Raw genomic sequence first — 70,075 nt, 5'->3', positions numbered from 1 at the left:
ACAGCACAGAGCAGCTGGCTGGTGCAGGGGACCCGGCTCAGGGCTGGGTGCTGCGTGTGGAGGAGTCACAGCCCTGGCTGTCTGGCAGCCAAGCGCACTTGTCCTTGCTTCTGAGGGGAGCTGGACCCTGGCCACTCCAGGAATCCAAGAATCAGGATGGTGGGTGCTCTCAGGGTTCCAGCACACCCCAGCCCTGCACTGCCGGTCCAGCCCTGCAGGGGCGCGGTCAAGGGGCTTCACACCCTGGGGGACATTCAGACCCTTTGCCAGCTTCATCTGCCTGGTGTATGTCTGTGTGTGTGTGTGTGTGTGTCTATGTGTGTGTGCACGCTGAGATAACGGTCCCGTTGTGGCGGAGCTGCGGTTTGGGGGGAATTGTACCCTCCCCAGCTGTGCAGTTGTTCAGTTCCTGTTTCCAAGTGTCTCCCACCGCCACCCCTGCACTCAGTCTCAGTCCTGCATGTTTGATGGCCCTGGGTTGAGTCATGGATGTGTCCCTAGCTTAGGCATCTGGGCGTATTCCGTTCCTGTGGCTGCTGTAACAAGGTACCACAGACTGGGTGGCTTTGACCACAGAGAGTCACTGTCTCACAGTCTGGAGGTCAGAAGTCCAAAACAGAGGCCGGGCAGGCTGGCTCCTCTGTGGGCCCGAGGGACAGCCGGCTGTGCACCTCTCCTGCGGCTGGTGCAGCCAGCCTTCCTGGTTGTCCTCAGCTCCTGTCGGCAGTGCTCCAGCCTCTGTCCATTGTCACCTGGTGTCCCCATGTATGACCATGCCTCTGGCTTCTCCTTTTCTCTATGAGGACGCCAGTCACTGGGTGGATCAGGCCACCCTGGTCCACAAGGCTCTGGCTCCAGAGGCTCGCCTTAATCATAACTGCAAGGTCCTTATTCCAAATGTGGTCACGTTCCCAGGTTCTAGGTGGACATGAACATGGGGGCGACCATTCCGTCCACACTGGGGCTAGCAGGTCTCCCGTCTGGACTGAGCTTATCTAAGTGACTCAGCTGGGGGCCTTGGTGAACAGACAAGGAAACTCAGGGCAGAAGATGAGAACCAGGCCCAGCCACACTCAGCAGGCAGGACAGAGCCAGGACAAGGGTGTGGGCCTCTGTCCCCAGGTGCTCAGGCCCCATCGAGCAGTGCAGACTCGGGGGATCTCCTGTCTTCCTGTGACCACTGCCCCGTGGTCCCCTCTTGCCCTGAGACCTCTGGGTGGGTCCACCTCACAGTGGTCTGGCTGGCTGACGGCCAGGGTTGGTTGGCTGGCTCCTTCTGGCCTGTAGGGGTATGGGACAGCCACATGGGGCATGGAACCTATCTCCAGGGACTCAGGACAGAGCGGTGATCCGGAGGCAAGGAGGCCTCATGGCCCGACTGGGCTTTGGGACTGGAAAGCGACCATGTGGGGTGGTCAGCCACGCTCAGGCCACGGCCTGCACCACATAGAGCTCAGGCAGGGCCGCCAATCTCCCGGTCCAGGGAGGGCAGACCTCCTTCTCCCCTCCCCACCCAGCTCCAGGCCACCGGCAGGGTCAGCCCCCGCTTCCCAGGGCAGGGTCCCCGAAGTCCATGCAAGACAGGCTGCTCTAGTCTGACCCCAGAGCAGAGTTGTGACTCATGGCCAAGTCCTCCTCGGAGGAGGAGGGGACCACCTAGAGGAGGTAGGAAGGACACCTGGCCACAAAGTGGCACGTGTGCCAGCTTTGCTATACGGAGTGTGGGAAGGCCTCAGCTTGGTGCCCACACCCCAGGAGTGAGAGGTCCCAGGGGTGGGGAGAGGGTCCTGACCTGGGCCCTCGGGGTGCCTGACTAAAGAGATGGGAGCACACAGGAGTGGGAGGCCAGAGCTGAGCACCTGCTCTCAGGAGCCCAGGAAGCAGCTCTGTGGGTCCCCCCCCCCAACCCGCTTCCTCCCTCCCCTGAGGCAGTGTGGGTGGGGCAGGAGGCCTAGCACTGGAGGGTGCCCTAGGAAGAGGGCTGGGGGTCCCTGGGGCTCAGGTAAGGGACCGATGAGGACACCCTCACACCAGGTCCCTGGACCCCTAGGGAGAAGCTCCCAGGAGAGGCGAGGAGGACCCTGGGGCTGATGTGACGAGCAGGGCCAGATCCTAGGCAGGCAGGGGGAGCCTGAACGTGCTTCTGCAGAGCCGCTTGTCCCCGGCCAGGACCCCTGACCTGGAGCAGGACGTGTCTCAGCTGAGGGGGCTGCCCTTCCCAGAGTCCCAAGGCCCTGAGTGTTCCTCCTGTGTTTGAGCAGGAGAGCAGGGTGACAGGTGAGCAGGTGGTGACACAGCACTCAGGTGGCTGTGTGTGGCTCTCTAGCCACATGCACCTCACCGCCGTGTGGCATCTCTGTGTACACCCTGTGCCTGCCCAGGACATGAGGTCACTGTGGGACAGAGGCGATTCCCCTGGCTGGTGGCTCTGGGGACCCTGGGCCAGCAGGGCGTTGGCCTTGCCACCTGCTGAGCTGGCTGAGTTCTGAGACAGCTCATCCCAGAGCCCTGGGCTGGGGGACCTGCAGCCAGGGCTGCTGCTCCTGGCCAGGGGACTCTGCAGGTTGTTCTGAGTGGCTCTCTCCTGACCTCCAGCATCTGGACACTGAGGGTGGCCCCTCTTGTGCTTAAGAGCAGCTGGACCCCTCCCAATGGGTCCCAGTCCTGGATCAGCACCTGGAGCCTCCCACCCAGGCCCCTCCCACCAAGATCCTAGGAAAACAGATGATGCCCCCACATCACATCAACCTTCAGGGTCATCCCCTTGATAAAAAGAAGTCTCATATATTGTACCTGGTGGGGGTGCTGCAGGGGGCCAGACTCCTGCTTAGTAGTGTGGTGGGCCTGGGACCCTGCGCAGTCCTTGGGGACACAGTCTCTTTGACATTTGCTGCAGCAGGGTCCTCTCAGCAGTACCAGCTGGGGTCCACTGAGGCCCTTGGCTCTGGGCCTCATGGCCTGGAGGATGTGGACCAGACTTGCCCACAACCTGCAGCAGCTCACTGAGACACTACCCTCAGACCCACAGCTACCTTACTGGGCTGGTGGACGTCTGGTTAAGGACTTCCTGTTCTCACTGGCCCTGCTCCTGCCCTTGGTAGACATGGGTGCCTCAGGCCTCCTAGACAGAACGAGAGGCCAGGCCCTTGGAGGACTCTGCAGGGCCCCCTTGGAACGGGGACTAGAAGAGGCAAGCCGGGCAAGAGCCTAACCCCTCCTCGGGAGGCCCAGGCCTCTGCTCCAAGTCCACTGCCCTCTGACAGCAACACTTACCCGGGCAGGGTCTGAAGGACCCCGCACTCCACTCTTGAGAGGTGAGGCCAGTGACCACCACCTGTCCCTCAGGTAAGGAGATTCAGCCAGAGGGTCTGCACGTGGTCTTCAGTGCACATGCCAGCCCCTGGGCACTCTGTGGGCCCATGACACCGTCACTAGAAGTGCCTAGTCGCCTGGATGTCCTGATGTGGTTCTGTGTCATGGAGGACACTGTGGTTGAATTGACCCAGAGTCACGTTCACTGGCAACAGTGACCATGACCGTGCTTAGAAGCAGGGTCTCCACAGACGTCACCAAGGTGAGGTGAGGTCACGCTGGATGAGGGCCAACCCTGACCCAGCACTGATGTCCGTATGTGGAGACAGAGAGGCACAGGGAGGGTGCGTGTGAAGGCAGAGGCAGAGACTGGAGTGGTGTGGCTACAAGTCAGGGAGCCCCCAGAACTGCTGAGGCCCTCCAACCCTGGGACAGCACTCCCTTAGGGCCTCCAGCCGGCCCTGCGGACACCTTGGTGTGGGACTTCTGACCTCCAGAACCACAAGAGAAGGCATTTCTGTTGTCACCAGCCACGGTTCCTTCCACCAGGACAGGGACAGAGATGGACATGCCCAAAAGGCAGAGGCTGTGCCCCTCCTGACCCTGGGTGGACATGGTGGGCAGGGAGGGGCTTTGCCTCTGATCCGACTGGACATTCCCACAGCCGGCCCATCCCACGCCTCCTCCAGCACCCCTCCTCCACCCCCACCTGGGGTCCCTGCCTGCCACGAGGGTCTGCTCCTGCCGGTCTGCCACACCCTGACACCGTCATAGAATGTCGCCTGTATGTCACCCCAGGAAAGCGGGGTGTGCCTGAGGCTTCTTACCAGGGGCTTTCCGGTGGCTCCCTGCAGCCCTGGGGTTGATAGTCCCCGTGTCTCCACTCACCGGCAACCTTCTGCGGGTGCAAGGGTGAGAAGTCCTGGTGGTAGTCACGTCCTCACCCCTTTGGTCACCTTTAGAGGGACACCGGTCCCTTGTCAGGGATCCCCACACTGTCCTTACGGAAGCCCCATCCCACAAACTCCCTGGACTCTGGTGAGCACTGGCCCACAGAAGTGGATCCAACCAGAGTCTAGGCAGCATTGGGTTTCTACCTGGTGATGTCCTGGGAACAGCTGGCCCCACAACGTGGTCTCACTTATGGCCCCAGCCCTTCACAGAGGTCACCCACATTTTTGGGTGTCAGGTGGTGAATTCCAGGTTCAGGGAGGCCACACAGCCATGCAGGGCAGAGCTGAGGTTCTCACACCATGTCTTGTGGCTCTCTATGTGGATTTCAGGTCACCCTGTGACAGAGGCCAAACTGGGTGGCTTAGCACCAGGCTCAGCTCTCACGGTTCTGGAGGTCAGAGGTTCCTCTCAGATCTCACCAACGGGTCAAACTGGCACGGGCCGAGCTCTTCCCGGAGGCTGGGGTCCTGTTTCCTGGCCTGCTGCGCTTCCCCAGGCCACGCATTGCCCGGCAGTGGGCAGAAGAGTTTTCCTCGAGTTAGTTCTCTGACATGGAATCCCCTCCTCCCTCTGTCCAGCAGACAGGCTGGGCACAGGGGTCTGGCCAGGCAGCCTGAGTGCTCCACCTGAAGGCCAGGTGAGGGGCAATTTCCATCCCCTTGGCCACCTCAGGTAACCCCGTCTCAGGTCCAGGATTAGGACACGGTCATCTTAGGGGACGTGGCCAAGCACACTCAGCTGCTCTTGGGCTCAGGCACCTGTGCGGGGTCTTGCCAATGACGTGGTGTCCTCCTGTTGACCCTTGTGTCCCCTTCCCTGACCCCATCTGTGGCATCTGGTCAGAGCCCAGAGGACCAGGAGCTGGGTGCACGCTGCCCCTGGGGCCTGGGGTGGGCGTCCTCCTGCCTGCTGAGGGGCTTTGTGCGGGCAGCAGCCCCACCCCTGCTCTGGGTGGGTCAGACTGAGCTCTGGGTCCCAGCTGCCCTCCCACTGGCTGGGTGACTGTGTGGCTGTTCACCTGGCCGGTTAGTGTGGAGCGGTCACAGCATCCACAGCAGGGTGCTGATGGCAGGCCACAGGCAGCAGCTCCCTCCTGGTTCATGGCTGCACAGGCTCTGGGGGGAACGTGGCCGAGCAGCAGGCAGCGAGGCCTGGCTGGACTTTGTTTTACATAGAAATATGAGCACCCAGAGAATGGTGGCCCTGCCACGGCACTCGGGCACCTCGCAGGCCTCATGGCCCCCATGGGGAGGGGTGCGCAGGAGGGCGCGCTGCCCCGTGGCCAGCAGGGGCTGTGTGAGGCGGGCGGGCTGTCGGTGTGGAGGACCAGGAGAGAGGAGTCTGCCCCAGCTGTAGCAGGGCTCTGGGGGAGTACGAGTAAGGGAGGCTTGGTCACCCCAAGGGTTGAGGTCTCCAAGGAACCTGGAAGGGGCTGGGAGCCCTGAGGAAGGTCAGCCTGGCCGCAGCTAGGACGCCCTCTGCCCACCAGGAGGGGCTCCGCTCCGGGAACTAACGTCTCTTCCCTGCCTACACCTGCTCAGCTCTGCCATGTCCAGCCTGTGTGGACGGGCCCCCTCCTGGGAGCCATGGGCTGCTGCTGTGATTAGCTCAGGCTCCCCTGAGACTTGAGAGGCTGACCCAAAAGTGACGAGGTCCCTCTCAGGCTCTCTGCTCCTGCAGACCCTCCTGGACTTCATGCTGGGGTGGAGGGGGTGGAAGTGCACAGCCCATAGACACAGCCCATGTCCCTGAGGACAGCCATGGACATGCCAGAAATGGAGGCTTGGGACCGGGGACCAGTCCCAGGGTGCGGGAGAAGCGGAGGAACCCAGAGGGCTGCTTTGTAGAGGAGATGGCAGTGGGTGAAGAAGGAGACCGGGAAGGCAGGGAGGCAGTGGATGGAGGGCTTTGGGACCAGAGCACAGAGGCTTTGCGTCCCACCCTGTGGCTGGGGGTGCCAAGGGCAGGCTGGCTTTCCTCACCCTGTCCTCAAGGCCTTCAGCTCCTGCAGCCCTGTACAGCCCTGGGCAGCTGGCACAGGTTTTGTGGTCTTCTGCAGATCAGCCTCTTGTCGTGGGGGTGGTCCTGAGGCAGAGGGCTCCTTGGGGCTCTCCCTCCACCCAGAGCAGGACCCTGCCCTGCCCACCTGAGGCCTTGCTCCCTGGAGGTGTGCGGGGCCCCTCAGGGAGGGTGCATGCCGAGCTCAGCCTGGACACTCTGGCACAGGTGCTGCCAGGAGCTCTGGCCTGTGTCAGCCCTGCACAAGAGCTGCTGCAGTGCTCCGGGCTGCGGGTGCTGCACCGGCACCTGGTGGGACTGGCACCTCTCAGAGTCTGGGTGGGAAACAGATGGCCCACACGGCAGAGGCATTTGAAGAGATTTGTTCCTGGAAGGAGTGTTTTTGGAAGTGTTGGCAAGATGAGATCAGACCTGCTGAGCATCAAGGGCCTGTAGTAGTGGGCGCCAAGGCCACGCAGGGCCAGAGGGCAAAAGGGGGAGGGTGCAGTCCAAATAAGGAGGGTAACCCAGGGAAGGGGCCACCTGAGAACCACTTGGCAGGTGAACTGTAGCCACTGCCACAATGCCACAGAGCAGATACAGTAAGGAAGGACAGGTCCCCTCCCATCTGACCTTCCTCCCCAACATTCACCACCTCCAGATGGCTGAAGTCCCAAGGTGAGGGGCTGGGTATGAAGTCACCTACCTGGCAGAACAGTGTGTAGGCAGCCCAAAGAGGGATGGAGAAAGGATGTGGGCAAGTAGAAACATTCAGTCATGATCTCAATGATCATAACCCGATGGGGTGGTTGTATCACCAGTGGTGGTGGGCATGGTGGTGGTGATCATGATGGTGATGGTGGGCATGGTGGTGGTGATGGTGATGGTGATGGTGGGCATGGTGGTGGTGATGTGATGGTGGTGGTGATCATGATGGTGATGAGGGCATGTGGTGGTAATGGTGATGGTGATGGTGGGCATGGTGGTGGTGATGGTGATGGTGATGGTGATGGTGGTGGTGATGGTGGGCATGGTGGTGGTGATGGTGATGGTGGTGGTGATCATGATGGTGATGAGGGCATGTGGTGGTAATGGTGATGGTGATGGTGGGCATGGTGGTGATGGTGATGGTGATGGTGATGGTGGTGGTGATGGTGGGCATGGTGGTGGTGATGGTGATGGTGGTGGTGATCATGATGGTGATGGTGATGGTGGTGGTGATCATGATGGTGATGAGGGCATGTGGTGGTAATGGTGATGGTGATGGTGGGCATGGTGGTAGTGATGGTGATGGTGATGGTGAGCATGGTGGTGGTGATGGTGATGGTGATGGTGATGGTGGTGGTAATGGTGATGGTGATGGTGGTGGTGATCATGATGGTGGTGATGGTGATGGTGGGCATGGTGGTGGTGGTGGTGATGGTGGTGGTGATCATGATGGTGATGAGGGCATGTGGTGGTAATGGTGATGGTGATGGTGGGCATGGTGGTGGTGATGGTGATGGTGATGGTGATGGTGGGCATGGTGGTGGTGATGGTGATGGTGGGCATGGTGGTGGTGATGGTGATGGTGATGGTGAGCATGGTGGTGGTGATGGTGATGGTGGTGGTGGTGGCGATAGTGGTGTTGATGTTGGTTATGGTGATGGTAGTGATGGTGATGGTGACAGTGACAATGATAATGTTGCCAGTGCTGAAAATAAACTCATTGCATTCTAGACTCTGAACCCTCCTCGTGGCAATTTGCTATCTGCTTCAGATCCCCTATCTTCTTTGGAAACTTTGGGCAAATCATCCCCCTTGCTTCCCTGTCTGGTCCAGACTGGGCTGCTGCCTAACCAAGGGGTCACCTGGCCACAGGAAATCACCGCTGGCCAGGATGAGTCCCTCCAGCCATAGCTCACCACTCAGCACTGTCTACACAGACCTCCACGGCCTCTCTGTCCTCCCCTGCAGGATTGACCGCACATCCTGTTGCAGGCTCCAGTGCCCACTGCTGACCTCTCCTTATTTGGGTTACTCATCTCCCTAGGACCCAGCAGGCCACTCATGGTGTCCCTCCTGGCCCTCCTGCCCAGATGCCCACCCACCTGGACAAAGTTCACTTCCTCTTCTTGCCTGTGTCCTCTCAGCTCTCCTCACACTCCCCATGGTGGAGGGTGTCCCTTGTCAACCTGCCATCCCAGGAAGGGTGATGGCTGCTGCCTGGGCACCCACACCTGCCCAGCCTGCAAACATGCACTCTGCCCCCTCACCTTGGAGCAAGGGCGCGTGTCCTCGTTTCTCGTTTACAAAACAAAGCAGTTTGGCTCCAAGAGTTTCCGCATGAGCTCCCTCAATCACTCTTTAAACCAGACTCGCACCCACACACATGCAGCCTGCACACTCATACACAAGCACAACACCCACACAAATACTCAGGTGCATGCAGCACCTCCTTGCACAAAAGAACACAACACAACACACAGATCCACATGTATGTAGCACATACACACACGCAGCACAGCTCATGCACAAACACAAAAACACCCATACATGCTCAGAACCTCATACACATGCTACACCCAACACCTTCATAAATACACACATGAATATACATGTGCAACACACTCACACACAACACACATCTTCCCAAATAAAACATGCACATGAACAACATTCTCAAACTCAAAGTTCGTAAATACAGGCCACGCACATGCAGACACAACACACTCACACACCAGACCACTCATGCCACACACTCGCATGCCACGCACAGCACACACACACACACAGCATCTCTGGCCACCCTTGGCATTAAGTGGAGGTCCCCTGATGGAGTCAGGTGGGCAAGGGCTTCTTACCAACCTCAGGACCTTGGCCACAGAAGTGGCTCTACCTGCAGACCGTGTCCCCAGACGTGACCTCAGGCAGTGAGCGCTCGTGGCTACAGGAGTTCTCTGGGTGGCAGAGCCTGGGGCAGCCTCTGGTAATGCAGGCCCAGGCACAACCTGAGACCCAACCTCAGGGCTGCTCCACTCCCTCAGGAGGCTCCAACAGGCCAGGGGCTCTAGCCCCCACTGTGAGAATGGGGTGGGGTCTGGACACCTGCGCAGGGCTTTCCCAGGGGTCTAGGGAACTCAGGGTCTTGCTCAGACAAGGGCGCGTGTCCTCGTTTCTCGTTTCTCTGACCCCCACTGACCTCCAGCCCAGACCCCGGGCTCTAGACTAGCACGCGCACTGTTCACCGTGCACAGCACCCAACGTTGTCTCCAAGGAGATGTGCCCACCGTCAGGGACAACCTCCTGCCTCCCTGGATGCCGTGTCATGGGGATGATGGCACAGCCATCCTCTGGTTGTCCAGACTGAGCTCCTGCTCCCCTCTCTCTGGGAATTCCCTTCAGCCGTGTCAACAGAACACCCCTGGACCTGCCCACTTCACCGGGGGCCCGGGCCCTGCACTGGGCTCCTGCTGGTGTCCCGTCCTCCCTGACCACAGCTGTCCTCCATACAGAGGCACCTGCAGACGGTTCTGCTCGCAGCCTGGCGGGGTGGCCCCGCTGCAGCAGGTGCCCCTCGGCCAGTGCTCAGGGAGGGTGGTCCCAGCCCGAGCCGGGTGCTAGGATACAGCCCCCTGCCTCAGGCCCCTTTTGTCCCTTTGCTGCCTCCCCCACTCGGGCTCTGGTCTGCTGGTGAATGGTGAGCAGATGACGTGTGGCTGGCCCAGGCGGCCAGAGGAGGTGTCAGTGACATCCGACATCCGTGAAGCGCATGAATGCACGGAATGCACTTCCCTCCCCACTCCGCCAGGCCCTGGAGACGCAGCAGAGGGTAGCAGGCTTGCAAAGGAGAAGAGAGCCCTACCTCTGGGGGCTGCAGGAGGGTTTCTGGGTCACAGGCCTGATGCCCCTGCCCCTGCCTCAGACCCCCCAGGCCTCCTGCACAGTGCGCTCCTCGCCAGCTGAGCTGCCAGGCTGGGTCAGGAGAGGCCGGGGACTGGGTGGAGGCCCAGCCTGCCCCTGCAGCTGCTCCACTGCCAAATGCCTGGAATTCTGGAACAGTCCCCACCCAGCAAGCCAGGCCAGCTGAGGGCTGTCCCCCCTGAAGCTGGCTTCTAGGAGGGGCCCGTATGCCCACACATCGGCCTTCACCTGAGGGCCCAGAGCCCTGAGTCAGCTGGCAGGGGCTTAGGGGCCTCTTGAGCCGCCCCTCCCAGCCCTCCCTGGACAGGCGGCCAGCCCAGCCCTCACTGTCACATGCTCCTCACAGGCCACCCCAGGAGTCACAAGGCAGAGTTTCCATTAGCGTCAAATGTACGTGATGTTGGACCTGAAGTCAGTGGGAGCTGAGAGGAAAGAAGACGGTTTAGAAAATTCACTTGCCGGGGGGGGGGGGGGGGGGTCACACAGGGAGGGGGCACAGACCCCGGCAGGGCTAAGAACGGGCCCTTGTGGCGTGGGCCCTATACATATGCACAGAGATCTCACACATGCACTCGTGTCTGTACTGGAGGCCGAGCGGACCCCAGGAAGTGAGTGACCTCACTGGCACTGTGCAGGAGGAGAGGGCCCAAGGCAGGAGGTTCCGGTCCGGTGGTCTTGATGCTGCAGAGCACACCCACCCGGGCCCAGCCTGCTTCTCCAGAACCGTCCCCCATGTGGGTGCTAAGGTTGTGTCCATCGCTGCTCCTACTTGCCCCTGCACTCTTCAGAAGCATGCCCGGGAGCCGGCTCCAGTAGTCCCTTCAATCAGCAGGGAGGCGGGACCCTGGCTCTTTTGCTTGATAGAAGCAGCAGGGGCCACCCCGAAGGCAAGAGGGATGAGTCTCAAACAGGAGGCTTGAGGGGAGAGGCCAGACTCTTCTCACCTGGGCCAATCCTGGCTCTGTGACCCTAGGAACCTCCACTCTGGAGATGCCAAGGGCGTGTGGGGCTCCCAAGCGCCTGGGTCCCAGGTGGTCGGTGACATTGCAGGGAAAGGTGTGCTGCTGGCTTCTCCACTGTCCCAGGACCTGACTTCCTGGAAAAGCAGAGGATGGTCCACAAGCTCCAACCAGGGTCATTGGGAAGGGCCCACAGCCTCTGTGTCGGAGTTCCAGTCGTTCCCCGGGTGCCCCCCAACAGCACACTGCCTGCCACCTGCAAGCCTTATTGTAGTGTGCATCCTCACCTAAATGTGGGGAGAATTCTTACAGTGAAAGGCACAGAGCCAGGCATCACTGATTAGGGGTGGAGCTACACGCCTAGTCACTAGTAGCCAGGTCGGTCACTGTGCTGGCATTGGAACCCTGCTGGAACCCCATACTCTACCCCAGGACCATGCCCAAGGTCCCAGACTCCCGCTGGTTTAAAGAGTCCCGGAGGTTTCAGGGTGCAGCTGGTGTGGGTGAGGCTGGGGCAAGAGGAGAAGGGACTGGGAGGGAGGGGTCAGGGAGAGATGGCTCATGGCTGGGCGGGGCTACCCTTTGACAGACAGGAGTAGAAGAGGGAGAAAAACAGACAAAGGCATTGGTCTGAGGGGAGTCAGCAGAATTTGGTCTGCCAGGTCCCTGACCTGGGAGGACCTTGCGGATCTCCTCTTGAGGGGTGCACAGCCTGGATTGGTTGGGCCAAGCACTCAGGTGCCACAGAGACAGTGGGAGCTGCTGTCCTCCAGAACTGGCAGGAGGACCTCTGCTCGGCTGCAGCTCCTATTATGTCAGAGAGAGAAGGGCGGGCACTCTTGCCACCCAGACGGTCCCCAGATCAAGGGGGCTTGAAACAAGAGCCCTGTGTCCAAGGAGACCACCCGGGCTGCAGCCAACCCTGCGATGCCTTTAATCACTCAAGCGAGAATGGAATCTGTGAAGTGGCATTAAAGGACCCCAGTGACACTGTCGGCTCCTGCAGAGCTGGGTTTCTATAAACATCACCAAGCACTGGCAGCACAAGGGCTGGAGACCAGGATGCGGGCCAACACCCCCGGCCAGACGCGGCTTCCTGCCGTCCCCGGCGCCTCCCACACCCCAGGCGCATCTGCCTGGTCTGTGGCATCTCCCCTGGGTGGCCTGCCACCCACTCTTATTGTCTTCTCCTGGAGTCCTCTTCCCACCGCTTCCGCTTTGGACATGCTTGCCCACCATGTTGGCCACGGCCACCCTGCATGGCCCACTTCTGCTGGCCAGGACAAGGCACCGGGCAATGTCAGTCACTGTCACCACCCCTGCTCTGGCCTTGGTCAGAGGCCTGCACCTCCAGTCGCCTGCTCAGCACATTCCCTGAAGGCCGAGGGGCGTTCAGCAGAGAGCACCTTCCAAGATGGCCCAGGACACTGTGGTGCACACGAGGTGGCTGAAAACTCATGGCGTGTATTCTGTCACAGCTCAAGGGACCTGGAGCCAGCGATGGGGTGACAGGAAGACTCTGCTCATAGCAGCTGTGGAGAAGCCACTCCCTGCCGCTCTCGCTTCTGGACTGAGGCTACTCCTTGAGCACTGGACTAGTAGGAGCCTCACTTCAGTCTCTGCCTTAGTGCCTGGTTACCATGTCCCCTACCCATGTGTCCTCTCTTAGAAGACACACAGGACACACTGACGCAGTATGCCCTCATCGTGACTTAATCACATCTACAAAGGACATCATTCCAGGTAGAGTCAGGTTCGCAGGTTCCGGGAGGACTCGGAGTTGGCTCCTTGCAGCGGTACTGCGAGCCGTGGGATGGACAGGATCTAATCTAGGATGTGCCCAGCTGGTCAGGTCCGAGTCTGGACCATGGCTGGGCATTCCCATTCCTACCTCATTTTCTTCCCAGCATTCCAAAATTATCTGTACCTAGAAAGTCAAACTGCTCCCATGCTTCCAGTACTCCAGACCACTCGATGCCCTGCAGGGCTCTCCCTCTGGCCCCCCGACTTCTGCAGGGACTCATAAGGAGCATCTGCACCTTTTGGCAAGAGCAGAGAAAGCATGGTGAGCAGGGAGCTGTCTTTTGTGGAATAAAGGGTGAGTATGTGACTATGTACATGTTTACTTATATTTACAAAAAAAAAGGCTCTGGAAAGTTCAATCAGAAACTAATAAAAATGGGGACCGTGGGGGTGGGTGAAGTGAGGGACTGAGACCAACCTCTGCGTACACATGGCCGTAGCGTTTGACGCAGAACCATGGGGAGGTTTCCATATTCAAAAAATAAACTTAAACTTTAAAAAGAAAGTAGCTTTAAAAAAGGAAACCAACAAAATAAAAATTTATATAGAGTTAGTATCATAACCAAACAAAGAAAAGATTTATTTCAGATGACGTAAAAGCACAGCATTTAGGGTTTTTTTTTTTTTTTAAGTGGGATATAGTCTAAGGACAAAGAAAATAATGAGGAAATCACATGTGTCATGCAACAAATCGTATTTGAGTTCAATTTGGCATTTTTATTTGAAATGATTTTTTCTTTTCTAATAAAACAAGTAATTATGTGAATGCAGCAAAATTTCTACTGCTTAAAAACAAAACCCACGTTCCCTGGTTCTCTAGCTGGGAGTGGCGCTGTGACCACTGGCTGGCCATGAGCACCAAGAGCCTTCGCTTTGGCCTGGAAACCACCTTGGGCACTTTCTGAGAGCCCAGGGAGAATGGCTGAGTCCAGACCAGAGGCGTTGGCATCCAGAATCAGGGAAGGCATCAGAGACCAGCAAGGTCCTGGCCGGGGACGCCATGGTCACCTCCAAGGGCCCATTGCTGGACAAGTCAGCTGGGGCACCCTGAGAGCCTGGCTGCAGCTGATGGGAGGCGGTTAGGATGGGAAACCCACGCACAGGCACAGCTCAGCTCAGTGGTAGAGCGCTTGCCTGCATGTGCGAGGCCCTGGGTTCCATCCGCAGCACTGAAAAAGTCCAGACTGCAAAAAAAAAAAAGAGTCACCTCGCCTGTTACCCTTGACAGTAATTTGGGGACCAACACCTTACTCTGAAAATTGGTAGTTACAGGGCTTACCTTATCTTTCCTGGGCAGCCTCTTTTGGGGGTGACCCAGTGGCCCTAGGGATGGCTGCAGAGCTCTTCCTGTGGATGATTCAGCAAGCCCAGGAGAATGTGGGAGTGTCAGGTCACCACGCAGGGAGCTCTCATGAGCCGCGGCTCCCACACCAGCACCATGCTATTCAGGTAAATGTCCCAGGAAAGCCGGACACCCAGGCTGCCCACCGTGCCTGTCCAGAGGGCAGTGGAGCACCAGGCTACCAAGACTATGTCCAAGCTGTTGGTGAAGTGGGTACAGACGCCTCCCAAGCCAGGCAATGCCAATGAAATTTCCCTTCCCTAAGTGCAGAACTGACCTCCAGCCCAGCACTGAGATGGGAACTCCTGTTTGCAGGAAACCATGGGGAAAGTTGGACAGGGGACCTGCTCAATGTCAGCTCCAGCAAGCAGAGACATCCCAAGGGGGGCGCTGGCCATTTCTGAACAAGCCTTGGACATGAAGGGGGAAGAAAGGGAACTGTTCTAGATTTGAAAGAATTTAAGAGACATAAAGACCAAATGCAGAGTGGGGACTCGGTGTCACCACTCAAAGCACCTCCTGTGAAATGGGGCCTGGGGCTTGAGGAAGTTGAATGTACACCCCTATGCACATCAAGGTCAGGGTTGTGGGGTGTGCAGGTCACAGGCAGTGCTGGAAGGGTCCTCGTCCCTCAGAGTCCTGTGAAGTCCTTGGAGGTGACCCTCGCAGTGTGTGCACTTCCCTTGAAGACATTTCATGCACAAAAATAAGAAAGCAGAAGATCTGTCCTTGCTAATTTGCTGGTTGAAATTAGGCTTATTATACTATTCTCCTATTTTCTATGTGCTTGAATACTGCCATAGTAGACGAGGCTCTGCAGTCCTGGGGCTCTGTCCCCACGATCACCACTCCTGTGTTGTTTTGTGAGTCTCCCTGCTACCGTCAGCCTCATCTTAGAGCCTCCTTTCTGCCCCTGCCCCTGCCCACTGCTCAGCACCTGGGACAGGACCCAGGGGAACTGGGAGAGTTTGCAGTGAGGAGGGCCCCTGGACACATGCTGGAGGACGCTGCAGCACCAGCACCCAGAGTGACCGGGTAGTTCTTCACTGCCTGCTGTCCCGGGCAGTCTCTTCCCCGCCAGTGCAGAGATGTGTGCACGTGGCACCCGCAAGGTGCACAGCAAGGACCAGCAGGGCAGGCAGGGACTGGTGGCCCACGGGGGTCTCTGGATGACCTGCTGCAGTGTTGGGAGAGAATGACTCCACAGATGGGGCCCCACCCTCCTCACCGCCCACTCCAAATGACGACTTTGCTGCTGGGACTGAGCTGGGACCCTGCTTGGCTGCTGGGAGGGACAGGTCAGTGTGTGAGAAAACATGAAGGCATCTGGGAATTTTGATAGGACATTTTGGAACCCAAGGGATAAGTGTGCTCACAGATTCCTTAATCACAGTATCACCTGCCAGTGCTCCAAATCTCTCACAACTGTCCTTTCCAGTTCTTGAATTGGTCCCTTTATCATTATAGAGTGACCTTGGCTCTTTTCACAGTGGTGACTTAGTCTATTTTATCTGATAGCATCCCAGGGCCTCCGGCTTGCAGAAAGCCTGCCATGGACTTCTCAGCCTCATATCTTATCTATCCATCATCTATCATCTATCAATACACCCTGTTGTTCCCCTCTCCCTAGAGAACACTGTTGAGTACGGGCTGTAAGGACCAAGTAGGACCTGAATGAAGGTCTATTCATGCTATGGAGCCAGGAAGCCAAAGGAGACAGGCCTGCACACGGTAGAGCCAGGATCCAGAAGGTTCCGAGGGGACCAAGATCATGGCTGAGCACCCACACAGAACCAGACTTGGATCTCAGGAGGGTAACTCCCTCCCATGTACAGCCCACACTGACCCAGCCTGCGGCCAAGTGGGGGCTGAGCTTCAGGGCTGTTCCACGGCCACCAGGACTGTTGATGGAGAGGAAGAAGCAAAGCAGCCCCTTATGTAGGGCTGCGGCACCTGATGCCAGGCCTCCGTCTTCTGGCCCCTGGCCTCAGTGTTCCTAGCGGGAGGCAGGGCTGACGCCGGGCTGCCAAGGTTCACCCCCTGTTCCACACTCTTCCAAATGTGGTGGGTCCAGAATCAGGGAACTGGGAACATGTCCCCTGCACATGGTGGGGGCAGGGTGCCCCGAGGCCCCCGGGCACCCCTCTGGCCCCAGGCCCACCCCTGCCCCTGCCGGTTCTCCTCTGGAGCTCACCTTCTCAGGTCTGTGCAGCCTAGGCAGGGACAGGTGGCTGGGCCCGTGGAAGGCCAGGGGCTGGGGCAGCTCCTTCCCTGCCCAGCATGGGAACCTGGCCGGGCATCCAGAGGGGCCTTCCGTCTCCTTTCCAGGTGAAGCGCAGGCTGCTCAAGGCAGAAGTCGGTGGTGGGCCTCTGCAGGACCGGCAGTCACATTCCCCAGGCCCAGCAGGAGCAGCTACCCTGGGGGAAGGGCTGTGGAGCTGTGGGGGTCTCAGAGGGTGAGTGGCTCCTGGAACAGGTGTGCAGTGTCCTGGGTCCCCAGTGTCTGCGCAGTACCCTGGATGAGCCCCACCCTCACGACACCTGGGGGCAGAAGCTCCTGCACAAGACCTGCAGGAGGGCTCTGATGTCCCGGGAGCAGGTGAGCTGATTCTGAGCCCAGCTGCTTCCTGGGCACCTGCCCTGTGAGCTCAGGGTGGCAGAGGGGACACCAAGAGGGGCCCAGTGGGGCAGCTGGCCTGGGGGAAGGGGCTGTGGAGCTGTGGACCTCCTCTTGCTTTGGAAGCATTGCACATGCTCACACTGAAGTGTGCAGAACAGCCCTCCCAGGATGGCCAGACCCCCAAGAGTCTGCGGGCCAAGGTCAAAGGGAAGGCCTCACCCTAAGCCATGGCCAGGCAGGGCCCGAAGTGTGTGCAGCTATGCAGGCAGAAATATGTGCTGTGGGGTTGGAGTGGCGATGTGTGTGTGTGTGGGGTGTGTGTGTGTGTGTGTATGTGTGTTTGTGGCTTGTGTGGTGTGTGCATGGTGTGGTGTGCTGTGTGCATGGTGTGGTGTGGGGTGTGGTGTGGGGTGTGTGTGTGTGTGTGTGTGTGTTTGTGGCTTGTGTGGTGTGCTGTGTGCATGGTGTGGTGTGGGGTGTGGTGTGGGGTGTGTGTGTGTGTGTGTGTGTTTGTGGCTTGTGTGGTGTGGTGTGTGCATGGTGTGGTGTGTGTGTGGGAGGTGTGGGATGCTCATCCTCCTTCCCCCTGAGGATGCTGGGGGTCTGGCCCTCTGTGCTGCCTGGGACAGACAGGGCAGGCTCCCTGGGAGCCGAGGGGGCAGGCCTGGGTGGCCACACCCTGCACACAAGCTCACATGAGAGAGGGGGCTAGCAGAGCCCCTCTGGCTGGGGGGCCCTGGCAGAGGGAAGTAAGACCTTCAGGGCAGAGTGGAGTGGGGTGGGGCCTGCACTCGTGTCCTTGTCCCCAGCATGTTGTGATTGGCAAGGTGACAGCGATGGGGGCTTAGCAACCCCCACAGTCTTGCTGTCTAGTCACAGACCTTTTGGAAATCTGCTGTGTTGGTGGCCACTCCTGGCTTGCTCTGGGCTCCGGGCACCCCCACAGCAGGGAGCCGGCCACCAGAACACGCCTGCTGAGGGGACCCTGCTGCGTTTCAGAGGCAGACTTATCTTTACTCCTTCAAGTGAGTCAAAAGTGGTGTTTCCCAGCTAAGGCGGCCTGGCGGGGCGTCTCCATATCAGGGACAGAGTCACCTGCCTCCTTCCCCCTGACCTGCCTGCGGCGGCCTCCGTCCCTCAGCAGGCGCCTCCCGGGCCCTCCAGGGTGGGAGAGGGTGAGGACCAGCTTCTCTGGGGCAGTGAGAAGGGCTGTGGCAGCCTGGCCAGGTCCGGCCCACCTCGAGGCCCCGGGCCACCTCGCATGGTCTGCTCTCCCCGGCCTCTTTCCCACATGTGGTCCCCTTTGCTGAGGGCTTCATCTGTACACTTCTGTGGCCCCTGGGTCTCCAGTCCCTGCTCTGGACAGGGGCTGTGACTGGCTCTTGGTGGAGTCCCCTGTCCCCCGGACAGTGCCTGGAGCACGTGGATGCCCCTGAGGGCTTCGTGATGGACGAGGGAGTAAGAAGGCTGTGGAGGGAGAGGAGGCCTGTGTGTGGGAATGGTCCCCAGAGCCCTCTACCACGGAGGGACCCAGGAGACGGTGGGTCACTTATTTTCTCTCTAGATTGTGACCTCTTAGTCTGCTGAGACTCAGCCTCTCTTCTCTCCACGCCCCTCGAGGCCCTGGACGTGCAGCCCTGGGCTGCAGCCTGCTAGCCCTTGAGGGCCCTTGACACCTGACACACACACCCTGCCTCCCTCTGCTCAGGTCCCCAGCCCACCGTGGGCACACGCTTCTGTGTTGCTCCAGGATGGCCTGCTGGCTCTGAGTGACCACATGCCCATCATTAAGACGGTAGGTCGTCTGTGGAGCTGGACGGTCCCCCCTCGGTGTGGGGGGGAGCCTGCCCCACCTTTCTGGGAAGGGGCTGGGCACACGAGGCTTCTCTGCTCTCTTTTGGGCCTCTCTGATGGTTTTCTTGGTTGTAAGCACAAACTAACTGTCCCAATGCCCATTTGGCCTGGGGTTCTGGGCTCAAGAAAGCCTCAGGGGTGCTCCATGAAGTCAGGAGTGCTTCCAACAAGGGCACACTCTCAGGTCCTGGGGTCAGAGCTTCAATGTCCCCTGGGGAATGGTCTGAGTCTCACTGGGGAGAAGGTTGCAGCCTGCCAGGCCAGCGGTGGATGGGAGGTCAGCCCTGAAGGACTGTGGCTGACTGCTTGTGCTCCGTCTGCCTTGGCCTCCCCTACAGCCATGCACAAACACAGGGCCGGGTCTAGTTCTGCCAGCTGGACACTCAGCCCCAAATCCCTGCTGCTGTTCACATTTCTGCATCAGGACCCGGAAGGACCCATGGTTTCTCCTCCAGCCTTGTGCTGAGCTGATCCGCTGGGCACTTGCACTTGCCAGGACTGGCGGTCACAAAGGTGCTTTTCTCCGTCTGGGGAGAATGCATAACTCCACATCCTCCTGCATCTGGCCAGACCCGGCCCCTGTGCGCTGGTCAGAGCCTGCGGCTTCCTCCCCGGGTCTCCTCCGAGGTGCTGAGCAAACACTGGCAGCACTACCGGGCCGCACTCCCCCCCAATATTTTATTGTTTTAATACATAAATCGGCTCCTGTGGAAAACACGCCGCAGACCCACAGTGCGCCTTTTTTCTGCCTGGGCTCTGATGACTTGGTGTTTGGGAAGCGCCTGAACATTTTTATTTCTAAACCCCCGAGGCTGTCGTGAAGAGCTGGTTACTGCAGCCCTCCCCTCCCAGGGGCCCCTGCAGGGGATGACGGCAGGCTCACGCCTGTCAAGAAGGGCTTGCTGCCTCCAGCCCTCTGCTCTGACACCACGTGTCCTCTGAGGACCTCTCTGCTCGCATTGTTGACGCATTTCTATTCTATCGACTGCAGCAAAGGAGAACAAGGAAACCTGCCCCTGTCCTGCTCCCGTGTCTCGGGGTGTGTCACGGTCATCCACAGCTGAGTCACACCAGCCCCCCCACAGACACACACACATGGGCAGACGGGTGACCTTGGAGGGGCAGCAGGAAGCCAGGGTGTAAAGACGGAGTCACCTGGAAACCCCTGGCCACAGAGATGTGGCTGAGGGCACATTCCCAACCCCCACTGCTTGTCATGCTCGGAGACTGTGTCTGTCTTTTATGGAAAAGGGCCTTGTCCCCGCCCTGGAGTGACCCTGATTATTAAATGGCTCTGGAATGTCACTGGGTTACTGGACAAAATGTCCCGTCCACTTGGGCCTTGTCACAGAGTGTTCTGCAACCTCTCAAAGGGGTGCAGAGTGGAGGGTCCCTCAGGGAAGGGGTCGGGCTTAAGCAACCTGGGAATGGAGGGGACCAGGGAAGAGGGGGTGGCTACCCTGAAGTCAGAGCACCCGGCCACCACTTCCTGATTGCACCACCTGGAGAAACTGGCTTCTGCCCAGCGCACGGGCAGGAGCTAACGAGGCCTGCTGTTGCTCAGGGCTGGGGGGAAGAGAACGCTGTGACTCGGCCCCGGGGACCTGTGAAGGAGGTTCGGCCGGGGTGGAAGCCGAGCAGTGGACACCAAACAGGGGTCTCTACCCAAGATCCGTGAGGCCACCCTGGGGTGGCTGTATAGAAGACTGCTAGTCACCCCGATATCTTTGCCGTCCTTAGCAATGCAAACCCCAATTTAAGGATACCCTGCTTTCAGGTGGGTGGAAGCCTATGTTTGTCTCACTACACCGCGACTCCGCGAGGAGCGCCCTGCAGGCTGGGATGCCGAGGTGAGGCCAGCTGCTCGGGCAGCCTGCGGTGCACATCGGAGGGCAGGGCGGGCAGCAGAGCAGCCGTGGGAGAGGGCTGAGCCTGACTTCCGTCTGGGCGTGGCGTAGCACGGATCCCCTAAGTTTAGCTGGGTGCTTTCCCCCTCTTCCCGTGCAATCAGGTGTGACTACGTACCTAAATGTCTGCAGAAACCTTATTCACGGCCTCTAGAAATTGTCCTTCAAGGGGAGGAGCATGGTCTCCACTAGGGACTAAATTGAGTCTTCCCTGAAACTCATACGAAGCCCACCTCCCCCCACTCCCGCATGTTGGTGTTTAGAGGTGAAGCCTCTAGGAGGTGAGGCTTAGAGGGGTCATGAAGGGGGGCCACATGAAGGCATTAGCGACCTCACCAAAGAGAAGAAGTGGCCAGAGCTCTCTGCCTCATGGGGACTTGCGCGCCAGGAAGGTCCCACCTCCAGAACTGAGCGCTTGCCTGAGCCCCTGAGCCCGTGGCTACGGCGGCCTGACAGACGGAGTCCCCTGGGTCCCTTCCTCTTTCCTGCTGCCTGAAGAGCCGCAGAAGCCATCTGATCCACCAGGAGCTCGTGATGCCAGAGCCCTCTGAGGACCAGGTGCTCCGGTGGGGCCTGCAGCGTGACACCGACCGTGGTTTGCACGATGTTCTGAGTCAGAACCTGCATGGAAACCCTGAGCCTTGTCTGTCTGAGGCTTTGATTTTCCAACACAAGAAAACAGTGATTATTTTGCCTGAAAATTCCCACCCCAGCTGAATTACATTTTCTTGTTCTCATTTTCCTAGATTGGGGGTGTCTCCTGAGGCTGTCCTAACTTATTGTCACATATGTGGTGGCCTGCCTCGTGGTTCTGGAGGCCAGACACCCAAGGCCCGGCATCCGCAGGCTGCACTCCCCCAGAAGGCGCCAGGAGGATCTGCTTCTCCCGTCTGTGGCGGCTCCAGGTGCCCTGTGGCTGTGGCCACATCACTCCAGCCTCCCTCCATCAACACGTGACCTCCGCCTCTGGGTTTCTCCTCTGTGTGTCTCTTATAAGGCCACAGTCATTAGCGTTGAGGCCCAAGGGGATGATCCAGGGTGACCTCATCTCAAGATCCCTAACTCATTACATCTGCAAAATCCCTTTGCCCAGATAAAGCCACATTCAAAGATTCCAGGGTGTTGACATGGCCATGTTTGGGGAACCATTTATGGAGCCTCACCGTGAGTGATCCCAGTGAGCACAAGCATGCCCTTGGCTAAGGTCTTCGAGGGTCTGTGGGAAGCTCCAGGAGCCTGTGGTGGTCCAGAGAGTCTCCCAGGCCCCTTCCCAGGGGCTGTGGCAGAGGGGCCAGCCAGTCCCTCCTGCAGTCCTGCCCCACTACCTCCTCACGGGAGCACCCTGAGCAAGAGAGGAAATCTGGCCGAGTTGCAGTTTCCTCCTCTGTAAAGTGGAAATAATGCAGCCTACCTTGTGTGGTTGCTGTGCAGAGGACCAAATGACTGTTTGCTAGGCCGCAGGGGGCTGGCCATGTTCACTGGGTGCCCAGGAGCACCCGGCCTGCACCCACAAGCACCACACCTGAATTCTTCCTCCTTCCCCTGTAGCTCAGAGTCTGTGAAAGGAATTAGGTTTCAGACCAAGACCCAGGGCCACAGACTAAGCCCCCAGGAGGGAAGCCTGCTCCTCTAGCCTGCATCCTCTTCTCAGGTTTCCACCTGGCTGCCAAGCCCAATCTGTCCTCTGCCTCCCCTCCTGTGGCTTCACCTCCACAGCCTGCAGCACCTGCAACTGTGCAGAGAGCCCTTCTCACCAGGGCCCCTGCAAAGCCACTGTGGCGCCTCCTGCCCTGGCCACCCCACTGCCACCCGGGTGCCTCCCACAGTCCTTGGGTCACAGCTCAGGAGCCTACAGAAGGCCCTGGGGGTGGGCTTCTCCAACCTCCTGGGTCACCTGAGGGCACTCACCCTGGGCTACAGCCACCTGCCCTGCACTCCCTGCCCCCTCACAGTGGGCCACGGTGCCTTCCTTGGAAATAGGTTTTGCAGAGTCCGCAAGTTCTGTGGCTAATGTTCCCAAAATAAAGGAGAACAGGTGCACACACAGGCATGCAGCAAGGCTCTGGGAACCTTATGGAAAATGGAAGGGCGTGGCCTCTGGGCACAAGCTCTCAGGTAGTCTTAATTTCCTTCTCATGCAATTCAACATTCCCAGATTCTTTACATTGTAAATGCAAAATATTTTGCAATTTTTTTTTGGATGGGAAAAAGCAATTTTATTTTTGCCAATAATAAGAAATTGAAACAAAAATAATATTAGAGAACCAACAAGGATTCCAAAGAGGAAGTTTTGCTGTCCTATAGCATACCGAGAGTCTATACCAACCACAACCACAGGCTTCGGCAGCTGTGCTGCTCTTGTGTTCAGAAGGTTCTAGAAGTCTTGGACCCCAGGGCAAGTGAGAACTAAATTGGGACCCAGGCCTTGTGACCCCTCTGTCTCCCTGTTCTCTCTGAGGGACATGAGCAGTTGCAGTGAGGTCTATTGCCAGGATTCCTGGGCCTTGGGCTGGGTATGCAGGTTAGCGTCTAGAAGGTGACCCTCAGCTCAGCTAGCCACCAGGCTGGATTTCCTTGGGCCATCAAGGACCAGCGACTTCACCACCATGGGGTTTAGGGCAGGACCCAGCATAAGTTTGGCAGGAAGGCTGAGACCCTGCTCACTCGGGCTCTGTCCTGGATGCCTGGTGAGACAGACGGTGGTGCCCAGCCATCTCCGCGGCCACAGAACCCTGGAGTCTTCCTAACCCAGGGTCAAAGCCACTCTGCAGCTCCAGGTGATAAACATTTCCCTGAGCAGTTTGGGGCACACCTGAATGGGTTCAGTGAGTCCCAAGAAAGTGACGGAAGCTCTAAGGAGCTTGGGTCCCTGGGTGCAGATCAGGTAAGGAAAACAGATGGGGTCACCAAGGGTGCAGGGCCCGTACAGCCACCTTCCACGGGCAGCAGGTGGGACCGGGCCATGTTCTGAGTGCAGAGGTGCCACCAACCAGGCTCCAGAAGAACTTTGTTCCTGACTCTGAGAGAGTCCAGCAAGGCCCACAGGCCCACATCTGTGTCCTGGGAGGGTCACTAGGGGGCACAGGAACCAGGCTGGATTCTTCTGGAAGGGTCCCGTCCAAAGTTCTCATAGTCTCTCCTGGTTATCTTTAGAGTCAGTCCCAGGGCTCAGGGGTTTCTCAATTCAGCATGGTTAGCATGTGGGGCTAGAAAATCCTGTATGGAGTGGGGGCTGTCCCGTGCATTGGAGATGGTAAGCAGCCACCAGCTGGGGGCTAATGACACTCCCAAGACGTGATGACCAACGCTGTCTTCAGACTTCACCCGTGCCCCTGAGGTCCGGATCCCCCCACTGAGAAGAGGCCTGGCTGAGGAGGGTGTTAACCTTCTGTGACTCTGATGGGGCTTTGAGGGAGGGAGGAGGGAGGAGCTGGAGAGGGTGCTGGAGGTCCCAGCTGAGTTTTTCCTCAGGGCAAAGGAGAAGCTGACCAAAGAACACAGGAAGGAGAGGGCAGCACCCAAGAAAACCCCTCTGAGTCTGCAGAGAGCTGGGACTGAAATATTTACATAGAACGGTTTGCATTTGAATGACCCAAGCTTTTGGACAGGCAAAGTCTGTGGGGCCCCTGCATAAAGGGAGCCCTGTGCAGTGGGGAGGGAGTGGGCAACAAAAGGATCCACTGTTGCCAGAAAAGGAGGAGGTGTGGCTCCCCCTGTTCCAGGGTGTGTGTATGCGTCTGTGTAGCTAAGGAAGGTCGGCCAAAACAGAAAGTGAGTTAACGTAAAATGGAAAAGACTCTGGACCAGGAAAGAATATTTGCACTGTTAAAAGCAAGGGATTTGGGGCTGGGGATGTGGCTCAAGCGGTAGCACGCTCGTCTGGCATGCGTGTGGCCCGGGTTCGATCCTCAGCACCACATACCAACAAAGATGTTGTGTCTGCCAATAACTAACTAAATAAATAAATATGTTTAAAAAAAAAAAGCAAGGGATTTAATTTTAAATATCTATGTATATTTTCAAAGACCTTCCTAGACGCTGATAAAAGAGAAGCAAGCATGGAGCTGCCCGCTAGGGTGGTCCTAGCAGCCGGGGAGCTGCTGGGAGGCTCGTGGCCTGCCCTTGGCATGGTGCAGGCAGGCGGTCCTCCCAGAGGCAGCTCAGCCCAGCCCTCCTCAGCGGCACGGGATAATGCCAGCTGCTTGTTTTGACAACAGATGATTCAGGGACATGGTCCAGCATCCCAAAGGGCACACCACGGTGTCTTTCCTACCTCCATTTCCCACTGCAGTGGCCCCAACTTTGCCCCCAAAGGTGTGTCCACTCAGGACCTAGAACACGACTGCGTTAGGAAAAGGGGTTTGCAAGTGTAATGAAGTGAAGGATCTTGAGGTGAGCTCGTCCTGGATTGGAGTGGGCCCTCAATCCAACAAAAGTGTCCCTATAAGAAAAAAAGTGGGGAGAAGACAGAAGATGAGGCTCTGGAAAGATGGAGGGCCACAGCCACAAGCCAGGAGCACCCGCAGCGCTAGAGGACACAATCTCCCCTGGAGCCCTTGGAGAAAGCAGGGCCCTGCCAACGTGGTGACACATCTTTGGTGTTTTAAGCCCCAAGACCTGGGGTGGTTTCCCGGCAGCCCCTGGTGCGCTCAGGCACCCATCCTCCTTGGAGGGGCTGCTGCAGGGTGTGTGTGCCTAAGCCACTCGGACCACACTGCACACCCTACTCGGCGTCTGCTCCTTGCTTTGGGAGAAGCTCTTGGAGACTGATGCACACACAGCTGCCTCGGGTTTGAGAAACACAGCTGCGTGATACCGTCTTGATGTACCGTGACGTGTTCGGCCAGCTCGCTGGGCACACAGGAGCTGTCTCAGCTTTTCCCTGGGCAGGTAAGGCTGCAGTCAATAACTTTGCACAAATGTTATTTAGTGCGTATATTTGCAGGGGAAACTCCTAGAGATGGAGCTGCCGACTGTGCTTCATGGATTCAGATGCCCATTCCCAAAGGGCCCTCCTCCCCTAACTGAGTAGAACGCCTTTCTCTACATCCTGGACAAGGGCATGATTTCATAATATTTGTCTTTGGCAGTCTGACAGGTTAAAAATGGTCTTCCATTCTAATTTCAGCTTGCATTTCACTCTTTAGTGTGTCTGAGTTTCTTCTCGTGTGTGTAAGGAGTTTTTGTGTCTCTTCTCTTGTGAGCTATCTTTGCCAATTCCCATTACTTCATGGGTCTTCATTGTGTTGATTTGCAGAACCTTGCCGTGTATGAGCAGATTAGAGCTTTCCCTGTGGTTTGGGTTGAAGACACTGTGTTTCATTTCTCACTCATGTATCTTGTATTTATTTACGGTATTTTTGTTTTTCAACACTTTTTTGTTTTTCAAAACTTCTATTTTATCATCCTTGGTTTACAGCGTCTGTGTTTCTGCTATGTTTTAGAAGATCTTCTTCCTTCCCAAACTGGCCACAGCAATGCCTGTTTTCTTCTAGTGTATCTGTGGTTTTGAACTTTACAGCCAACTCTTTACAGTAGTTGTAACACATGCATGGTTCAGAGTGAAGTCAGGATGCAGTCTTGTGGCTTTGGAGAACCATCTGGTTGTCTCAGCAGGATCTTGAAGGATCAGAGACCATCGCGTGAATAGTTGAGTCGCCTCTGCCTGTTGCTGAGCACCGTGGTTGGGAGCCCTGTCTAGCTCCCCTGCTCCCTCCTGGCTCGGTCTGCCTGTCTGGGTTTCAGCTACTGCCCTGTGACTGTGGGGATCTGTTTTAAGAGATTCCTCGACATCCCATATCTTCACCCTTGGCTTACAGGGTGAACATCCACATTTTCATGTGGCCTTCCTTTGTGAGACTGGACTGCGCTTCCTTTCTGTGCTCATGGGCTTTTTACATCACTCTTCTGCGATCCTCACGAAGTGGGGAATTCCACTTTCTCACCACCTGTGCAGCTGTGATGGTGTCCTTAAGGGTGTGCCGGGCTCACCTGTGAAGCCACCTGGGCCTGGAGCCTTCACAGCCCTGTTGTTGTGCCAGCGTCCCAGCCCTGGATACCTCTGCCAAGATCAACAGACGGCAGCCCCACCCACACGCAGGCACCAAGGGGATGCATTGTCTATGAAGAATTAAGAATGACAGTACAGCCAGCCACTGATGCCATGTGCTATCAACCCTGAACAGTCAGGGAAAGAATACACGGTTCTCTTGAGAGGACCCTCCCCCTGGGTCACCGCTGGGGCATCCCAGGGCACACCTTCCGCAGCAAGCCAGCACAGCCCAGCCAGTTTCACAGCCGGAGGGCATGCCATCACAGACTCAGGACACTCTCAATGAACCCCCCAGATGAGAAGATGGAGAGCAGAGGCTTTCTTCAAGTTAGTTCTGCAGCATTATGAAAATATTAGGGAAAATTCCAAAGAAACCCCAGGCTTAAGAAAATTAAGCAAGGCAGTTCCTCAAAAATTTACATATAGAACTACCACATGGTCCAGCCTTCCACCCTGTACCCAGAGCCGAAAGTGAGGTCTTGAAGGGATGCAGGCGCACCCATGCCACAGGTAGCACACAAGGCGGTGACACGGGTGCCATCGACCGAGGAGTGGAGAAGCGAATGGGGGTCAGTACGGTGGGGTGTGGTCAGCCTTGGGAAGAAGGAAGTCCTGACACCCACAGCTCCTGGATGCGCCTGTGGACACTGAGCCAAGGGAAAGAAGCTGGACCCAAAAGGACACGCGCATGAGTGTCCCAGAGACAGGGAGTGAAGCATGGGTGCCAGGGCAGCAGTGGGGGGCTGGGGGTCGGCGTTCAGCGGGGACAGAGCTTCGGAGCCGAGATGGCTGGGCAGCACTGAGAAGGCACCCCGGCCACTGAGCTGGGCATCAAAAATGACTAAGATGGCCAATTTTGTTGTTTTTCACCACAATATAATAAATGAACAATACAGATATAATAAGTAATTGAAACAAAATCATAAACAGAAAATTTGTTGTTAAAATGATTTTTTTTCAAGAAGAAATAGTCAAAATGACAGCCCTGCTGCTTGGGTCTGCTGCTGCGCCTCATGTCTGTGTTGGGAGCAGGCCCTGCGGCCTCCACCAGAAGCTGGCCGAGGCAGACTGGGGAGCCTTCCAGCTTGGCCATCTGGCTCCGGGGCCTGTCATCTGTCCCAGCAGCACGACACCAAGCTGACCCTTCTCTGGACATTTTCCACCAACACGGTCTCGTCAGAAGCCTAACCCAGGTCTTCATAAGCTGGTGACATGATTTCCCAGACGCTGGCCCTCCCCTGCTGTGGGAAGCCTTCAGGAGTGTGATCTTCCTGGGGGACACCGGAGGAGCTAGACAGCCAGCTGTCCATGCCAGAGCCACCAGGCTGCCTGCTTGGGCCTGCTCCTGCCGCAAGGAAAACCATCTTCTTCCCACTGTGGCCTCCAGGCCCCTCCAAGACCAGAGCCCTGGGGAGAGGCGAGGCTGCACCCGGGGGGCTCCCTGACAGCAGCAGGGCCTCAGCCCAGACAGACCCGGTGCCTTCTCATGTCATGACCTTGTCAGCCCCTGGGGCAGCCGCTGTCCCTCAGGTACGGTTCAGCCCTGCACTGACACTGACCCTGATAGAACCTGCAGGACCATCAACAGGGCCACTGGCTGCGGAAGAACCCCTGCACGGGGCTGACCATCTGGGGCTGGTGTTCCCCGCATCAGGGATCTTCAGGGGAGGTAGTTTGGGCTGTGCAGACGGGCACCTAGCACACCAGGTCACCCTCTTCTTTTCAGCAGGCTTAATTTTGAAGCACATCTTTACAGTCTCATTTAAACTTTGCCAACAGTGTTCTGGGGGCGGAAACATGGAAGGACACGTGAGTGGTTCAGAACCTGGAGCATTTCCCGTGTCACTGGATCCTAGGGCTTGCCCAGCTGCATCGCACTATCTGGGGCGGGCAGGGACAATAGGTCAGGCAGAGGAGGGCGCGTCTCAATGACATTGGTTGTCAAATGCTTTGGGCCAGCTCTGTCCTCCTTGGGCCAATATACATTCATGATGTTGGATGGGGACCGATTGGCCCTGGGGCCTGTGACAATCACTTCTAGAACTAGCCAGTGTCTCCACGTTCCAGAATTGACAGAGGTCCAGCCTGCGCCAAGACAGGGCCCCTGTAAGATGTGGGGTCCTGGTGGCCTCAGCACCCAGCAGAAGCGCTCCTTCCCCTCCTTCAGGGCTTCCACCCACAGCTTCCTGCAGCCGCCCGAGACTTGCACCTGGGCAGAGGCTTGGGAGGGGACCACCTGCTTCTTGTGGGAGCCCACCAGGTCCCTCCAAAGCGTCCTTCTCTGTCCTCCCCTGCCTTTAGTTCTTGGAGGAGCAGTGTTTAGGGCAGGGCTTCCTCTTGAGGACCCCTTCCCTCCCGGAGGCTACTGCCCAGACTGGCCCCTGGCCTCTGCTCCCTGCCTTGTCCTGGGCTGCGCCTGGCTTCCCGCACACTCTCTGGTGGCACTTTTCCAGCCCTCCTGGTAGATGTGGCCACAAGGCACTGCCTCAGCACTCTGGCCAACTGGGAAGGGGTGGACAGAGCAGCTGGCCCGTGAGCCAGGCAAGACCACAGGTCCCATTAATTGGGGTCCCTGACCCCATGTCCCTGTCCCTCCCCCAGTGACTCAGCCTTGACTCGGGGCAGGGGAGAGTTCCGGTCCGGCTGGGCCAAGTGGCAGCTGCCAGTTTCAGTGTGTGGTTTTTTCTTCCCTTTTCTGGAAACCGGGCAGGTCTTCGCATTCCTAGGCACAGGCTGCTCAGTTTCTGGCCCCGCCTGGCCCTGGCAGCCCCACCAGCTCCTGCCCTGGACTTGGGAGAACCAGTTCCAGATGGGTGTGGTTCTGGCCTGAGCAGGAGTCTCAGGGAGCCCTGGGGAAGCCACTGGCTCTAGAGAGTGGCAGGGAGGAGGTAGCCATGGTCACCAGACAGTGCTGGGCCCCACAGCCCTGGGCCCCTGTCGTGAGAGGAGGCGGGAGATGGGCAACCTGAGTACCTCCGCCAAACAGGTGTTTCAAGGTCACCATCAAGGCCACCCTGGCCACGGCACAGCCCTGCACTCCCAATGCGGGTTGTTAGGCTCCTCGGGCCAGGTTCTATCCAAGCTAGGCTGTCTGGGAAGCAGGCATCTGGTGTCCACTTGAAGACAAGGAAGACCCACCGGGCCCATCTGGAAGCGTCTCAAGCGTGGCTTTAATCCTAGGAGTGTACTCTCATGGAGATATCCCCTTGGGGGCTCTGAGCGCCAGTAAGCTGTCACCAGAGAAGGGCAAGCGTGCGGCCTTGGGGCCCAGGACTCTGTTGGGTGCCTTGGGGCATGGAGACCCTTCTGGAAGGCCAAACTGCCATTGCTGGAGACGCCATGGCTGACCTCATCCTCGGGGCACTGCCTGAGTCTGCTCTGGGGAGTTTCGAAGCTGGGCTGGTGGAAGGAGGTGTGGTGAGCCGCTTCTGCAGAAGTCTTCCTTGCGGGCAAGGGGTCGCGACAAGGAGGGGTGTCCGTTCCCCAATTATGGGGCATACCCAGGGAGCTTGCTTCCCGCCCCCGCCCCGCGTCCATCTGTGAGGCCACCGACTTCCAGAGGCCACGAGCAGTCTCTCAGGAGATGTGGCAGCTCACCTAGGGGCCTGGCTCCTCTGCTAGGGGCAGGATGGGGTACCTTTGGGAATCAGCCGTGTGCTCATGGGCAGAGCCCCTGTGTGGAGGACACACTAACTCTATCCACATGCACACACCCCCTCATCCGTCAGCTGCAGAGGAGTGAAGGTACCTGTAGAGCCCTGGGGCCGGGCTCCCTTAACCCCCAAAGCCCCTCCAGTCTCCTCTTTCTCTTCTCTTTTGTGAACGAGTCCTATTCCTGTTCCACAGATGGCAGCCAGCCAGCATTTACCAGGTGGCATGCCCTGTTCCATGCAATGCTCCGGTTTCCCTGGGCCCCCTGCACAGCTGTCTCTAGGACTGCACAGGGCCCGGCTGGGCACCTGCCCATTATGCACCCGACAAAGGTATGGCCACCCTTCTTTGAGGATCAGGAGCCACGTGCTTCTCCTGTGTGGAAAGATCCAACGTGATCTTAGTCACCTCCTGAAAGACTCATGTCAAGATAGGGTCACATTCTTAGGGCTTCATTATATCATCTCTGGGGGACACAGTTGAGCCTGGAACCCTAGCATGTTGCACCTAGCCACAGTTTGCTCACGCAACACTTTTCACAGTGCGGCCAGGTGCGAAGGGAGGACGCCCATCAAATCTGCACCCACTCCAGTGAGCAGGTCACACAGGGCTCGGTGTCCTCAGGTGGGGAACCTCGGGAAGACCCTGGGGTCCTCGCAGAGGGGCTCTCTTTCTTGGGGAGTGTGGGCGCGTGTGGGGGTCAGCAAGGGGGAGTCCGCGGGCAAAGCATCTGGATGGAAGCTCTCAGCTCCGTCACCGCCAGCGCCTCCTAGGCCGACTGGCCCTACAGCAGCTGAGCAGGGGTGGACCCGGCCATGCACGAAAGAGGGTCTGTGAGACGTCCTGGCGAGATGCCAGCACAACTGGGTTAAATAGTGTGAATTCTGGACAAAAAAGGCCGAGCCGACACACAATCACAGACCACAGGCGTTCTCACACACGCACCACACCATCCACACACACACCACACAGATGCCACACACACAATCGTACACACGCCACATACACACACCATACACATTCTCACACACAAACCACATACACACTTGCACATACATGCCACACTTACGTCACACACCCACACACAATCCACATATACACCACACTCACACACTCACACTACACACACACTACATGCCACACACTCACACCCCCCACACCACACACCACAGCTCACACAGTCCACATACGCCGTACACAGGTCACACACACCACACCCCCAGTCCTCAGGGTCCCTCGCAGGCTGGCTCTGTGCAGCCTGTCACTGCCGTGGAGGTGGCGGCAGCCTGGCCTGGTGGACCAGAGCGGGGACACGGCCCTGGGTGCTGGCTCAGCCACATGCTAGGCCCCAGGAGTCGGGTCTTCTGGCTGCAGGCGGACAGGCCCTGCCAGGTGGCCTGCAAGAGGAGCAGGATGACATCAAAGAGCTTCTGTGGCCTTGAACCACTGGAGCAGCCCCCTCAGCGTCCCTCCTGCTGGGCTGCCTGGGGTGGTGCTGGGCCCTCCAGGCAGGTGCAGAGTGGTGAGCACAGTCCAGGCCCGAGCTGCCCTGCAGGACATTGTGGTCTTGAATCTCCTGGGCCTCTCTAACCCCCAGCCAGCTCCTTTCTGATCCCTCAGGGTTCTTCCTCCTGCCCCCTTAGCATGGGGACAACAGGGGACAGGACCCTGCTGTGGCCTCAGGGGGGGCTGCTCCCGAGCTTGACTCTGGGCTCTGCCATGCAGCACAGGGTGGAGGGGCCTGGTGGCCCTGGTGCACGCAGGGCTTGACACGTGCTCCTGCTGACAAGCACCCCACCTTGCTGGGCCGGGGCAGGCGCGAGCCACAGCTCCCCTGCTCCAGAGCTGAGCCCGAGCCCCCGGAGCCTCCAGAAGTGAGCAGGAGTGCAGTCACTGGTCAGGCGCTTGCTAGCCACATCCCACGACATGCGCTGGCTGACCGGCCCGTGGGCTCAAGGCTGCCTGCTACCCCCACTGCTCCCCCCCATGGACCCACGTCCAGCATGTGCACGGAAGTTTCCGGCAGGCCTGTTTGTCCCGGACACGGTCTGAGGTGGAGAACGCCTACAGTATAAGAAGAGTCGCTCCAGGGCCACGTCCTGTGCACTCCAGGGCTGCCCTGGCTTCTTTGGATCCCGAGTCTGTGGGTGCTGGGACTGCCTGACATGCTGCTTCCTGCAGCCTTACACACACCGCCTGCCGTCACACCAAGCTCAGGACAGCCCCAACAGCTGGAAATCAGGGGGCTGAAGGGCCAGGTGGCAGGCTCCCTCTGCCCCTGCCCCCCTGCCCTGAGCCCCTGTGTGAGCCGCACACGTCAGCGTTGTCGCAGGGCCGACCCCTTGCCCCTCCCAGCCTGCCACGCCAGGGCTGTTGGGCTAAAAAAAGCAGCACTCCTCAGCCTGCCTGCCAGCTCGCTCAGATGGCAGGTCCACGCAGGCGCTGCCTGCCCGGCCCCAGGCACACTCGCACTCAGAGGGCCTGCGCACACGCGGGCAGTCACGTAGTGGGACAGGCCAGCCACTGAGCCTGAGTGCCAAGGAGCTGGCCTGGGAAGTCTGGGCTGCGTCCCAGGGGCCCTCAGGAATGCACTGTCCCAGGGCAGTGCCGGGGACCGGCTTCCGGTGGGACTCACGCAGCTGGCTCCCCTCTCTTGGGGACAGACAGGCCCTGGCCTGGAATGTGGAGGAGGCATGTTCCTGTTTAGAAGCAGCTCCGATGGGGCCGCTGGATACGTGTGGAGGCCCAGGAGGCCGAGTCAGTGAGCTGCCCCGGGGCCACCTCCAAAGCCGCTCGCTCCTCACTGCTCACCCTCAGGGAAAGCTCTGGCCTCCCGTGTCCTCCAGACAGGTCAGCTCTCCTGGCCCCTGGCCTTCCTCTGCAGCCTCGGGGCCCACAGACCTCAGGGTCTGCTCCTGTGGAATGGGTGACTTACACCCCCTGGAGACGTGAGTGGGGCAGGGCGGCCGAGCACCGGGTGAGCGGGAAGTCCTCAGGAAACCCCTCTCCCACCTGAGCTGGACAGTGGGCAGTGACGGGGTGGGAGGAGCCCTGGCAGCTGGGACATCACAGAGAGGTGAGGAGGGCAGGGCAAGTCCTCTGGGGCCCACATGGGGTTGGCAGTTCCCAAGGGAGCAGGTAGGGAACATCGAAGAGCTGATGTCAGCAGGGATGACTGACAGGGGAGGAGGGGACACAGACATGGGAGGGGTGCAGAGGACACAGCTGCTTCCAGGGGGCCTCACTGAAAAGGCCCTCCCCGGGGGGGCACGCCGTGTGTCAGCCAGTCTAACTGTGGGGGCAGGAGGGCCTCACGGGGTGTGGAAGGGCAGCTGTGAGTCCTCCCGGGCCTCTGCTGCCTACAGCGAGTCCCGGAAGGCCCTCCCTTCTCGGTGAACCACACGGCCCCTCCTGGCCAAGGGCACCAGCTTTTGACACCTGTGCCCTGTGGGGGCTGCAGGGTCCCAGCACATGTCCTGAGGGGGAAACAAGTTCAGGCCTTACTGGTGACCTGGGGCGTCAGGGCCCCGTTCCTTTTTTAAAAAAATGATATTTACAAGAAAGAGGGAGGAGCAGGGAGGGGCTGCCAGTGAGTCCCAGGCAGCAAGTGCCAGACTTTCCAAGGCTGGGGCCCCAAAGCCATCGGGCCCCCGAGAAGCAACCTGGGCATGACCTGGACTCCAGGTGGCATGGCCTGCTTCGTGCTGCACCAGGTGGGAGCCCGTGGACCCAGGTCTTGTTGTTTGTGCGTTTGCCTAGTTTTGTTTCTGTGGAGCGTGTGCGGAACCCATGCCTTGGGAACACCAGGCAAGTGCCCGGCCACTGGGCCCCGCCACTGGGCCCCACCCAGCCCTTTGCATCTTGTTTTGAGAACATAGTTCTGGACTGTCAGCGTCAGCTCCGGGGTGGTTTGGCCTGAACACTTCCTCCCCCGTCCCTGGGATCCTGCCACCATGGACGCTGCCCTCTACCATGGGCCTGGCTACTGGCCAGCCCTGCTGACCACCTCCGTTGGGCCGAACCAGACAGGTGGCTGCCCTGAGGTACGTGAGCAAGCACTGCTAGGAGGCCTGGTGTCTCCAGACGCATGATTCTGTTTCGGGTATCTTCACCCACCTAAGTGTGGCCCCAATTAAACATATCTCAAGAGTTTGACACAACTCCATCCAAGGAGCTGCACTTGTTGGAAGGACAAACTTCTCAAGACGATAATAAACAGAGCTGTAGTGCAGCCCAGCGGTGCAGAGCCAGCGAGGGGAGCAAGGGCCAGGGCCTGCGTGGACGGGAGCTCGGCCAGGGCGGCCTCTGTCCTGCACCTCCCTGTGGTGGGGCAGGCCTCTGGGGTGACCTCGGCCTGGGGCTCCACACACGAGGGTCCTGGCGGGGCCTGAGACCTGGATAGGGCTGTCCTTGACCAGGCAGGAATCAGCTGGTTAGATCCGCTCAGCCTGTCCAGTGCCCTCAAGCCTGTCACCACCGTGGTTATGCCCCAGTACCTGGCGTGGGCCAAGGCATGGCGGGAAGCACAGCTCTGAGCCCAGGCAGCCTGAGCTTCGTGTTGCCATGCAAGGGTTAAAGCTTAGGGCCACACCCCAACCCCTGTGACCCTCACTCACTGTCCTGGTAGATGGTGGTCACAGATGGGAGCCTCGCCCTCCCTGCCAGGTGTGCTGTCCTGGTTCAGCCTGGGCCTGAGACTGGAGAGAAGGACCCCAGGAGAGCCCTGCAGGCACTCCATGATGGCTGCACGGGACAGCAGCTCTGCTGAAGGGGCTGCGCGGCTCTGAGAGGCCCCTCGCCTGGAGGCGGGGTGTGTATTTGTGTACCCAGCCGTGTGGAGGCGTGTGTAGCGTCTGAGGACTGACAGGCTGGGTCCAGGCACACTCCTTTGCCGCCTGCCCTGCTCCCAGAGGATAAAGAGGAGCAGAGAGCTTCAAGGCCAAGCCCTGGCTGCAGACCTTGGGAGTGGGACAGGGCTGCACCCTACCTCCAGGTGGACGGTGACCTCTGACCCAGACAAGGTGTGGGGAGCAGCTTCTGGGCCTGTGAGGCCAGCGGGGAGGACAGGAAGGCCAAACAGCAGGGGCCCAGGAGTCCCACAGAGCTGTGTAGCGACCACATCTGGCATTTATCCTAACAAGGTGACTCACGTGGCCCCGAGGTCACTCACACTGACAGGGTGACTCAGGATGGGGGCGTCCCTTCTGGGACAAGCTGTGGTGATCAAGTGGCCCCTGGAATGCTTCCTGGGCAGGTTGCCCAGGGGCTCTGCGTCCAGCTGGAGGCTCTCCCAGCCCTGGAGGACATGCTGGCTCCTACCGTGCGGCGAAGGGTTGTGGTGCATCAGGCTGGGAAGCTAGCCAGCACAGGGGTGGGGGGCACCACCAGGCCCTGGCCGCCTGTTGCCCTTGCCGTGACCTCTGTGGACCTAAGGCCACCCAGACGGAGGGACCAGGGGAGGTCAGCCTGGGCAACCAGGCAGGCAGCAATGGAGCATGGTGGCCCTATCTGGGGCCCAGCAGCACTGCAGCCACGAGGACACGCACTGTGCAGATTTCACAACTTTGCTGCGACTGTCCCCTCATTTACGCTGTGGGATGACAGGAGCATTTGCCAAGTGGTCACTGCTGGGGCTCAAGGGCCTTCAGAGGGCCGACGGTGTACCTTGGGATCCTCTATGCCCACAGGACTGAAGCCCTTCCCACTCCCGTGACCATGAGTGGGGGCAGCAAGGACGCTGGCCCACGTCCAGTGCTGAGAGGAGGCCAGCTAGAAAGACCCGTCCCAGGGCTGGGGCTGTGACTCACGTGTGAGGCCTTGGGTTAGATCCTCAGCACCACATAAAAATAAATAAAACAAAGGATGGTGGGATGTGATGGACACCACTATCCAAAGTACATGTATGAAGACATGAATTGGTGTGAACATACTTTATGTACAAACAGAGGTATGAAACACTGCTCTATATGTGTAATAAGAATTGTGATGCAGTCCGCTGTCCTGTATTTAAAAAATAAAACCAGTTTAAAAAAACAGTTAAAATAAATAAATTAAATAAAGGTATTGTGCCCGCCTACTAAAGTATATATATATATGAAAGAAAGAAAGACCCGTCCCAGGTGGAAGCAGCTAAGCAGAAGCTGTCGGCCCTGTCAAGGACACTGCTGTGGAATTGGCCCCTCTGCCCTCAGACCTTCCCTGCTTCCCTAGATTAGAAGGAGAGTGGCCACCCAGCCCTGCTGGTGAGTGGATGCTGGGTAGAGGTGGGGTGAATAGAAAGTGTCTGCACTGGGCAGTTGCGCCCACCACTGGGCGCACCTTCTCTGATGGACAGAGACCCCGAGGCACAAGATGCAAGCCTCTGTGTGTGCTTGGCTGACGGCCTGGACAGTGTCCCCCATCCCTTTAGGACCAAGAGTCCAGAAAATGCCTGGAAACTGCAAAGAGAATAGGCTCACAGAGAGGAAGCCCCTCCCCAAGTGCAGGGCCAGCAAGGAAGTCCCAGCCCCAGCCTCAGCTTCCCAGGTCCTGCTTCCCCTGGAAGGGAGACCCGCCTTGAAGGCTCAGGCCCAGCACAGAAGCTCGGCCCTCGACCTGCTGAGGTTAGGGAACCTTCACCAACAGCCATGGGGTATTGTGCTCTGGCCAGAGAAAGCTCACAGAGATCAGGCAGCCCACCAGAGAAAGGGCCCCTTGACCCACTGGGTCTTCTCCAGCTGTTCTCCCATTCCTCTGTTTAAGGGCACCTAGGTTGGTTCCATAGTTCTGTTACTTTTTAAAAACAGCCTTGCTGTATTAATTGGTTTCAGTTATTTATCACCTAAAAAATGAAGGCATCTAGAACGCTGTGACTTAGCACAGCCATGTTTTACAAGTCTGTGGGTCAATCTGGGGTTTCTTTTGATGTCCATGGTGCCCATGGGTGAGGGTGGTTGGAAGGTCCCACAGGGCTCTCACTCATGTGGCAGCTGCCCATGGCCCAAGTTCAGCCCCACCCTCTTGGCGGGGCTCCGTCCTCCTCTGGCTGGCCTCTCACGTGGCTGCTTGGACCCCCTCACATTATGGCTGCCAGTTCCAAGGAGCAGGATGTGGAGGCTGGGTGTTCTCCACGCAGGGCTCAGGAGTCTCAGAATGTCACTTCTGTGTTCTTATGGTCACAGTGAGTCACAGGCTCCACTGACTTTCAAGGAGAGGGGCTTTGAGTGCATCCCTCGTTGTGAAGAGCAGTGTGTGTGTGCAGGACGGAGGGTTTGCTGGGCCTCTGACCACCACAGTGCTCCAGGCCGTGTCTGTGCTGAGGGCTTTCCACACAGCCAGAACCAGCTTGCCAAGTGGAGGGAAGTGCCCAGGGGAGCCTTTAGATACATCCTGAGTGCTCTCCTGCTCTGTGCACCGGGACCTGGGCCCTGACAGGTGAGGGACAGTGCCTGGGATTCTCTGTCCTCCCTCAGCCTGCTGGGGGTAGGATCTGTCGCATCCTCCATCACCAATCCCTGGGAGTGCTCCCTCCCCACAAACAGTCCTCCCCAGAAAGCTGGCAAAGCTAATCTGTCAGTGGGAACCACTTGGGGGGCCGAGGGAGGTGCCCACAGTCCAGCCTACTTAGTGTTGCCTCTGTCTACAGGCCCAGGAGCCCCCTCCCCTCACAATGGAAAACTCGTGGTCACCTCCCCCCACCCCAGCCTCCACACAGTCCTAGGCTTGGCCAGGACCTGGGACGGCGAGGAGGTTTGTTCTGGTAACCATCTGCCCCCGTGAGCTCACAGGCACACACGGTCACTATGCCACCTTGGGGTTTGGCATCCAGATCAGAAGGGAAAGGGTGGGCGGCTCCAGTACCAGGTGAGAGGCAGGTGGTCCTGTGAGCTGGAGAGGGTCCTTACACAAGCCCAGAGTCACCAGGTCTAAAACAGGGTCCAGACCTGGGGACACGTGCAGCATTCAGCAGCAGCCATTGCACTGCTAGGGTTTACTCTAAGCCAGAGTCAGAGGCGTGTGCAAAGACCCCTCGTGGGCAAAGGTAGCCTCTGTGGCATTTGCATTCCATGGTCCATGTCTGTCAGGGAGGCCTCCCCATCACACGGTAAGCAGCTCCCGCCCTGTGCACAGTCTCCCCGAGCCTTGCCATGGTGCTGGTGGGCACCATCCTGAGCACACCGGTGTCACACATGTGCCCACTGCTGCTGAGAAGCTCTGCAGAGCAGGCCCTTGGCCAACGGGTTCCATCACGGGCTGAAGGTTCGTGTCCCCCAAACCCAACCCAAGGGAGACGGTGTTAGGGCCGCAGCTTTGGGAGGCAACCAGGTCATGAGGGTGGAGCCTCGTGAAAGCAATTCATGTCCTTATGGAGGAAATCCCAGAGAGCTCCTCCCCACCACCATGCAAGCACACAGGGAGAGGGCGCCACCCACGAACCGGGAAGCCGCCCTCACCCGACACCAAGTCTAGGGCACCTTGATCTTGGACCTGCAGCCTCCAGAACTGGGAGGAGTGCACTTCTGCTGTTCCCAGACCCCCTGGGCTGTGGCACCTTGTTGCAGCAGCTCAGCAGACGGAGCAGCTGCTGCCAAGCTGGGTTCCACTCCTCCTGCCTCCATCTCGAATGAGCTGTGCTCCTGGCAGCTGGGCCCCGAGCCTGCTCTGTGCCCTGAACTCCATGGGCGGAGCCCCGCAGGGAGCCACAGCGGGGAGGTGGTGCAGGGGGATTCTTGTTCTTCGGTCACACAGCTGACGGTGTCACAGTCTGGGTCCCGGGGCTCCTGGGTCCATGCTATGGTGCCCACTCCCAAAGTCTGCCTCCTATCAATGGGCAGGCTCCCCTACAAGGACAAAGCCAGGATGCCCAGGTCACGTCCCAGCTGGTTGGGAACCTGCCCCACAGCGCTGTGCTTTGTGTTCCCCTCTGTGACACGTGATGCCCATGGCATGTGCCTCGGGGAGCCCGGGAAGGTGCAGGGTCATAGCAGAAGGGAAGGAAGGTGCCGAGGTCCACAGCCATGTTGGAAAACTACGCAGGAGGGGGCGTGAGACTCTGAGGGTGACAGACTCTCCAATGTTACCCTGGAGGGGGCCAGATGGGAGGTGGGGGCCCCACGAGCCAATCCCACCAGCCTCACCTTTGGGCCTAGACTGGAGTTTGGCACTCCACCCAACCCTTGTTCACACCAGGCTGTGTGTCCCCTGCCTTCCTTCCTGTACCACCCGGCCAAGGAGTATGCAAGTGTGCAGGCAGGCAGACAGACATCTAGATGGACAGACAGACAAAACAAAACCCCAAATCAAGCTACAAAATCAACAAATCAACAGCTTTCCTTACACCAATAACGAATCTGCTGAAAAAGAAATCAGGAAAATGATCCCATTCACAGTGGCCTCAAAGTAAATAAATAAACAAACAAATAAATAAATAAATAAATAAATAAAATATCTAGGAGTAATTTAGGAATAAATCTAAGCAAGGAGGTGAAAGACCTCTGCAATGAAAACAATAGAACACTAAAGAAAGAAATCAAAGAAGACACAAGAAGATGGAAAGCAAAATTAATGTTGAAAAAATGGTCATACTGCCCAAAGTGAACTATTCAAAGCAGTCCCCATCAAAATACCAATTATATTCCTCACAGAACTAGAAAAAAATAGTCCTAAAATTAATTTTAAGGATAAAAGAAAGACCCAGAATAGCCAAAGCATTCCTGAGACAAAAAAGCAATGCTGGAGGCCTCACCCTGACTACGTGTCGGAGCTACAGCAACCAACCTGCATGGCACTGGCTTCAAACCAGACCCAGACCAACAGCACAGAATGGCAGACAGAGACGGCCCACATCTACTGACCCTTGACAAAGAGGCCAAGAAGACGCCTTGGAGAAAAGAAGGCCTTTTAACAAATGGCGCTGGGGCAGCTGGTTATGCTTGTGTAGGAGAAGGAAACTAGACCCTTATCTCTCACCTGCACAAAAAATCCACAAAAGGATCAAAGACCTCGGAATTAGACCAGAAACTATGCAATTCCTAGAAGAAAATGGAGATCAACACTGCAGCATGAAGGCCAGGAAAGGACTTTCTCAGAAGGACCCCAGAGCTGAGGAAATAAGGCCCAGAGTGAATAAATGGAAGGGCACTGAATTAAAAAGCCCCGCACAGAAAAGGAGACAATCAACAACGTGAAGAGAGGACCCTCAGAACGGGAGAGAACCACCGTAGCTGCTCGTCTAACAGACGATGAATATCCAGAATAGGAAAGAACTCAAACCCTTTACACCAAAAACCAAATAATCCAATTAGAACGTGGGCAATGAACCCAACAGGCCTTTCTCAAAAGAAGAGATACAAATGGCCAACAAATACATGAAAAAATCTTCAAGACCATTAGCAATCAGGGACGTGCAAATCAGAACCACACTGAGATTTCATCTCACACCAGTCAGCATGGCGGCCACCAAAAATACACTAATAAGGGACGCTGGAGAGGATGTGGGACCCTTGTCCATGTTGGTGGGACTGTGAATCAGCACAGCCACTGTGGAACCGGTGCAGAGGGTCCTCAAAAGGCCAGGCCTGGCACCACCACGTGACCCAGCCACCCCCTCCTCAGTAATTACCCTAAGAATTAAAGTCGGCATGCCCCAGTGACACAGGCATACCAGGTTGACAGCAGCACGTTCCCCACAGCCAGGCTGTGCCACCAGCCAGGGGCCCCTCAGTGGACGAATGGATAAAGAGAAAAAGCATGGTCTATATACACAATGGAGCTTTATTCAGCCACAAAGAACGATGAAACCGTGTCATTTGCAGGAAAATGGATGAAGCTTTCTCTCATGTGTGGAAGCTAAAGAGGAATAAGGGGGAGGGGGAGTGGTCCTGTGTAGAGCAAAGGGAGGCCAGTGCATAGAGGACCCGGGAACGGGGCGGGGGTCTGGGTGGTTCGTTCCTCTGGGAGCGTTTATGAAATGTCAAGAGGAATCCCACGTTGTGTATGGTACAATGGGGGAAAGCAGGGAAGAAAATCCACATTCACAGCAACTGTTAGCACCGTGGGGCTGTAAGGAGCCACTGGATGGTGAGGACTGGCCTCCTCTCTCTCCATTGCGCTTGCCCGGCCTCTGTGCTCAGCACACACTGCAGGTGTCCCTGGACCGAGAGGACAGAAGGAGCATAAGCAGGGACCTCTGCTCCAGCCCTCTCCTTGCCCCCGGGTGACCACTCCCTGCAAATAGCATTGCACTGGGCCCAGCTCGGACTCCCCTCCTGGCGGGAAGAGTGCTCTGACTCCTCTAGCGGAGTCTCCAGTCCCGAGCTGAGGCCTCTGGGGTCTCCTGGGACCACACCAGGCATTGTGAAGTCCCTTCCCAGCCCCACTCCTCCCTCCATCTTTGTGAAGCCTTGTGACAGGGACAGTGGCTGTCCACAGGCCTCCATGCCAAGCCCGTGGACTTCCTCTGGGTCACTTGCTTTGTGCCCAGCTGTCAGCACCCCCAGTGGCAGCACAGGGGTCCGGAAGGCCTGCTGATCCCAGCGAGGCCCCGATGGCAATCTTCCGAGATCTGCAGTCATCTCTCTCTTCCTGAGGCGCCCAGAGGTTCTGGGTTGAAGAAGTGGACGTGGGCAGAGCTCTCTGGTCTTACACAGATGCCCCTACCTCATGTGCACTGGTGTCTGCCTGTGTGACTTGGGCTCTCTGGGACTCCATCACATTGCAGACCGTGTGACCCCGCCAGTCAGATCCGCCACGGCTCCAGCACAAGGCCTGGTGCCGCCCGCCCCAGCCACAGAGCCTCCCCCGGACTCTGGCACCCGCTGATCTGTTCTCCATCTCTATAATTTCGCCCTTTCAAAAATGCTAAGTGGAATAGTACTGTGCGGAAGCCTTGGAGACGTTTTTTTTTTTTCCCACTCTGCATATACCTCAGGGGTTCACCTACGTCCTGGCATTTTTCATAGTCTGTCCCTCAGTGTTCCAAGATACGGGCCCACCATCTTTTGGTCAACCGTTGACCTTCTTGAAGGACATCAGGGCTGCTTCCAGTTGGGGGTGATCATGAATACAGTTGCTCTGAGCAGGTGCATGCAGGTTTCATATGAGCACGTTCTGCGTTTCCCTGGGACGCTTGCCCAGCCGAGGAATCAGCAGGTCATGTGGCAAGCGCAGGTCTGGTCTTCTGAGAAGCTGCCAAACTCCACTCCAGGGCAGAGGCACTTCCCCTGGCAACAGAGGCTGATCCCGTGTCCCCACACGCGGTGGGCATCTGCTGCTGCCACGTCAGCTGTCCCGGGAGCCGCTAGGCAGCATTTCCCCGGGTATTGATTTCCCGACTCTGATGGCATTGACCGCCTTTCCAGGTGACGGTGGTCCTCAGAACTCCCCCTCTAGTGAGCTCAGGGTCTTGCCCAGGTTCTGACTGGATGGTTTGGTTTCGGCTGCTGCCTTGGAGAGTCCCTTGTCCTTTGTTGGAGGGGTGGTGCGTGGACACTTTCCCTCAGTCTGTGACTCACCCTGTCTCCTCTGCACAGGAGTTTTCTCAGAGCAAAGGCTTCTAATAACAATGGCGCTGTCCTCCATCTCTCCTCTTGGGGAAACTGGTGTTGTATAACACCTCCTCGGCCATCCAACTTAGATCCTGCAGATTGTCTGTGGATTTTTTCAGAGTCTTCTAGTTGGTGCCTTGCAGTCAATCTGCGACCATCTTGAGTAGACTCCTATAAAAGCCGGCCCTTCGTCCAGGGCCGTTCTGTGCATGTGGGGTATCGGCTCCGACACCATCACTCACTCTCACGTTGAAGCGCTTTGCGTCTTTGTCAAAAACCAGTTGGGCGTATTTCTGGGTTCTCTGTTCTGTTCTGCTGACCCGTGCGTCTGTCTCTCTGCCAATACCCCTCTGTCTTGATTCCTGTAGATCACCGTAAGCTGTGACGTCGGAAACCTCGCGCGATGGAAACGTACGCCTGTTCCCACGCGGGACCCGGGGCCGGGGGATGTTCTCTCCTGAAGCTTCGCCTGGATCAGCTGGCTTAGGAAGGTGTTCCCACGCAGAGCAGCCGAGGACGGCTGGAATCCAGTGGCAAATGTACTCCTCTCAGGGAGACAGACCGCTGGAGGGAGGGGGGAAGAGGCCATTCTCCCTGTGCCAATGGATTAAAGCCTCGGGCCCTGAGGCTGCTGGCCCAGCTGCGGCTTTGTTCCGCCTTGTTCCGCGGCCCGATGCCATCTTACCTGGACCTCAGCCATGGTCACCCTCCTTGGACAAACAATGATTCTCACACGCAAGTGAGAATCATGAAACAAATGTGTTTCCTGGCTACTCAGGGGTTTTTCACTTCTAGAGATCAAAGGTAGGGAAGAGGGCCCCATCTTCTGTGTGTTTGAGTTGATCAGGGGCTCGGCAGCACTTCAGAAAGTCCAGAAAGATCAAACATGGGCGTCGACGTCAGCAACTCCTCACTGGCACGCAGTGTCCCCTGATGGGTGCCTGCTGCCTGCTGAGGCACAGAGGCTTGGGAAACGCAGGCCAGGTAGGTGGCACTCCGCTCTGAGCTGAAGGACCACCCACCGTGGATTCCCTGTTCCCATGGGCAAGTGTAGCTGGCCTGGGCTCAGGCCCCAGTAAGGTTCTCAGGCTGCACCCCATAGTTCAAGCTGACCCTGGAGGGGGGGCCCAGTAACAGTGCTTGCTGAGGCCAAGGGAAGGGGCTTCCAGGGAGATGGGACATTGGGGGAGGCAGGGAAGACACTCCTAGAGTGCTCTTGGCCAGGGGGACAGGAGGTCAGGGTGACGTCTAAGTAGGAAAGGACCAATTCAAAGTCCAAAGATCAGAGCTCCTGTACCTAGCCCTGGGGCACTGGACCAAGTGCCACAAACGGGTGGCTTCACACAGCAGCATTGCTCCAGAGGCAGAAATCCAAAATCAGGCGGCAGCAGGGCTTGCTCCCCCTGCAGGCTCTGAGGGGGGGACCCTCCCTCCGTTCCTTGGCAGTGGCCCTCCTCTGTTTTTGCATGGCCAGCTCCTCTGTGTGGGGTCATCTCTGCTACCTCTCTTATAAGGACGCAGTGGTAGCCTTCAGGGCCCCCTGGACAGACCCCCTCTCAAGATCCTTACCTTCGTCACATCTCTTACTACTGACAAAATTTAAAAACCGGAGATGCCTCCAATTTCATCACAAGAGCCAAAGGGTGAGGGGCAGGGCCGAGGGACGCTCACCAGTCAGCGCTGCACCAAAGCCACCTAAAGGTGAGTGTCCCAGTCCACTGCACACTTCCTAGACTGTGAGTCCCAACCAGCCAGAAGTGACAGTCACTTCGTAGGGCCCTGGAGCCCCAGGCTGTCTGCCTCCAGTGGCCCACACCGGTGACGGGGCCCCTCAGTGCCATCCCTGCCTGCCTTCCCTGCATTTGGTCCAGCACGGCTCCAGCTCTGGACCCCAGTCTCTGGCCGCCCCCCAGCGCTGCTGCTGAAGCCGCCATAGCCTCTGTGGGCCCTGCTTCTCTGGCTGGCATGTCCTGTCGGTGAGAGGCCCTAAAGCCTCTCTGCCGCCAAGCCCCGTTACCTTCCGCCAGGTGACACGGGCACTGACTGGCCTGGGAGCTTGTCATTGAGTATTTATGGAGAAGGGCAGGGAAGGCCTCGCTCCGTCCACCCTTTGGCGGATGGATGGCCCCACAGGAGAAGCACAGCTCAGAAGATTCGGGCTCTGGGGCTTCGGCCCCGAAGCTGCAGGCCGGGGAGCCTCGCGGTTTCACTTTATTTGGGGGCCAGCTCTGCCCACTCCTGAAGCTCAGTCCTCTGCTGCCTCCAATTGCCCCACTAGTTGTGGACATCACAACCTGCACTTTGGAAAGGACATTGGCCAACATGGCCTCGTTCTGGCTGGGTGACAACCCTGTGGGCAGGCTGAGCAGGCGGACCGGCTGCCACCCCACCACCCCGGCTGAGAATGCTCCTGAGGAAGCAAAGCTGAACCGGGTAACAGCCGCCAGCAGAGCTGCCTCGTTCTGGGGGTCCCTTTGCCACTGAGAGGGCATCCAGGGGCATTTCCAGGGGTATTTCCGGGGGTCTCCGGCAGATGGGAAGGCACTGTGGCCTGAGAGCCACCTTGGCTTCTCTGTGGACTTCTTCCTCTGCTGCAAGCCCTGACCCTCGTGGGGAGGCGTGGCTGGGTGGAGGGTTCTGCCTGCCCAGCTGAGAGCAGGCAGGACCCCCTTGCCTCCTGAGACTGGCCACCCCGGTGATAGCCGTGCCTCATGTAACACACTCCCAGGCCTACGGGGCAGACCTCAGAGAGGACCTCACTGTGTCAAGGAAGCAGCCCCCAGTGGGGGGCGAGGCCAGCCTCCGTGCCCGGGTGGCCCTGGCACCTGCAGTGGAGGAGGCTGCTGGCCCACAGCTCGTGGGATGGGCCTGGAGTGGCTCCCGTGGGCACCCAAGGCTCTCCACAAACTCCCGAAACAGCCCCCAGCTACCAGACTCCACGCCACACAAGCCTCAAAGGGGGGCTCACGGCCCCAGCTCTGCCCCAGGCAGCCCCGGAGGCTAGCGGGTCTGACTCCCAGACGCCAGACGGGCTGCCCGGGACCTTCTTGTCTGTGCTGACCACAGCCTGTCTGAGCAGCCGCAGCCTTCACGGTCTGCGGCTTGTGGGGCGGCTGCCAGCTCCAAATCACAGAACAAAGAAACCCCGGAGCAGAGGAGCCTCCCACCACCCGGGCTTCCAGATCCTCCTAGGGTTTCCAAAGAGAGGGCAGGGCCACCCACCCCTCCTCCAGGGAAGGACCCCTGCAAAGAGGAAGCAGACCCAGAATTCCTCTGAGAAACACAAAACCCCTGTAGGGCCTGACCCCGGCCCTCCCCGAGTTTCCCCTTTTCCTCTGCGGGAGGGGTCAGGACTGGAACTACACTAAAACGGCTGCTGTGGTCAGGATCTGCGGTGTTCCCCCACGACCCACGACCTCAACCCATGTGGGAAGGCCTGGTCTGTCCTGCCACAGTCAGGAGGGGGTGGAACGTTTAAGAGGGGGCCTCCTGGGAGGTCTTAGGTCATGGGGCGCGCCCTTGAAGGGGCTCTGGGACCCTCTTTCTCTCACACCCGTGCTGAGCAGGCTCCCTGGCGCCACAGCAGAGCCCAAACAGCAGAGCGAGTCAGAGGTGGACTGGAACCTCCCGAACTGTGAGCAGGTAACCCTTTCCTCTATAAGCCAACTGTCTCGGGTATTTGTTATAATGAGAGACCCCTGACAGGCAGAAGCGGGGCCACGGGTGTCTCTAGACCCACCAACCCACCCACAGGCAGGTTCCGGGCCAATCACGCTGACGGGCATTCCTCCCGTGTCCCGCCCGCATTTGCCCGGATGTCACTTCACACAGTGAAGAATGTTTCTCCAGTATCTATAATGAGTCAAGCCCTGGTCCAGGCGTTGGGGCCACCAGTCCAAGCCCATCACAGTGCCTGCAGTCCTAGCTCACATTCCAGCCAGCCAGGAAGCCGCCGAGCCAGGATCCGAGTCGGGAAGTCCGGCTCCTGGACTGTGGTCAGTGGGATCCAGAGATGCAGCGCCCCCTGGACACAGTGAAGCAAGTCGCCCATTGTGGAGCAGCTGGGGGTGTTGCACCCTGAGGCCAAGCTGCCCTGGGCTGGAACCACCTAGGTGGTTCATGGGTACGGGGGGCTGTGGGAGCCGTCGTGTGGTGGGGCTGTCGTGTGCAGCACAGGGCATAACTGGCTTTGCCAGGTGAAAAACTTCAGCCGTCAGCGGTCGGAGCTGCTTCTGCTCTGCTGCGTCCAGCAGGGTGCAGGGGGAACAAGGGCCCAGCTGGAGACCTCTCCCCAGCCCCCATCTCCCCAGCACACATCACCAAGGGCTTCTGAGCCAGAACAGCCTCGGGACCAGCGCCCTGCAAACAGCAGCAGGCCACTCTGGCCTCAGGGGCTCAGCCGCCGCAGGAGCCCAACAGAAATGCCACCGACAAAATGCCTGCACCAGTTACCTGGCGGGGGACAGAGCTCTGCATGGTCTCCCTTTAAGTCATGACAAACGCAAGCCAGGGGTCCCTAGCGACGGGGCGAGAGCTGGGTTCCGATTTCCTCCCTGTCCTCTGTTTCCCGCAGAGTGCTTGTTCTGCTCATTTGCCGTGGCTGTGGGCCGTAAGGGTCTTCAAACACCGACCGAGCAGATGCTGACCCATAGCTGCTGGAGGGGCCCAGGCCAGGTTCTGTGGAGAGCAGGCTGTGCTCTGAGTAACTCCGTTCTGTAAAGCAATGGTTTGCCACGAGCTTTGAGTTTAACTGCCAAGGTGGAAGGACTCCACACCTCGTTTGCACAAGAAAACAGCCACCATCTGCCCAGCACAAACGTAAGGCAAAGACTGATAAATAAATTAATCATGCTGATAAAAACAACCACCTGTGATCATCTCAGATTAAATCAGAAGCACATGGATACATGGGCATAGCAACTCCATATCAGAAAAGCCAGGCCCAGCTGGGCAAAAGGGCGCACACCTATAATCCCAGGGGCTAGGGAGGCCGAGGCAGGAGGATTGCAAGTTCAAGGCCCTCCTCAGCAACTTATCGAGGCCCTGTCTCAAAATAAAAATTTTAAAAAACTGAAAAGAAAAAGACAGGCCGGGGATGTGGCTCAGTGGTTAAGTGCCCCTGGGTTCAATCCCTGGTACCAACAAGAGGAGGAGGAGAATAAGAAGGAGAAGGAGAGCCAGGCCCACAAGCTTAACAAACACACCAGACCTTCAGAGGAAGCAGCCCCTCACCTGAGACCCACGTAAGGAGGAGCACCCCAGGACTGGTTAGGGTGGCACACACCGACCTTGTCACCTGGGGTGGAGCCCAGGAGCACGCACGCCTCTGCTCACTCACCACACACGAGCCTTGCCCAGGAAAATCGTCACAGCAACAGATCTCCTGTCCCCAGCCTTCAGGGGACAGACCCGTTTCTCCTGCCCATTCCCAGCGGACACCTCATGCTGACACTTGGAGCTGACACTGGGAACATGGCTGCTGCGGGGCGCTGTAATCAATTAACCCCCTGAACCCCGAGTTCAGGGAGTTTCAGAGTTTTATACCCAGCGTGTAAGGGGAGGGGCTCAGAAGTTCACAGTCTGCAGAAGTTCACATAAATCAGCTTTTTCTCTCACTGTTCTGGGCACGTTAACCCTTCAAGGACCACACCTGAGAAGGGGGGAGCTTCCTCTCCCCTCTCTTTCCTCCCCTGCCAGCTGTTACCATGGAGCCCAATTGTAACTCATCTTAGAAATGTAGACATCTCTGTGAAGCCCAGCTCAAGGCCAGAGCCTTGTTTGCACATTTCTACAAACTACTATACTGGATACATGTTTGTGAAAAGCTGGTAAGGGGTGTCCAGCACCTGGAGCGCTGGTGTCTCCCAGGCCAGTGGCCAAGTAAACAGGGCGACATGAAAATAGGAAGTCTATCTACTTGGACTCTTTTGCCAACAGTCCTAATATCAGCCATGGTGGAGAGGGTTTTCTGTGGAGAAAGGGGGTGCCACTTCAATGCTATCTCGCTACGGCCGCCCAGGTGGCCGTGACACGCGGTGGTCCTGTCGTCTGGCTGAGCCTCGCCATGTCCTCGCTGGCTGGGCTCCACACCTTGGGGGCAGCTTCGCTCACGACACTCAGTGATTCCCGAGAGTGAGCATCAGTACCAAGAAAAGCTGACCGAGCTGCCCCCTGACGCACCGGCAGAGAGAGGCGCTGGGTTAGGTGACACCGCAATTCCCCTTGGCCACCCCCCTTCCCTGGTGGCGGTCACAAATCCAGACCAGCCATGTCTGCTGGGCAGGACTCATTCCTGCAAGGGGCCTCCTGTGGGCACCAGGGACCAGACTCTCCTCCCCAGGAAGGCGTGGAGACAAGCTCTTGGGGTCTGGCTGAGCCGGCAGCCCAGGAAAGGCCTGTGGCCACCAATTTGGGGGGTAATTACAGGTCATCTGCCTGAGAGGGAAACTTAATGCAGTTTCCAGGAAATCTCTGCCCAAATTATGTAGCTTCAGAGAACGTGAGGAAAATCGCCTTCTCTGTCCTGCACGTTCACACCCCGGGTGCCCCAAGCCGGACGCATGCTTCCCGGGAAGAATCGGGGGAAGCTCGGCCAGAGCCATCAGGCTGATCCAGAGGCCTGCCGCACTGGGGCCTGAGACCAGCGCTGCCCAGCCTTCGACGGCGGCACCAGGGCACTGTGATGGGAACTGGCCCCAGCCGCCCTATTCCCCACAGGGGAAGGCAGGGTGCCCGTCCCAACCAGGCAGCGGCTGGCTCTAACCTCACCTCTCTCCCCAATCACACCGGGGCCTTGCTCTCTGCAAATGCCGGCAGTGGGCTGGGAGCCCAAAGGCCTGGGACACAGGCTGCACCCTTGAGGCCCATGTGTGATCCTGCAGGGCCACCAGAGCTTGCTTTCCTGAGCCATCTCCGGAATTCTCTGATAGCCAGGCACAGTGGTGCAGGCTTATGACTCCAGCGACTCGAGGCTGAGTCAGGAGGATTGCAAGTTCAAAGCCGGCCTGGGCAACTTAGCTAGTCCCTAACAACTTAGCAAGACCCTGCCTCAAAATAAAATACCATAAAAGGTCTGGAGATGTGGCTCAGTGGGTAAGGGCCCTGGGTTCAATCCTAGTACAAAAAAAAAAAAGAGAAGTTCTCGGATATCCTTGTGTCCTGGAACTCTAAGAGTGCCTTTGTTTGGTGAAGGACCTCAGGGCTGTCAGAGTGGATGGGGGAGGCAGGGATGGTCAGAGCTATGGCGTCCTGGCCATGGGTAGCACTTGCCTCTGTCCCTGAAGCCAGCCTCCAGGAACACTACCTGTCCTCCGTGCCGGTCACCCTCAGCCTGACTGCATGGCCGCCCCAGGACTCCAGTCTCAGCATGGAGAGGACCGAGAGGCCACTGGCTGGAACAGGAAGGAGGCGTGGTGCCTCCATGGAGGTGTGTCTGGATGTGTGTTCCCCAAGTGCATGTGTCGGTAACTAACCCAGGGGACGGGGGGCCTCTGGGGCAATGAGGCCAGGAGGGTGGAGCACTCAGGTGGGGTTACAGCCTTGACAGAAGCCACCCCAGAAAGCTCCCATCCCTGGTCCACCTCAGGAGGCCACAGTGAGAAGGTGCCGTCTGTGACCCAGGAAACAGCCCTCTCCAGGGCTCCTCCGCAGCCTGACCTGCCCTGTCCCCAGCTCCGCCCACCGTGGTCTGTAAGCTGCCTGTCCATGGTGTTGAAGGGACAGACAGGCAGGGCACCCAAGACAGCAGGAGACAGTTTTACTTGGCTGCAGCCAGGTCCAGAGGGCACAGCTTTTGCTGTAATCAATCAACCCCCTGAACCAGGGAGTTTCAGAGTTTTATGCCCAGCGTGTAAGGGGAGGGGCTCAGAAGTTCACAGTCTGCAGAAGTTCACATAAAGCAGCTTTTTCTCTCACTGTTCTGGGCACGTTAACCCTTCAAGGACCACACCTGAGAAGGGGGGAGCTTCCTCTCCCCTCTCTTTCCTCCCCTGCCAGCTGTTACCATGGAGCCCAATTGTAACTCATCTTAGAAATGTAGACATCTCTGTGAAGCCCAGCTCAAGGCCAGAGCCTTGTTTGCACATTTCTACAAACTACTATACTGGATACATGTTTGTGAAAAGCTGGTAAGGGGTGTCCAGCACCTGGAGCGCTGGTGTCTCCCAGGCCAGTGGCCAAGTAAACAGGGCGACATGAAAATAGGAAGTCTATCTACTTGGACTCTTTTGCCAACAGTCCTAATATCAGCCATGGTGGAGAGGGTTTTCTGTGGAGAAAGGGGGTGCCACTTCAATGCTATCTCGCTACGGCCGCCCAGGTGGCCGTGACACGCGGGAGCAGAGGCAGCCCTCTCCACTCCAGGACGGCTGCTGCCCGAGCTCCTTGTCAACATGGACCCAGACAGACCTCACGGGAGCCAGAGCCACTCTGGGCCTCCGTCCTGGGCTTTGGCCGTTGGTGACACATGCCTGGGCCACAGCTGTGGAAGCCGGCTGTGACTCACAGCCCCACCTTCCCTGCTCAGGACCCAGCCGGGTGTCCCCATGGTCGCCCCAGCCCAGGCGCCCCCTCCTGCTCACCCTCAGCACCCCTCCCCGGCTTCCCAGGGAGGCCCACTGTCCACCAGCTCCTGGCCACATCCTCCCCACCCAGCACCCCCTTCCCAGGGGAGGACCCATCGTTGATGAAGGTGACGGGAGCCAGCAGCTCCGACACTGGCCCGGGGCCAGCGTCCTGGGAACACAGGCTGCAGCCCTGCAGAGCAGGGGAGGGCCTGGTGTTCGTGCTGGACCCTCGAGAGGGGATAACACGTCAAAGCCCCCCTCACGGACCGCCACCAGGCTCCGCGAGGTCCCTGCTCCTGCCCCTGCCCAGCAGAGTCTCCGCAGGGTCAGTCTCCTCTCTGCCCTCTCCAGGCCTGTCCGCAGCCTCCTGGTGACGTCTTCCCTGGGTCTCAGTTCTGTCCTGAGGAAGGCGACCCTTCATGGGACCAAGCAGCCCAGGCACGACCTTGTGCTCAGCCCCAGCTCAGCAGTTAGTGCCTGTCCCAGTGACAGGCCCGTCTCACAACTGCCCAGGGGACGCTGGGCCTCCCTCTGTTCTCCCTCCTCTGGGCCGGCCTTGCCCCACAGCAGGGAGGCCGGGTGCTTGCTGGTGGGAGGGGAGTCGTGAGACAGCTGCACACCACGCCTGCCGCTCTCTCCCGGGGTGGAGCCACGTCACCCACAGAGCTGCCGGGAGGAAGGCCGGGCTGAGCACCTGCCCTCCACCTCGGCCACCTCAGGGCTCAAAGGGGACGTGGGACCACCCCAGCTCCTCCTTCGCAGCCCTGCCTTTGGTCTCCAGCGGGAGGCCTGGCAGTGCCCCCTCCAGGTGTGGCAGAGGATGGAGCTGCGGCTCTGTTGGGGAGGGCTCAGGCAGGTCCTCCAGTGGCCACTCGGGAGCCAGCTGGACCCCACGCACACAGTGGGGAGCCATGACCCTTGAGCCCAGGAGCCGCTCTTGGCCCCTGGGAGTAACTGTTCCTGTCCTCAGAAGCTCAGTCTGGCCCAAGGCTCTGTCCAGGCGTGGGGCGTGCGCCCTGTGCTCTGTCCTGGTGGCCTGGGCCGTGCTGTGGTGGGGGGGTCCCCATGCACCTCTGGTCAGGGCTCCAGGCCAGTGGAGCAGCCCCACTCATCCATTCCTTCTCTCACTTTCTGCCCGGAAGTCCCCCCAGCAGAGCCCCGTCCCTCCTCTGCACCCCTGAGGGTAGGTCTGGGCCCTGCTGGCCTTTCATGTTGCCTGTTGACCATGATGACTCTTGGGCCTCTGAGGTCCAGTCCCCCACTGAGCCCTCGGCTCCTTTGGGGGTGTACCGTGAGGGGGCAGACCCTGGAAGCCGGCAGGCTCTAGCTCTGCAAACTTGTGACAACTTCCTGGATGAGACCACAGAAAGAGCCACCCGCACCTTCAAAGAGGGATTCCCAGCCCCTCAGAACCCTCTGGCCAGAACCCCTGGCCCAAAGAGCACTCACAGAGGGCCTGGGCCCTGGCGGAACCACACATGGCCACCCACCCTGCAGAGAGGACAGGCCACGCAGGACCCTCGGCCCCGTGCAGATCTCCACACACCATGGCTCCCTCTGAGAGGGGGGACCTGAGGACTGGCCCCTGGGGAGGCCGGGAGGCCCTGGGCACTGTAAACTGGCTGCTTGTCCCAAGACAAGGACAGGTCAGTCTCTGGCAAGCCTGAAGCCAAAGGAAGGATCACTGTCACTCACTGAAGAATTTGGCTGTGGCTCCCCACAGGTCGCAAGGCCACTGGAGCCAGGAGAGGAAAGGCCAGGTGGCCGGCGGGGTCCTCCACCCCCGCGCTGCACTTGGCCCGAGACCCAGCGCGCCTCTGTCCCTCCTCCCAGGCCCTCGCCTGCGACTGCTTAGCAGGAAACTCTCTGAAAAGCAACATTGTCCATAAAATGGGAATCCGACGGACGAGGACTTCACATCAGGAATCCCATCAGACTCAACGCGGCTTCCATGGAGGTGAGGAGGCAAACGCCGGCCAAGCAGCTGGCGGACGGCAGGTCTCCAACGTTAAAAGAAAAAACAATCACTCAAAATAGAGGCAGTAGCCGGGTGCAGTGGCCCACGCCTGGAATCCCAGAGGCTCGGGAGGCTGAGGCAGGAGGATCTCGATTGCAAAGCCAGCCTCAGCAATGGGAAGGCGCTAAGCAGCTCAGCGAGACCCTGTGTCTGAATAACATACAAAATAGAGCTGGGGAGGTGGCTCAGTGGTGAGTGCCCCTGAGTTCTATCCCTTGTACCAAAAAGAAAAAAATAAATCAAAATAAAGGCAGAGGCCTGGGGTTCTGGGTGGGTGGGTCCCAAACCCACCCACCCGACACCAGTTTTCTCTGTGAACCGTGGGACAGAGCAGGCCCAAGGCCTCCTCCCTCCCGAGGAGATGCCCTGCTACGAGGGACAAGCAGGATTCTGAGGCGGCTTCTTTCCAACACGGCCACACCCTCCCACAAGCTGGCCCCTTCCACGAGGGGGGGGAGGAGCCGCCCTCCAGAGAGCCGGGAAGGGACCCGGAAATCGAGGCCTGGACGCTAAGGGAGCAACGGGAAAGAGAGGCAGAGAATAGCGGGACTTCTCAAAGGAGCGCTAGGGACCCCGATGTCAAGGTAGCTCTATCTCGGGGTGGGGTTGGCCCAAGGAAAGAGGAGGCTCCCACAGGAAGGAATCAGCTGCATACTGCTGAAGATGCAGGTGGTGCTGCTGCGACAAAGATCCCCACACACAAAAGCAAGCCAGAGGTCTCCCCCGCAGATAACGTCCTGGTACTGGCCCCATTCCTGGGAGACCCAGACCCCTTCCATCTTGTTGCTCTGCCATCTTCACAGCTATTTCCACCTCACAGCCCAAGCTGGCTGCCACAGCTCCTTCCCTCATGTCTAGTTTCCTTCCAGCAAAAAGGGCCATGTCATAAGTGGCACATTCTTTACCCTGATGGGCCTACCAGATCTTGAACCCTTCTGACATGCTATGGAGGGTCTGGTGTCTTGACAAGGGTTCCTAAACCTGTCCTCCTTCCCCACCACTCAGGAGGGCACACTGCCAATTCTCCCCTGCCGACCTGTCCTGCACTCTCTCCTGCCCTGAGGCTGTATGTGCAGCCACCTCAGGCTCACAGGCAGGGTTTGGTCTTCACCACTGCCTTCTTGGAGCCAAATGGTGGTGGCTTCTGCAGACAGCCCCATCCACCTGTCCAGGGGGAAGGGACAGAGGGGCCACAGGTACTGGCCACGTCCCCTGGCTCCTTTCCATGTGGAGAAAGCTCAACCCACCTCATGGCTGACCCTATGATGATGAGTGACCGGGTGCTCAGCGTGACCACATGCTGGCCAGTGCCACTCTCAGGCCCGAGCAGCTGCGCTACCAAGCAGAACTTCCAAGCCTTCCTCTCCCAGGTAGCCACCGCCCGATGTCAGCTTCTGCCTGAAATGGTATCCATCACTAAGATGATGAGGTCACAACAGCAAGAGACCCCATGTCCCTGCTGCCCTGGAAGATGCAGCTGGAGCGTGGACCACCGGAGCACATCCTCAGGTCCCCACCCCTGCACTTCCCATGAGGCCCTGGGAGCAGAGCCCCACCCAGTCCTCAGGACGCCCTAGAACCCAGCCTGGGGTGGGCTGCAGGGCCAGGCAGGTGCATGGCCCCCGGCCAGCTCCAGCACGACTCCTAGTGACAGATAATGACAGGCCAGCACCTGGGAATGGGGCCCGCAGCGCCTAACCAACAGCAGCTGAAAAGAAATGAATGACGGTCTCCGAGAGGCCACAGCTGACCCCCGGCCCGGGGCAGAGACTTGTCATTTTACTTACAAGTTGAAGAATCGAGTTAGAAAATTGCAGCCAATTAAGTGTCCCCATTGAAACTCTGAGAGGTGCCTCCCCCTGAGAGGCTTCGTCACGAGGCCTGAGGACTCAGCGCCACCCCTCTGTGCCCAGGGACCTCGCTGTGGGAATGCAATTGTCCCCTGCAGCAGGCCTAGCTTTGGATCAAGAGCCTCCCACGTGGTGGAGCCAGAAATAATCACGGAAGGGAGTGAACACCTTCCTCCTGGGTTAGAGGGCTCCTGGGCTTCTTGTCGTGGTGACCTGCCCCGGGGAGCCCAGGGTGGCCTCGGATGTCCCCGAGCTGCCAAAGGACTCGTTACAGTGGGCAGAGCCTGGGAATACCCTCGAGATGCCCCAAGGCAGGCGGAAAGGAAGCCCTGGGAGCCTGGGAGGGGGCAGGAGTGGGCAGCAGAAGGGGTGTCCACTGCTACCAAGAGGACCAGCCTGATCCCCACCTGGCAGGGGCCTCGGGGGTTCTGAAGGACACTAAAGCTGGGGGCTTGGCACAGTAGGCAGAGGGCTGGGGGAGAGGACAGCCCTGCCCATCTGCTGTTGCCACACGCTGGTCCTAAACCTGAACAAACCAGAATCCCAGGAGCACGGGAGCCAGGAAGCAGGCTTCCTCGGGCCTGGTCTACACGGCCCTCCCACGCCCGCTGCGGGAGGGTGGGGAGAGACCCTGGCCTTGAGCCTCAGGCTTGTGTTCTGCTCCTCATGAAGGCAGGTCATGGGTGACCCCAGCAGGGCTGACCACAGAGTAGTCAAGGACCAAGAGTAGTCAAGGCCTGAGCACAGCGGACATAAAGGCAGCCCACTACACCATCCGTCGACTCACCACACCACCACCACCTTCACTACCACCACTACTACCACCATTACTGACACCACTACCACCATCACCATCACTATCACTACCACCACTACCACCACCACTATCACTACCACTACTGCTACCACCACCACCACCACCATTACCACCACCACCCCCACCCCCATCACCATCACTATCACTACCACCACTACTGACACCACTACCACCATCAGTACCACCACTACCACCACCATCACCACCATCACTACCACCACTACTACGACCACCACCAATACCACAACCACCACCACCATCACCATCACCACCATCACCATCACCACCATCACTACTACCACTACCACCACCACTATCACTACCACTACTGCTACCACCACCACCACCACCATTACCACCATCACCACCACCACCATCACCATCACTATCACTACCACCACTACCACCACCACTATCACTACCACTACTGCTACCACCACCACTACCATTACCACCACCACCCCCACCACGATCACCATCACTATCACTACCACCACTACCACCATCAGTACCACCACTACCACCACCATCACCACTATCACTACCACCACTACTATCACCACTAACACCAACAGTACCATCACCACCATCACTACTACCACTACTACCACCACCACCAATACCACAACCACCACCACCATCACCATCACCACCATCACCACTACCACTACCACCACCACTATCACTACCACTACTGCTACCACCACCACCACCACCATTACCACCACCACCACCACCACCATCACCATCACTATCACTACCACCACTACCACCACCACTATCACTACCACTACTGCTACCACCACCACTACCACCATTACCACCACCACCCCCACCACCATCACCATCACTATCACTACCACCACTACCACCATCAGTACCACCACTACCACCACCATCACCACTATCACTACCACCACTACTATCACCACTAACACCAACAGTACCATCACCACCATCACTACCACCACTACTACCACCACCACCAATACCACAACCACCACCACCATCACCATCACCACCATCACCACTACCATTACCACCACCACTATCACTACCACTACTGCTACCACCACCACTACCACCATTACCACCACCACCACCACCACCATCACCATCACTATCACTACCACCACTACTGATACCACTACCATCATCAGTACCACCACTACCACCACCATCACCACTATCACTACCACCACCACTACCACATCAGTACCACCACTACCACCATCATCACCATCACCACCATCACCATCACTACCATCACTACTACCACTATCACTACCACCACTACTATCACCACTAACACCACCAGTACCACCACCACCATCACTACCACCACTACTACCACCACCACCAGTACCACAACCACCACCATCATCACCATCACCACCATCACCATCATCACTACCACTACTACTACCACCACCACCACCACTATCATCACTATCACTGCCACTGATACTATCACCACCATAAACACCAGTACCACAACCACCACCACCATCACCATATCACTACCACCACTACTACTACCACCACCATCACCATCAGTAACACAACTATCCATCACTATCACTAACACCACTACTACCACCACCACTATCACTACTACCACCACCATTACGACAACCACCACCACTATTACTACCACCACTACGACCACTACCACCACCATCATCACTATCATTATCACGACTACTACCACCAACACCACCACTATCAATACTTCTACCACCACCACCAGTACCACAACCATCACCACTATCACTACCTCTACTACTACTACCACCACCACCATCACCACTATCATTACTACTACTACTACCACCACCACAACCATCAGTACCACCACCACCACCACCACCACCACCACCACCACCACCACTAGCACTAGCACTACTATGACCACCACTAGCACCATCTCCACCATCATCATCACCAATCTCAGCACTGTTGTTTAGGCAAGTCACCTGAACACCCCCCACAATGCACCTGAGCTGACTGCCTAGGGGAGCCCCTGAACCACAGCCGAGGGGCACACACGTCACAATCTATTGCCCATCTGATGGCTACTCCAGTTCGCTTGGATGTTGTGTGTGTGAAATTGACAATGCCCAGAACTGGGTAGTGCACACAAAAGCCTAGTCTGGCTGGATTTCAGGGCAGGCCCAAGAGGCATGATGGGTTCTGTCCCCTACAACAAAGTTCTTCCCCACCTGGTGGCCCACCTTCAGTCTGGGACCCCACCTTTCAAACTCAATTTCTTTTGTTTAAGATCCAGTACCTCCCAGGGGTGGCACATTGATGTGAACTCTGGCCTTTGCCCTTCTGTGGGGACAATTCCACCTGCTCTTTCCCAAGCAGGGACGGGAGAGCTGATGGCCATGGGACCCTCCAGGTCTCACCTCCTACGCCATCTGACTTCAGCCTGTCACCCTGGTCAGAGTGGACGCTGGCTCCTGGCCCAAGCGAGGCTTTGGAAGGAGGCCCTTTCTGAGGGGAGCTGAGCAGATCTAGCTAACAGCAGCGTGCCCTCCTGTGCACAGAAGACCTGCAGGGAAACAGGATTCAAAGACCGCAGGTTTCTAAGTGCTCTTGGACGATGGCTGTTAAACCTGAACTCAGGAGGAAGATCTCTCTCCAGGGGACTGAGAATTCCACCTTCCAGAGCCCAGGACAATCGTCACCCCCAGCCCGGCCATGGAGGGAGGGCCTTGCCCAGGATGTTAAGGTCACCTTGGAACCGTTACTCTTTATCACAACTCACTAAAGCCACCCCAGACTCTGCACCCAGCCCTGCTCTCGGCGGGCCCTGCAACCAGCCAACGGGCGGGAGACACAGAGAGGTGTGAGCGTCCCAGCGTGGGCGTCCTCCTGCCGCTGTCAGCCCCTGCCCATCTGAGAAGTGTCTTCCACGTGTCGGTGAGGCCTCGGGTCCATCTGAGCAAGGGAAGTGTCCCCCCTAAGTGCTTCTGAGTGCTCTGACACCACTCTGCGGCGTAGTATTCCTGCCTTCCTTTTTTTCTTTTCTTTTTTGTTGTGAGATTGTTTTCCCTGCTGCAGGGACACCAGGAGATGGTGGATGAATAATGCATTCCTCCTTCCAAGTGCACATGTGTTTTCTGAACACCTGGGAACAGGCTGTACCCACACAGAGAGGCCTGAGAATAAGGGTCCTGGGGAGGGAACCTATTGACTGGGAGAAGTATTTGCAGTGAAGGGGTTTGCACTGATCTGGAAGTCACTGGAGGCTGCTTGGGTTTGACTTTCTCTGGGTGAGCATCGACTTTCATTTTCTTCTCATGATAACCCCTGAGGACCCAGCCTCCCTTCTCAGTGAGCCGGCTCTTCTGCCCGTGCTTCAGGCCTATCCCCTGTGTCCCTCTGCTCTGGGTTGATTTCTTTCCCTGCCTCCCCCTTGGCTGAGTGGAAACTCCCTGACTGGTGGCCTGTCCCCACCCCTGCCAGGGCCAGCGACGTGGTGGAGACTAAGTTCCTGCACCTACTGAGACTCCCTTTGCACCCAGCCCCGGAGACCACAGAAGAACGCTCTGTCTCCTTGCTGGCCATGGGCCAGGGCATGGGGCACAGTCACAGCAGCCCAGCAGAGAGGAGCCAGCTCTGTGGCAGGGCTCAGCACACAGACTGCAGCAGGAGAACCAGGAGGCGTGGGGCCCCCTCGACAGGTCCCCTCCACCAGGAGCTGCCGTGGTTAGGACCTGGGAGGTGCCCTACTGACCGTGTGTTGGTGGGCGTGGCCCCGGCTTGTGGTGTTACTGGGAGGTGTGGGAAAGGTAGCTGAAGGAAGTAGGTCACCCGGGTGTGTCCTTGCGGGGTGCTGGGGCCCTGACCCTCCCCTGGCTTGTGTCTCCTGCCTGCCACCAGGTGAGCCGCTCTGTTCCGGCACACACTCCCTCAGGACGTTGGACCTCATCCCAAGTCCAGAAATGACCAAGGCAAGTGACCCCTGCTGAGGCTGCAGTGGGCCTCAGCCTGTCCTGTGAGCCGGTTCCCCAGGTGTCGGCGCCGCAATGGACAGCGGCTGACAGGCGCTGGGGACAAGATGGCCGGGGAGCCAGGCGAGGAAAGGGGGAGGCAGGTAACAGGGCAGAGCCACGAAGGCTGGCCCGGGGCGGGGTTCTGTCCTGAGGACAGCAGGAGGCTCCACACATCTTCAGCCAGGGCCTGGCCTATGGTCCAGCTCAGGAGCCCACTGGCAGGCCCAGGCAGACGCAGGCGGCGGGGGTGTGGAGGAGGTGCTGCCCGTCTAGACCAGGGGCGACCAGCCCAAGCTCAGGGGCGTGCGGGGATAGACAGGAGATCGGCGGCCAGAGTAGGAGTTGAAGCCCCATCGGGGAGAACACGGGCAGAATGGCTGGGGATGTCACCCATGGGGTCGTCATTGACAAGGGTTTCGCCCAAAACTATAACACAGGGCTGACTTGGCCCAGGTTTCCTAGTGGGCCCCCCCCCTCTTCTCCCACCCTGGTTCATCTCCCAGCTGCCATGGCCAGACACAGCAGAGCAGGGAGGGAGGGGGAGAGGTGCCGTCTGGTGAAGACCCACCTACCCCCAGAACAGACTGCGAACATTCCTCCCTTACCACCGCGGCTCTCCCATTGTCCCCGCCCCGTATCTGTGACCCTCCACACTGGTGCGGAGGCTGCCTTGGAGCACAGCCTCTCTTCTCCATTCCTCGGCCACTGAGAAAGCCTTTCTCCCTCCGGCTCGTCTCTGGAACGTTGCTTTTCTCCCTGGGCTGAGCTCCTGGGCCTGGGATCGCATAAAAATCTAGGGTTGTTCTTTCTTCTGGTAGATGGACTTGTTCTTCACCATTGGGAGAAGTCCCCTTCGTCTCTGGTAATATCACCCCTTTCCTACAGCCTGCCCTGCGTGGTGGACACAGCCAATGTGGCTCTCACAATGAGTGTTGGCATGGGGACCATTTCTCATCCTTCACTTTGAATTTCTCTCTTCTATTTAAATTTTGTTTCCTATCCTTAACATTTAATTGGATCTTGCTTTTTAAATACAATCGGACAATCGCTGACTTTTAATCAGAGTGTTTAAAACATTTACATTTAATGTAATTATCGATTTGATTGGGTTAAAGTCTACCAGGTGGCTGTTTTCTATTGGGCTCTTGTGTTCTTTGCTCTTATTTCTCTATTCCTGGCTTATTTTGGATTGAGTTTCAATTTTATTTTCACTCTTGGCTTTTTAACAACACTTCTTCTGTTTTCCTAGCAACTGCTCTTGGGTTCACACTGCTTTTAACTTACCACAGCCTGCACTGCAGACTCTTACACGTTCCACACCCCAGGTGAGGGCCTGCCAGCATCTCTCCTGCTGTCCTTGGTGCACCCTGATGTACCTTGACTTCTACACAGGTGTGTCACAAACCCACAGCACACTGTCATCACTTTTGCTTAGAACTGCCATTACTTGGTAAGGATATTTATAAAGAGAGAGAAGCCCTTGATATCTGCCATTTTTCTAGTGTTCTTCTCTACTTTGTAAAATAATTTCTGGGGTCACCATCTTTCAGCCTGAAGTCCTTTTAATAGTTATTGAAGTACAGGTACACTGGTGAAAAGTTCTTTCAGGGTGTGTGTGTGGTGTGTGTGTGTGTGTGTGTGTGTGAAGAAAATCTTTGTTTCAGCTTCATCATTGAAAAATAGTTTCTGCTACACACAGAATTTCAGTTGGGTGTGTTCTTCTCTCAGTGTTTGAGAATTGCTGTTCCACCGTCACCCAGCGGGCACTTCCCTGAAGAGAAGTCTGCAGTGAGCCTATTGCTGTTTCCCTGAGTGTCATGGGTCTCTTCCCCTCCGGCTGCTCTTAAATCTTCTCGTTTTCATAGATTTCCAGCAATTTGATTACCATGTGCCTCCATGTGCTCATGTTAGTGTCTATCCTATACAATATTTGTTTTGTTTTCCATAGAATTTGGAAGCTTTAGGACCATTATTTTTCCAAATATTTTGCCCACTCTTGCCTCCCTCGCCAAGCTCATTCCTGAAATCCAGTTATGTGCGTGTTTGACAACAGCCCTGAGGTTCTTCGGTTTTTTTTTTTAATCTATTTCCATCTTGACAAGTTTTATCTCCATCTTTGAGTGTATTGATTTTCTCTTCTGCAGTGTTTAATCTGATACTCATCAATCAGTGAACTTTCCATTTTGTAAAATTACTTTTCATTTCTGGACATTTCATTTGGTTATTGTTAACACCTCATCTTCTTTCCCACTTATGTTTGGATTTTCTTTTATAGTCATGAGCAGATATGCCATATTTACAGTAGCCATTTAAAATTCACCAATTCTATCATTCCTATCATTGCTGGTTCTGTTTTTATCAATCTCCTGATTCTGAGCCACCACCTCTCCTTCTTCACCTATATGGTAATTTTTTATTGAATGCCAGGCATTTTAAAGGTAACATTGGGAAATGTATAGCATTTTCTCTTCTGTCTTACTCTAAAGAGTGTTGACATTTATTCCAATAGACAGTACATTACTTGCCAACAAGGTTGACCCTTTCGAGGCTTGTTTTTAAGTTTTCCTAGGGTGATCTGCAGTAGCATTTACTCTGGGACTGATGTGTCCCTACTGCTAAAGCATGATCCCTTGTGTTCTGTGGTGATTGCCTCAAGAATTCCATGAGCTCTCTTGCTGGACAGATGGGATTCAAACGTCTCCTAGTCTGGTGTGAGTTCTGGGAATCATTCAGCTTCTACCTCACTGTTCCTGGTCCGGCTCCTGAGATTTCCCCACACATGCACAGATCGATATTCAGTAAAGATCAAGGGGGACCCTATGCTGGGAATTGACTGTCCTCATTTGGGTATCTTGCTCTGTCTGGCACTCTGCCCCACCTCCGCCTCCCAAGGTCCGGCACCTCCTCCCTGCTCCGGAACATGTGCGTGCTCTGCCTCACCCCCACCCGACTGGAAGTACAGAACTGCCTCTGGGGAAGCTGAGCTGATTGTACAGCTTGTTTTAGTTGTTTCCTTTCTCCTTGGATCGCAGCGCTGCACAGCCTGTCAGCCTCATGTCCAAATCCAGTTGTTTCTTATACTTGTCCAATTTTCTAGTTCTTTCAGGAAGGAAAAAATAATCATAATAACTATCATGAGTTCCACACCAGTTGCTCCTTCATGGTTGACTGCAAAAATTCCCAAAACCATTTTCTGTGTTTCTACCCCACTTCCTTCCTTGAGATTCCTCAGAATTGTAACTTGAGCAGGTTCGATGGATGACTGCATCGACTGCAACAGATTCCTACTAAGCTCCTGGCAGTTCCTGACCCTGAGAAGACTGGCCAGGATGAGTGAGCATCCCCTGGGCCTGGGGAAGAGGTGGCACAGCTGGGTGTGGTCCCCGGAGGGGAAGCTGAGCCGGCCTCCAGAGCAGAACAAATGAGGGATGAGCACCGTGTTCCTTGGAATTCTGACTCTGACAGTTTGTTGTTCTACATGAACATCACTAACGTCACTCCCTCTTTCAAAAACACTGAACTAAAATGAATTTACAAACACAGAACTTTACTTAAAGGGGGGTGACTCAGGATTTCTAACTGATAACACCCCTAGGTAAGCCACGTTTCTGAGCAGAGGGACCCAGGCCCATTGTCAACCAAACCTCCACCCCAGCACCTTGCAATCCTAGGTTAAAGAATCCTCTTCCACCTTCAGAGGTCCTTGTGAAGCAAACTGTCAAGTTGATTAGATCTGGAGATAATTGTGTTTGGTATTTGCCTGTAGCCGTGGCCCTTCCTAAAGACCTCTGTCCAGCCCACAAACCGTGCCAGGTGAGCAGACCTTGGCTCCCATCTTACACCCGTTGAGTCCTCCCTTCTCAGTCGACTGGACCAGCACGGACATTTGACCTGAGCAGCTGGTCCATGTGCTTGCCTAGGACCAGAGAGTGACCTATGAGGGGAAATTCCTCTCCTTAATGAAATGAATCAACAGACACCACCCGAACACGACATTTGGCAGGGAGAACTGAAGCTCAAAGGACAGTTAAAGGAATGAGCTGAGAGCTCCATCTGGGGCTCCACAGGTCAGCGACACGAGAGGCCATTCCTGGGTGAAGTTACAAGTCAGTGAGATCCATAAAGACAGGGAAGAAGCAAGGGGGGAGGGGTGCAGAGCCTGCTGAGGGCGCCGTCGGGGCCCCACGTGGGAGTCCTCTGTCACCTTGTGAGCAAGTCCCACCCTACCTCTGAGCCAGGGAAGGCCTCTGCTATTCACAGCCAAAGAAAGCTCACACAAAACAAAATGAGCACATCACTTTGCAGTATCGAAGTCTGAACACAGGTGAACTTCCAAAATATGAATTAATTGTTGACTCTTGGCAAAGTAAAGGGTCAGGAAGATTTGGCGGGAGTCTCAAACTGGTGGCTAAAGGGCTGTATCTGATTTACACGCATGTTTTGATTGACTTGTTTGGCATTTTTGAAAAATAGAAGCTAGCAAATCCCAATATCCTGCTCCTCTTGAAATATCTAGAAGATGGGGTAAGGCTAGGCTTGCATTCCCCAAACATCAGTCGCCTGTAGCTGAGCAGCAGCCCCTGTCCTATGGGACAAGGTCTCTATGGGGCACATGTGTCCCCATCAGCGATGGGCTGGAACACACACCCGGGGGGTCACTCATTACCACTCCCCCTTGGCTCATTTGTTCTGCTTGCAGAATACTGGACCCCTAGAGAGGCACGCTCTGAGAGTCAGAGAGCTGGTGGCCCCCTCTGGGCTCTCCTTCAGCAAGCCACCTGACCTCTGGGCCTTGGTGGAAGAAGACCTCATGCTTCCTGGTCAGGAAGAGCTTCTTCCAAGGAGACTCCTTCCCAGCAAGATGTATACAGACCCACGCGTGGCCCGCAGCTTCCCCAGGACAAAGGACGGCCCTGGCCCCCTTCCCATCCTTTGTTGCTCATTGATCAAAAGAAACAAAATCCTCCTCAACCAAACTGGGTTAAATTTCTCTGTCCTCCCCTGGGCCCCTGAATCGTGCCCACCCCGCCCCAGCCTGAGTCCACGGAGAGCCTCTCTGCCCCTCCCTCCTGTCCCACCACTCCTGCACCCTCTCGCCTCCCACACTCCATTCTTCCTCCTGTTGGCTTCTCCGCACGGGAGGAGAGGCCCTGCCGACCTTTCAGAGGCAGACCCAACTGCCCACTCACTCCGCCTTGCGTGCAGTGTCCTTCCCAGTAAAGTCTCTCCTTCCTGACATCCTGACCTGGTTTGTAGGTGACACTTGCTAAGGGCTGCTCCTACCCCTGAGACCCCCATCAAGGAGGTGCCGGGCCACACCGGCCACAGTGGCCACACCGGCCTTGCCCTCCCCGCTTCCGTCTTGCTGCTGGGCCACCCCGCCCTGCAGCCAGTGCCCACACAGCCCAAACACCCGCCCGCAAGGCCGCTCCAGCACCGCCTCCTGGGCCCCTGACATCCTGCTCCACACAAAGGAACCTCCTGCCCTTCCTTTGAGACAGCCAGGGATTTGGCAGTGGCCAGAGTGTACTTGGACTTCTGATAAAGTCACGTGCATTTGCCGGGTCTCCAGCCGCTGACCGCAGTGCACCCCAGGCACTCGTCCTCCCCAGCTCCAGGCTGGAGGCCAAACCAAGGGGAAGATTCCAGAGCTGTCCGTCCAGAGGCCTGGCCACCAGAAACCCCAGGAGAAGTGGCCACTGCCCAGAGCTTGTTTCAAGGTGCTCTTGTTGTCCAGCCCTGACAAGGCATTTCTTGGATGCAGGTGGACAGTAGCCTGTCCCCAGGGGGTGGCATCCTCCACTTGCCCACAGGGAGGGATGGAAACACCACTCGGTCACAGCCACGTGCTGGGGGCACACCCAAAGGGAAGAGTGACCTGAGTCCAGCCCAGGTTCTCCGCCTGGCCGGGCCAGAAAGCATGCCCAGGCTGTGCAAGGGCACACAGCTGGTGACGGCCCTCTCCTGGACGCAGTAACTATGGACAGACCCGCACCCTGTTCCCCATCTGCCACTGGTCCACCCAGGAGGCCAGGCTCTGCTTTTGTTCTCAAAGAAATAGTTTCCTCGGAACAGACCGGAAGGTGTGCCTGTTGGTTCATCCCCTCTTTAGAGGAGCACCCCCTGAAGTCTGCACAGCCCACCAGCCTCCGTCTGCACTGGGACCGGTGTGTCCCTCACGGTCACCCGCAGTGAGACAGCGTGGCTGCTGGATTCCTTTCACTCTACCACAAGCCAGGGGCTGGGCCTGAAGAGCTGCAGTAGCATCCAGGGTGAAGCAGGATCAATGTCACCACCCTGCTTGAGGCTGTGTCCCTGGCTCTGTCCATGCTGCGGGGAGGGCCACCACTGCCAGACCCTTCTTGTGGGAAAGGCCCATCCTGCCCTCCCCGCATTCCCACATGGAGGAAGCCTCCCCCAGGGGTCCCAGGGTTCCAACTGTTTGACTGGGTGACAGAGGAAGCCCTTTTCAGGTGTCAAGTAGAAGTCAGTCCTGCCCTTGAGGGAGGGGGTGTCACGTGGGGAGGACACTCCTACCTTCAGTATGCAGCATCTGAAAGGCGAGCAGGGGGGACTCTCCTGGGGGAGCAGGACACAGGAAGGGAGGACCCCAGGGGCTGTGGGGCGTGGACAGGGCTGGGGCGGCTCGCACAGGTGTGGAGGCCAGGATGGCAGCCCTGGGGGCAACTCCGTGGTCCAGGGCCTGGAGCCAGAGCAGCTGGGTGAGGAGGGAGCAGGCCCTGGGCCCTGTGCTGCAAGCAGACAGAGTGTGTCCCCCACGTCCCTGTGTTGAAGCCCTGTCCTCCCATGTGGCTGGATTTGGAGACAGGGCCTTGGGGAGCATGAGGCCTCAGAAGTACCTGAGGGTGGGTCCTCGCCCTGCAGCACAGGAGTCCTCCAAGAGAAGGAGGAGAGTCCAGGGGGCACATGCTCCGTCTCTGTCCCGTGCAGGACGCAGTGAGGAGGCGGCCAGCTGCAGGCTGGGAGAGCCCTCCCAGGGACAGTCTGCTGGCCCCTTTGCTTTGGAGTCCAGCCCCAGCCTGAGAAGCCCCTGGACATGGCAAGTTGTCATGACCATGGGGGAGACTGCACTGTGTGGGAGGGGGTGAAGGTGAGGGTTCCCAGACACCCAGCAGGATATGCCCAGGCCGCCTCCTGCAGGGGACCCACCCTAAGGGCAGCTCGTGGCCAGGGAGGGGTCCCTCCAAGCCATGCAGAAGGCCTGTGTGTGGCGAGTGGTGTATGAGTGTGTGTGTGCCCAGCATGTGCTGTGTGAGTGAGTGCGTATAAGTGTGTGCGGGTGTGTGTGTGCTGTGACTGTGTTAGTGTGAGAATGTATGTTGTGTGATGTACGGGGTGTGAGTGTGCTTATGAGTTTGTGTGAGTGTATGAGTGGGGGTGTGAGTGTGTGATGGTGTGGGGTGTGTGTGAGTGTGTGTTTTGTGTGTTTGTGAGTGTGTGAGACTATGGATATGTGAATGTGTGTGAATGAGTGTTGCATGTGTAAGTGTGATCGTGGGGGTGTGAGTGGGTATGTGTGTGAGTTGGCATGGAGGGGTTGTGTGTGTGTGCAAACTTGTGAGTGTGTTAGTATGTGTGAGTGTGGGGGAGAGGGTGAGTGTGTACGCGATGATGTGTTAGTGTAACTGTGTGCGAGAGTGTGTTAGTGTGGGAGTGGGAGGGTGTCTGTGTGTGTCAGTGTGCGTGTGAATGGGGGGTCAGTGTGAGTGTGTCCTGGCCTGCTTTCCTCCTCTGCAGAGCAAGACAAAGCCCACTGTGCTGCCTCCCCAGAGCCACCGCCCAGCAGCCAGACACAGCCCCTGCGCCTGCCCTCGCTGCCAGTTCCTGGGCCTGGGCTCTGCGGCCCTCCCCTGCCCTGCCCTCCCCTGCCGCAGACCCTGGGTCACCCTGGAGAGCGCTGCGGAGCAGTGAGCTCTGGGAGGGAGGCTCTGGAGGCAGCAGGGCAGAATGACCGGTGGACAGGGGACCCTGGAAAGAACATGGGGTGGGGAGGACCCTCCAGAAGCCAAAGATGAACGCCCTGCGAGCCTTCGGGCCTGACTCCTTTGCAGAAAGTGGAGTTGGGTGGCAATTTCACCCCTTCAGACCAGTGCGACCCACAGGAGCACAGCGCCACTCGCCAGGCGGGAACTGATGGCTAATGACTCAAAGGCGTCAAAGAAAACGCTGAAGGTGCTGCTAGCATTTCACAAACACGCCCCTCGCACCGAGGTCCTGCCGGTTCCCTGCCCTGCTTCCGATGGGAGAGAGCCCAGGGGGCTGCGGGGTGCTCCCTAATGGAGAGTGACCTGGGCGGCCATCCCCTGCCTCTCCCAGAGCACCGTCTTCCCCGCTGGCCACCCACCCACTCCACCCTCTTCATGCAGTGTGACTCCCCTTGGATTTGAAATCCACGTTCCTGCCACATCCCTCTCCCTCATCCTTCATGGATCCTGAGAGGTAAATTCTATTTCAAGCAAAAATGACATCAGAAAATCCATGTTTCAAAGAACAATCCTTCCATTCACTGTGAGTCTGGTTAGGTGGCTGGAGCTCCCCGTCCCCCTCCAAAAGCAATTTGATTGAACAGAGTGGGTTAGGGCTGCGGCCCCACATGGGGGCCCTGGACCTTGCCCGTGCACCCCCACAGTGGTGTCTGGGGAACAAGGGGAGCGTGGGTGTTGGCTTTACGGGTTGTGAATATTGTAACCCCTTGGGAACCAGCTCAGCTGGGGCAGGGGACACCTGCAGGTGCAGTGACCCCAGAAAAAAGCAAAGAACCCCTGCCCCTCCTCTGTAGCTGGGGTAAGAGCCCAGCCCAGGCCTCTATCAAGAGGACACAGGAGGAAGGTCCAGACCAGGATGACCCAGGGCTAAGACCATGGCTCAGGCGTCCATGGAGAGGGGCTGGGCGCCATGGCAGCCACAGCCATAGGCCAGGATGGCATGTGATTGTTCACAAGAGCCAAACTTGGGGCCAGGGGGGGATGGCTCTGGTGGGAGGCCAAATGGTCCCTGATGAGAGCCACCTGTATAAAGAAGTCAAGAAAAAGACCAACGATGGGAGCCTTGGGCGAAAGAGTTGGTGAGCGAGAACAGGGAGGGTGCTGGGCCCGCGACAGGCACCGAGCCCTGGTAAGCATCAGGAAACGGCTGTTCGTATGCCTCGGCCACTGGGATGGGCTAAGCGTCAGAGCCGTCGCCAGGACCCAGTTCAGCTGAGCACATGGCCCACCATATGCCAGGCCACCCTGGGGACCCTGGAAGACCCGGTACAATGCTTACAGTGGTGTCTTCTCTAATAGCCAAAACTCAGGACGAGTTCACCAACAGCAGGAGGGAAAGACAGAAGAAGGCCTGGTCACACAGTAGGACACTACACAGCACCCAAAGCCATGCACCCCACAGAGGCTCCCACACAAGGCCAGGGAGACACAGTGCCTCTGAGATGCACCAGGCACATCCAGCTTCCTGAGCGGCATGTGGCTGCAGGGTGCACGTGGACATGGAAACACTGAGTGAAGAAGAGGACGTCACCCGGAGAAGCCAAGGCACCTCTCACCTGCCCGGGAGGGAAGGCACACGGGCAGGAGGCCAGGCCTGCTGTCTTGGCTGCTTATCCCACACTTAGAGCTGCACCTGCCCCAAGCAGGGTCTCACTGAGGATGCAGAGTGGGTGGGTGGTGAGTGGGTGAGTGGGAGAGAAAGTGGGTAAGTGAGTGGGTAGGTGAGTGGGTGGGTGGGTGGGTGAGTAGGTGGGTGAGTGAATAAGTGAGTAGGTGAGAGAGTGAGTGGGTGGGTGAGTGGGTGAGGAGTGAGTGAGTGGGAGAGAAAGTGGGTGAATGGGTGGGTGGGTAAGTGAATGAATTGTAGGTGGGTGGGTGAGTGGGCCTGACCTGAGGGCACACGGGAGGCCTCCGAGGCCCTGGACACGGCCCTCTGCC

The 70,075-nt window shown here is 57.6% G+C and overlaps 3 long non-coding RNA genes across 5 annotated transcripts; 2 read left to right on the top strand and 1 right to left on the bottom strand.

Moving 5' to 3' along the window:
* Nucleotides 1-41,089: 41,089 nt before the first annotated feature.
* Nucleotides 41,090-48,365, bottom strand: LOC131423960 (uncharacterized). 2 transcript variants are annotated; one of them, XR_009226214.1, is made up of 2 exons: nt 48,168-48,365; nt 41,090-47,592 (listed from the first exon to the last, which is right to left on the bottom strand). It is a non-coding gene; the product is annotated as an uncharacterized LOC131423960 (long non-coding RNA). The 2 variants fall into 2 exon arrangements; XR_009226215.1 differs by having other exon boundaries at nt 48,218-48,365.
* LOC124089140 (uncharacterized) lies at nt 42,521-47,743 on the top strand. Of its 2 annotated transcripts, none has more exons than XR_006850628.1 (4): nt 42,521-42,693; nt 43,248-44,580; nt 46,446-46,521; nt 47,453-47,743. It is a non-coding gene; the product is annotated as an uncharacterized LOC124089140 (long non-coding RNA). The 2 variants fall into 2 exon arrangements; XR_006850629.1 differs by having other exon boundaries at nt 45,158-46,521.
* Nucleotides 48,366-58,008: 9,643 nt separating the features above from the next.
* LOC124089284 (uncharacterized) lies at nt 58,009-65,107 on the top strand. The gene is made up of 2 exons (XR_006850690.2): nt 58,009-60,232; nt 64,831-65,107. It is a non-coding gene; the product is annotated as an uncharacterized LOC124089284 (long non-coding RNA).
* Nucleotides 65,108-70,075: the final 4,968 nt, after the last annotated feature.

Source organism: Marmota monax, unplaced genomic scaffold (assembly GCF_021218885.2).
Source record: "Marmota monax isolate L192 unplaced genomic scaffold, Marmota_monax_Labrador192_F-V1.1 WCK01_AAM20220418_F8-fsc00125, whole genome shotgun sequence".
Taxonomy (NCBI): domain Eukaryota; kingdom Metazoa; phylum Chordata; class Mammalia; order Rodentia; family Sciuridae; genus Marmota; species Marmota monax.
The sequence above is the reverse complement of the archived record's forward strand: the minus strand, read 5'-3'. Positions and strand labels throughout refer to the sequence as shown.